At 49.4% G+C, this 69,926-nt stretch overlaps 3 protein-coding genes across 12 annotated transcripts in view; 1 reads left to right on the top strand and 2 right to left on the bottom strand.

Annotated features, from left to right (window-relative positions):
* PORCN (porcupine O-acyltransferase) overlaps positions 1 to 1,781 on the bottom strand; it is a 12,984-nt gene extending 11,203 nt beyond the window's left edge. For 3 of the 7 annotated variants that reach the window (XM_039475488.2, XM_074392292.1, XM_039475490.2), the window contains exon 1: positions 803 to 1,449. In XM_039475488.2, coding sequence (XP_039331422.1) covers positions 803 to 1,130 — 328 coding nt within the window. In that variant the 5' untranslated portion in view covers positions 1,131 to 1,449. The other 4 variants (XM_003939532.4, XM_003939533.4, XM_010350190.2 and 1 more) reach the window with 3 other exon arrangements.
* A 29,186-nt stretch (positions 1,782 to 30,967) lies between these two features.
* On the bottom strand, positions 30,968 to 37,377 carry FTSJ1 (FtsJ RNA 2'-O-methyltransferase 1). Of its 4 annotated transcripts, none has more exons than XM_010350179.2 (11): positions 37,150 to 37,376; positions 35,420 to 35,621; positions 35,069 to 35,138; positions 34,880 to 34,970; positions 34,488 to 34,566; positions 32,693 to 32,745; positions 32,556 to 32,609; positions 32,370 to 32,472; positions 32,183 to 32,266; positions 31,418 to 31,521; positions 30,968 to 31,326 (listed from the first exon to the last, which is right to left on the bottom strand). In XM_010350179.2, exons 2-11 carry the CDS (start codon positions 35,538 to 35,540, stop codon positions 31,072 to 31,074), a joined length of 1,014 nt encoding a protein of 337 aa, XP_010348481.1. In that variant the 5' UTR covers positions 35,541 to 35,621; positions 37,150 to 37,376; the 3' UTR covers positions 30,968 to 31,071. The 4 variants fall into 4 exon arrangements, with proteins under 4 accessions (XP_010348481.1, XP_010348483.1, XP_010348482.1 ...); XM_010350181.2 differs by having other exon boundaries at positions 31,418 to 31,515; XM_010350180.2 differs by having other exon boundaries at positions 35,420 to 35,564.
* Positions 37,378 to 44,227: 6,850 nt separating this feature from the next.
* Positions 44,228 to 56,428, top strand: SLC38A5 (solute carrier family 38 member 5). Its single transcript, XM_010350176.3, has 16 exons — positions 44,228 to 45,144; positions 46,508 to 46,572; positions 46,659 to 46,734; positions 47,342 to 47,457; positions 47,547 to 47,620; positions 48,144 to 48,236; positions 48,373 to 48,451; positions 51,752 to 51,834; positions 52,445 to 52,503; positions 52,590 to 52,727; positions 52,936 to 53,015; positions 53,962 to 54,062; positions 54,284 to 54,399; positions 55,153 to 55,297; positions 55,390 to 55,493; positions 55,980 to 56,428. The coding sequence occupies exons 2-16, from the start codon at positions 46,520 to 46,522 to the stop codon at positions 56,079 to 56,081; spliced, it is 1,419 nt and encodes a 472-aa protein (XP_010348478.1). The 5' UTR covers positions 44,228 to 45,144; positions 46,508 to 46,519; the 3' UTR covers positions 56,082 to 56,428.
* The last annotated feature ends 13,498 nt before the right edge of the window (positions 56,429 to 69,926 follow it).

Below are 69,926 nucleotides of genomic sequence, written 5' to 3'. Positions count from 1 at the left end.
ATAGAGAGATAGACAGATAGATAGAGCCAGCTAATGTGGCAAGATGTTGAAGTTGGAGAATCTGGTGATGCATGCGTGGGCGCTCATTGTACTATTTTTTCAACTTTTCAGTAGCTTTGAAAAATTTCAAAATAATAAACCTGGGAAAAAATAAACCATCCATTTAAAATAAAAGAAAAAGAAAAAAGAAAGTGTAGAACCTTCCGATCTCAGATTTCCAGAAATCTCCACCTCCTATAGGAACCCTGGGGACTTGGAATCTTTCATTAACATACGGGCGTGCTATGAGTGTGGAAACATTTCAGAATCCTAGAATCCAGAAATCGCATCATGCCCTGATTATAGAAATCCACAACGCCAACATTTTAGAAGTCTAGAATGTGAGAATTTCAAATTGTCAGAATCTCCAAGCCCTGTAATCATGGTACTTTGGGATTCCATAACCCTGTGACATCAGCGTGCCAGTGTCTTATAACGTTGGGTTGTAGACATTTCGGAATCCCAAGATCCAAGAATCTCAGCTTTCCGGAATCCCAGAAGTCAGGAATACTGAAGGGCATGGCTTGGCATGGCAGGATGTGGCTCAGTGTGGTGTGACATGGGGTGGCTGGCATAGTAAGATGCGGTGTGGTGGAATGGGGTTTGGCCTGGTGGGATGTGGTGAGGCTGAACATGTTGGGGCCCGGCTTGGACATGCTGGGCCCTGGCAGGATGTGGCAGGGTAAGGTGTGGCTCGATGTGGATGAATGTGAGAAGTCTGATATGGCCTGACGTGGTGGCACACGGTATGGCAGGCACTTACCGAGCCTCCAGAGGAGGCGGCAGGCAAGGCAGATGGCAAGGAGCAGCCAGATCTGGTCAAGGCCCTGCTGGGCAGTAGGCAGGAGACAGCCTTGTAGTAGCTGTTGGAAAAATTCCTGGCGGCTGAAGGTGGCCATTGCGGACCCCCACGGATGGAAGACCAGATGGATAGATCTGTCAAAGCGGGGACACAGAGGGAGCGGGTGTCCGTGGGGCAGACCTCGCTCAAGGGATGGACTCCGGCACTCACATTTCAGTTTGGGGCTGCCCAACCCATGTAGAGGTACGGTACTGGGGGACTGGGGGAGGGTGTGAGAAGTCAGGTACATCAGGCTGAGCCGCCAACTGTGTGCGTGTGGGTGTTCGTTCGGCACGCACACGCACAGCCTGTGACCTGGAGTGAATGAAGGACCTCTGTCTCTCCAATGCTATGAACAGTCCAGTCCGATGGTGGTGGGATGGCATACATTTCAGGCCCATATATCAAATGGGGCGGGCGACGGGAAGGGAAATCCCTGGTTTCCAAGGTAGAGTCGCTCTGGGTGGAGGGCAGAGAGGGGGATTCTGTGACACTTGGGGGCCGTGTGCATCTCTCCTTGTATGGATGCGGCGGGTTGGGGGGTGTCCTGTATCCTCCGCGCGCCCCATCTCATCCTCACCCGGCGAGAGGTCGCCAACAAAGTCCTGCCCAGGTCCGGGGGCTGCAAGGAGGTGGTGGTAGGGGACACAGGCGAAGGGAGAGTCGGAAAGGTGATGGGGAGGGGGTCCCAGCACTCGCGCTACAGATCCGCCCGGGGAGGCCGGCTCAGGGATGGGAGCGGGGGAGTCGCGCGCGCACTACTGACGACCTACCTGGCAGGAAAGAAGCCGTGGTCCTGCGGACCGAAGACGCGCTGCCGCCGCCGCCGCCTCCTCCGGGCAGCCTACCCCGCAGGCCGCAAGGCCGGGACCAGCAGCGGCTCCCAGGGCGGCGCGGCGAGCGGGCCCTTTAAATCCCGGGGCAGCCCGGCCGCTGGCTCCGCCAATGGGAGAGCGGGAGGGGGGCGGGGACGGGGACGCGGAGGAGGGGAGCGGGAGGATCGAGGGAAGGAGGAGCGCGGGGTTGAGGGGAGCCGGGCGCGGGGGTACGTCGGCGCGCAGGGCGTTCACGCCCGCACCTTTCCGGCCTGTGGCCGTTGCAGCCCTGGACCGCTGGCGTCCGGAGGATTTCTGGCCATCCAAGAGCAAACTTCCAAATCTCCAAATTTCCAAGCCTTGGAAGCTGAGAAGGGAAAGAACGGGGAGGGAGGAGGGAAGCCGCTACACCCCCAAATGGTCACCCTGGCACGTCCTCTAGATACCGTGGTGGCCCCGTTTCACAGATGGGAAAACAAACCGAGATCTCTCCTTCCTCATCCTTTGAGAGAACCGAAGTCACTTCCAACCCTTCCCGCCTCCGGGGAACGGCCAGGAACATTTATAAGTAATGACTGTGTCACCTAGGAACACAAATTAGGCGCCTGTGCTTCCCCTGGGGACAAGCTGTGAGCACTTGGCGTGTCGTCGTTGAGAAATGATTTGCGTGCTTAATTCCCCGGCAGACTCTGCATTGAAGGTGACCCCAGCGACTAGTAAATGTTCCCTGTGAACTAGAAGGAGGCTAGTACGGAGCACGTAAAAAGGGTATTTATGAAGCTCTTACACCTATAATCCCAACACTTCAGGAGGCCAAGGGTAGGAGGATCGTTTGAGGTCAGGAGTTGGAGACCAGCCTGGCCAACATGGTGAAAACCCATCTCTACTAAAAATACAAAAATTATCCGGGAGTGATGATGCAAACCTGTGGTCCCAGTTACTCGGGAGGCTGAGGTAGGAGGATGGCTTGAGCCTGAGAGGCAGAGGTTCTAGTGAGCCAAAATCGTGCCACTGCACTCCAGCCTGGGTGACTGGGCGAGACCCTGTCTCAAAAATAAACAAATGAAGACCGGGCGTGGTGGCTCACGCTTGTAATCCCAGCACTTTGTGAGGCGGAGGCAGGTGGATCACCTGAGGTCAGGAGTTCGCGACCAGAATGGCCAACGTGGAGCAAACCCATCTCTACTAAAAATAATAATAAAAAACAAAAATTAGCTGGGCATGGTGGCGGGTGCTTGTAATCCCATTTATTCCGGAGGCTGAGGCAGGAACCCCGGAGGTGGAGTTTGCAGTGAGCCAAGATCACACCATTGCACTCCAGCCTGGACAACAAGAGTGAAACTCCTTCTCAAAAAATAAATAAGTAAATAAACAAATAAGAGCAAAACTTCTTCTCTAAACAAATAAATAGATAAATAAGAAAGAAAGCACTTAAACTGGCCCCAACAAAGACCCGTATAGGGTTCTATCTGCAACAACACTAAGGATTTATGTAGCACCCGCCTTCCACCTACCCTACTGCTGCAGTTTCTAGGCATTCCACTTTGTACCTAGGGTGATGAAGCGCCTATTTTTCCAAAAGAGCACTCACTGCATGCTTAGCTGTGACGTGGAAGGGAGAAGGAAGCCCAGGTCAAGCTGGACTCCACCCTGACCTGGGCAGCCAACTGAAACAAATTTTAATCAGATTAACAACGGCGTGTATGGAACTGGTAAGTCATGTTCATTCACCCGTCTTCACTGTCATTTTCTGTTAAACAAAAGAGTAGGCTTGGCAGGTTTTTGCTGGGAAACACCAGTGGTAATTGAAGAGAAATGTATGTTTTCTCTCTATTTTAACATGCAGTTAAGTGGAGTTCTAGCTCATAAATTAGTATTCATGTATAATAAACAAAAAATATTTAATATTTAATATATATATATATATATATATATATATATATATATAATGAATAATAGCTTAGACCAGATGCACAAATCCCAATTCTTTTCCTTAACAGCAGAATACAGGACATGTATTTTATGAATTAAATTTCATTTTAATTTTTTTCTCAGTTGTCAAACACACTCAAGTTGATTCAACAAAGACCCACAGCACCTACTGGAATACTTCCCTCAGCTGCAAGATCTGGCATTTAAAACTGGAAGATTCTTTAGTAAGCTGGTTTTCTCCAACAAGAAAAAAAAAAAAATCTGGAAGATTCTTACCACATGTGCTTCTGGGCTTTGAAAACTTGATCCTTTCCATCTAGGCTTTTGACTTGTGCAACAAAGAACTAGTATCTAGATTTTAGGATCTGTAACAAACATCTACAAATCACTAAGAAGAGGACAAACAATACACTTGGCAATAGACATCGGATACAAACAGGTAATTCACAGCAGAAGAAACCTGAAATTGCCAATATGTATAATATATGAAAAGATAACCAAATCTGTTTACTTATCAGGGAAATATAAAATTAAAACAACGGTGAGATATAATACCATTTTACATCTACCAGATGTTGTGCTTCATATTTTTTTATCACTGGAGCTTAGTAGAGGGTGGACACTCAGTAAATATCTGTGGTCATTCTGGGTTATGGTTTCTGGGGCGTTTTAAATGAGTACTCCATAATTAAATAAATGCAAATTAAAAACAGTGATAACTGTTTTTCTCTTATGGGACTAGCAAAAATGCCAAGCCTTATAATGATAACATATTTACTCTCTTTCTGTCTCTGTCCTTCTGTTTTTTTTCTCTATTTATATATATACATATGTGCTATATATATATATATATATACACACATATGTGTTTTATATATATATGTAATTTTTCTGAATGATACACAGTGATTTTTCTGAATTATTTGATAGTGGTGGCAGATATGATGCCCTTTTAACTAAATACTTCAGTTTGAATTTCCTAAGAGCAATGACTTTTTTTTTTACATTGCTACCAGCATAGTATGAGGCTTCCATTGCTTCACATCCTCAGAAATATTTGTTATCTGACTTTTTGGTTCTAGCCACCCTGGTGGGCATGTCAATAGCATCGTTGTATAGGAAATTCGAATCATAGATTAAAAGACTAATCATAGACCAAAAAAACCTGATAACAAGATTCTGTTATCAGGTTTTTTTCGTTTCCTCCAATGTGGAACAATGTCTTCGTCTTCACTTAACTTTCATGATCTTGATGTTTTAGGAGAGCACAGACCAGTTCTTTGGAAGAATGTCCTTCAATTTGGGTTTCTCTGATGTCTCCTCGTGATTAGATTTGAATTCTACATTTTTGGCAGGAATTCCACAGAAGTGACGCTGTGTTCTCAGCTTATCAGGAGGCAGGAGGGTTCAGTTAATCCCGAAATTGGCATTAGCATTGATATTTCGGTTAAAGCGGTCTTCCAGTTTTCACCAGTGTAAATTTACTATGTTTCCCTTTGTAATTATTTTTTTTTTTTTGAGACAGGGTCTTGCTCTATCACTCAAGTTTGAGGGCATTGATGCAATCATGGCTCACTGCATCTTTGAACTCCTGGGCTCATGTGATCTTCAAAGGACTAAAGGTGTGAGTCACCATGCCCGGTTAATTAAAATTTTTTTTTTTGTAGAAACAGAGTCTCACTATGTTGCCCAGGCTGGTCTCAGATTCCTGGGCTTAAGCAATCCTCCTGCATCAGCCTCCTAAAGTGCTGGGATTACAGCCATGATCCCCTTTTGTAATTAATAAGTGTCTTGTCAGGAGATACTTTGAGAATGTAACTCTGCATTTTTTAAAATCAAACTTTTACTCCCTACTTTAGCATCCATTGGTGGTTCTTGCCTGAAGCAATAACTATTCTGATAGTGGCCAAATAATGATTTTTTTTTTTATACATACAATGGGATTTTACTGAGAGGAAGAGCTTTCTTTCTCTTTCTCTCTCTGGGACTCATAGATTCTTATTTTCTTTTTCATATTCATTTATTTAAATTGAAATGGAGTCTTGCTCTGTCACCCAGGCTAGAGGGCAGTGGTACGATCTCCACTCACTGCAACCTCCGCCTCCCGGGTTCAAGTGGTTCTTCTGCCTCAGCCTCCCAAGTAGCAGGGATTACATACACCTGCCACCACGCCTGGCTAATTTTTGTATATTTAGTAGAAACAGGGTTTCACTATGTTGGCCAAGCTGGTCTCAAACTCCTGACCTCAGGCGATCCACCTACCTCAGCCTCCCAAAGTGCTGAGATTACAGACATGAGCCACTGTGCTTGGCCAGATTCTTATTTTGTTGATTGACTTTAGGGTCTCACTCTGTTGCCCAGGCTTGAGGGCAGTGGCTCAATCATAACTCACTGCAGCCTACAACTCTTAGGCTCAAGTGATCCGCCTGCCTCAGCTTCCTAAGTAGCTGGGACTTTTTTTTGTTTTTGTTTTTTTGCGACAGAGTTTCGCTCTTGTTACCCAGGCTGGAGTGCAATGGCGCGATCTCGGCTCACCGCAACCTCCGCCTCCTGGGTTCAGGCAATTCTCCAGCCTCAGCCTCCTGAGTAGCTGGGATTACAGGCACGTGCCACCATGCCCAGCTAATTTTTTTGTATTTTTAGTAGAGACGGGGTTTCACCATGTTGACCGGGATGGTCTCGATCTCTTGACCTCTTGATCCACCCGCCTCGGCCTCCCAAAGTGCTGGGATTACAGGTTTGAGCCACCGCGCCCGGCAGTAGCTGGGACTTTTAAAAATTCTTTTCCAAAATGCCAGATATAGGTGATGGGGAGGAAGGCAGCAAATCACACTGCCATGTGTATACCTATGCAACAATCTTGCGTGTTCTTCACATGTACCCCAAAACCTAAAATACAATAAAAATAAAAATAAAAATTCTTTTCCAGAGATGGGGGTCTTGCTATGTTGCCCATGCTGTCCCTGAACTCCTGGCCTCAATCCATCCTGCCATGTCACAAAGTGCTGGAATTACAAGCGTGAGCCACCATGCCTGGCCCCACACTGGATCTTAAAGAAATATTATGAGATCTCAAGGTCAAGAAAGGAAGGAAGGAGGGCTCCAGGTAGCCCAGGTAGGTCCTGACCTGGGCAAAGGCAGAGGGAAATTGTGAGATGGGAATGAGGTGCTCCTGGTGACAGGGTCTGTGAGGGTGCATACTCGGGGACACAGCAGCTGGGCAGGGAATATGAGGCTCCTTTAAGCTGAGACCCCAATGTGTGAGCCTTCTTGAGGGTAGCCCTCGTGTGGGGGTTCCTTTATCCCTTACCTCAACCTGGGATCTCACTGCGCCATTCTACAGAGAGAATCGTAGGGCAGGGAGAGAGTGAAGCCATTCTTCAGAGATGAGCATGTGCATATCTTGCCAGGTAGTTCTGTGGCCTGTGCAGGGAGAACACTGTTGTGGCCAAGGTGAGCTTGGGGACAGGTTCCATGTCTGCAGGACATACCTCACCTTGGGACCAGCAACCACCCTTTCCTGTTCCTACCCAGCTGCTAGCTTACAATGGGACTTTGAAGAAGTCAATCTGTCTAGACCTCGGTTTCTCCATCTATTTAATGGTGTTACCGATGCTCTAGACCAGGCGTCCTCAAACTACGGCCCGCGGGCCGAAGTTTGGGGACACCTGCTCTAGACTCAAGGCCACTTAATTAGAAGTTTGTGGACAGGCAGATGCATAGATGGGATTCCAAAGAGTCCTTGAGCTTGCAAACAACTCTGTAAGTGCTGTCACAGTCCTCCAGCCAAAACCCCCCAGGAACACGTGTGGTTGAACAAGTTGGGTTTATTGCCCATTGCAACAAGGGAGAGCGTACACTGTAGGGCACCATGGGGTGTCTCAGTAAAAGGGAGTTAGAACTTATAGGATTGAGGCTTGTGTTCAGTGATTTTGGGGACAGTTTAAGGAAGCAGGGCTTTGCTTTGGCTAGGAAGTGGTGCTAATTCTTTTTGTTTGTTTGTTTGTTTTGTTGTTGTTTTATTTTTTTTTTCCAGTTTGCATATTGGTGCTAATACTGATTGGCTATCACAATAAATTTTATCTAGAAGGAGGGCAGTGGCTATCACAATAAATTTTATCTAGAAGGAGGGCAGTGGCTATCACAATAAATTTTATCTAGAAGGAGGGCAGTGGCTATCACAATAAATTTTATCTAGAAGGAGGGCAGTGGCTATCACAATAAATTTTATCTAGAAGGAGGGCAGTGGCTATCACAATAAATTTTATCTAGAAGGAGGGCAGTGGCTATCACAATAAATTTTATCTAGAAGGAGGGCAGTGGCTATCACAATAAATTTTATCTAGAAGGAGGGCAGTCTAACTACAGTGGAGGCTAAAGCTGTCATTAGCCAAAAAAAAAAAGCATTATATAGCCAAGTCCGGGGATATTTGGTCATTTCTGTGGTTTGGGCAACATATTCATGTTTCTGTGCTGAGACAAGATGGCATACTGATCTTGTTTTTGTCTCGATCCATCACAATCAGACTGGCCTTGTCTGATATTGATGTTGTGTGAAATTGTCCATGTTCAATAGGAGGGCATTAAGGCCTAGCTGTGGGTACCAAGCCAGCTCTGGGATGTCAGGGGCTGTTTGTCTCTTTCTCAACATGTTCCTAGGGAGCAGGCTCTCAGCTTTCATCAGATTTTCTGGAAAATCTGGAATCTCACAGAGAACCAAATGCTTAGTCTCTAAAACCACTTGTAGCTCAGACAGGTGCCGCCCATTTTACAGAGGCTGCAACTGAGGCTCAGATGGGATAAGTGGCTCCTATGGGGATGTGAGGTCGTGTGTGTGTGTGTGTGTGTGTGTGGCATAGGCACCAGCAGAGCCTGTGACAATGGTGAGATTAAATCACTCTGTAAAAACCAGTCTTTGTGAAATTAAATCCCTTAGTCTTAAAACCAGTGCAGACTATTAGATGTCAGCAAGAAAGACTGGTTTCTTTTGCAAAGAAACTTTTCTTATTTGTGCTTTTTAAAAAGTCCTTTTTACAACCTCGATGAAGGGGAATTTGACAGCTAACAAAAATGCATGTTTTTCTTTTGCCCCAGCTCTCCCACTTCCAGAAATTTACCCTGAAGATACTCCCCCAAACACTGTGAAAATACAAATGCACAAGGTATTCGTTGATTGAATAAGCTGTGGTGCAGTCACACAGTGGAGTTCTATGCAGCTGTAAAATGATTGAGGAAGACATCTATGAACCGATGAGGAATGATTAGGACACACTGTTTTTTTAGACAGAGTCTCACTCTGTTGCCCAGGCTGGAGTGCACTGGCACGATCTCAGCTCACTGCAACCTCCACCGCCCAGGTTCAAGTGATTCTCCTGTCTCAGCTTCCCGAGTAGCTGGGACTACAGGCACACGCCATCAGACCCACCTAATTTTTGTATTTTTGGTGGAGACAGGGTTTTGCCATGTTGGCCAGGCTGGACTTGAACTCCTGACCTCAGGTGATCCTTCCACCTTGGCCTCCCAAAGTACTGGGATTACAGGGGTGAGCCACTGCACCCGAACAGGACATACTGTTAAGTGAAAAAAGCAAAGTGCAGGCCGGGCGCGGTGGCTCATGCCTGTAATCCCAGCACTTTGGGAGGCCAAATCACCTGAGGGCAGATCACCTGAGGTTGGGAGTTCTAGACCAGCCTGACCAACATGGAGAAACCCCGTTTCTACAGAAAATACAAAAAGAAATTAGGTAGGCATGGTGTGGCATGCCTGTAATCTCAGCTACTTGGGAGGCTAAGGCAGGAGAATGGCTTGAGCCTGGGAGGCAGAGGTTGCACCACTGCACTCCAGCCTGGGCAACAAGAGTGAAACTTCGTCTCAGGAAAAAAAAACCAAAAACCAAAAAACACAAAACACAAAACCAAAGTGCAAGACAGTAAATATAGGATGCAAGCCTTCATGTAAAACAAGATGATATAAGAAAACATACATGTATTTGTTTATCTTTACAACAAGAAACATTGTGGAAGGATAAAGCAGAAACTATTGAGATTGGTTTCCTAGAAGGAGTGGGTGAGAGGGATGGGACAGAGAAGTGACAGTGACACTTGTTTGAGTATACTTTTTGGTCTAGTTCTGACTTTTGAAACCATCTTGTTTCATCTACCTTAAAAATAAATAAAATGAACAAGGATAGGGGAAATTACTGTTAGTGGGTATGTAAAACGGTGCAACAGCGGTGGAAAACAGTATGGAGTTCCGGCCAGGCCAGGTGGTTCATGCCTGTAATCCCAGCGCTTTGGGAGGCTGAGATGGGGGGATTGCTTGAGGCCAGGAGTTTGAGACCAGCTTGGGCAACACGGTGAGATGACATCTCTACAAAAACATTTTTTAAAAATTGGCTGGGCGTGGTGGCTTATGCCTGTAATCCCGGCACTTTGGGAGGCCAAGGTGGGTGGATCAATGGAGGTCAGGAATTCAAGACCAGCCTGGTCAACGTGGTGAAACCCGATCTCTACCAAAAATACAAAAATTAGTCAGGTGTGGAGACAGGCACCTGGAATCCCAGCTACTCAGGAGGCTGAGGCATAAGAATTGCATGAACCCGGGGGGCAGAAGTTGCAGTGGGCTGAGATTGTACCACTGCACTCCAGCCTGGGCAACAGAGTGAGACTGCCTCAAAAAAAAAAGAAAAGAAAAGAAAAGAAACAACCAGACATGGTGGCATGTGCCTATTGTCCCAGCTACTTGGGAGGCTGAACTGGGAGGATTCCTCCAGCCTAGGAGTTCCGAGCTGCAGTGAGCAGAGAAACCCTGTCTCTACAATAAAATAAAACAAAAAAGATCCAGTTTGATATCACTTCCCAGGTCGGGGAGACCCTTCCTGCCTCTTGCTTCTGGGATTCCCACGTCCTGGGCAGACCCTGTCTCCATAAACCTCATCACAGAGAAGTGTCTGTCTCCCCACAGGCAGTGCCGCATCTCTGTGCTGTCTGTGGCCTCCAGTGCCTGCACTAGGCTCAGCATCTAGACAAGGTCTGGCAAGCATTGACTATAGGACCCCATCAACCAGTGAATAGCAGGGGTGACGAAGGGCTGGGTGCTGGCCTCTCCCTGTTTGGAGAGTGCTGGAAATGGGGCCGCTACAGGACTTTTGGGTTTTGGGGGATGGTGCTCCTCACCCTGCAGCCCTATTGCCCTTCGTTTTCTACCCCACCTTACCTGCAAACTGCTGCCCCTCTTCCTTCTAGAGCCAGCTAGGGTCTCCCCACAGCTCCTGGCACCCCAGGGCCTCCTGGCACATCATCCCCTGGCTCAGGTTCTTCTGGCACCCTGAGATCTGACTGCACTACCGTCACACCAAGATATCAAGGCTAAGGTCTTTTCCTGACCAAGCTGACACCTGGAAAGCTGGCAGCCCTGGACAGAGGGATGGGTTTACTACTGAGCCCCATCCCCCGGCCAGGGTGTCATTCTTAGGACACATCCTCAATTGTCCTCCTCACTCCCTGTGAAGGACATCATTTGACAGAGCTAACAGCACCCAGTTCGAGGCCTTGGGATGGTTTCTTAGCATAAAAATGTAGTTACACTCAGGAAAATTCAGAAGCTGCCCTTGAGGAATTTTTTTTTTTTTTTTATTTAAGATAGAGTCTCGCTCTGTCAGCCAGGCTGTAGTGCAGTGGCACACGATCTCAGCTGACTGCAACCTTTGCCTCCCTGGCTCAAGCGATTCTCCTGCCTCAGCCTCCTAAGCAGCTGGGATTAAAGGCAGCCACCACCACACACAGTTAACTTTTGTATTTTTGTGAGACAGGGTTTTACCATGTTGACCAGGCTGGTTTTGAACTCCTGACCTCAAGTAATCTGCCTGCCTCAGCCTGCCAAAGTGTTGGGATTACAGATGTGAGGCACCACTCCCAGCCCCCTTGAGGAAATTCTTAAGTGGCTTTGACCTTCTGGCCCTCTTCCCTCAGCAGTGTGGCCATGCATCCTGCAAACCCTCCAAGCCCTGCAGAGCCAGATAAATTGGGGTGCACATGCCTGATTCCCCTGACCACATTGTTTCCCTGTTATGTGTCCCCAGAGTGTGTGGTGTGGACCAGAGTTTTGCTTGCTTCTGTACACCCACCAGATATCTCAGCATCCCACTGTCCATCTGTCCATCCATCTCAGGGACAGTTCCTGTAAATGGCATTCTTCCTGAGGTTTAGGGTCTTTTTCTTTCTTTGAATTGCAGGCTGGAGGTTGGCACACATGTCTCCTTGGGGTCTGGAGCAAGAGTGGGTTGGCTACCCTAGGCCTCTGGCCACACTCTCTGGGTGCTGGCTCTTTCGCTCAAAAGCCATCCCTGGCACCCCAGGGCTAGGAATTAAACCCCCTGATCAGCTTCCAAATGCCAACTTCTTTTATCATTATTATTATTTTGAGGAAGTCTCACTCTGTTGCCTAGGCTGGAGTACAGTGCTGCAATCTTGGCTCAGTGCAACCTCCGCCTCCCTGGTTTAAGCGATTCTCCTGCGTCAGCCTCCCGAGCAGCTGGGATTACAGGTGCCCACCTCCACACCCAGCTAATTTTTGTATTTTTAGTAGAGATGGGATTTCACCATGCTTCTTGGTTCAGGCTGGTCTCTAACTCCTGACCTCGTGATCCGCCTACCCTGGCCTCCCAAAGTGCTGGGATTATAGGAGTGAGCCACTGCTCCTGGCCCAAGTGCCAACTTCTTCCTCAGCCCTTCATCCACCCTGTGCTTCAATTGCACTCATTCTCTCTTACACCTCCCAGGGTTTACCCACACTGTTCCCACTTCCAGGAATGCTCTTCCTCCTCCTCTCTTCTGGCAATACAAACAGATGTATCAGCACTTGGCTAAAATGTCAGGGTCATAATCAAATGCTCCCTGGGGTAACCACAGCATTGATCACAGAATCATGCAGCGAGATTTGCCTGTGAATGTCTCTCCAGTTAGACTGGGAGGGCTGAAAGAGCAGGAGGGGGTATGACTCATCTCTGTGCTCCCAATGCCTGGCACAAAGCTGGAGCCACAGCAGTGATCAGTTACGTGGGTGTGTAGATGGGTGGCTAGATAAACAGATGAATGAATAAGTGGGTAAGTGGGTAAATCATGGGTGGATGAATGGGTGCAAGGCTGAGTGGTTGAGTAGATGAACTGTGAGTATCCACAAGAAAGAGCGGGTCGATGACAATTCTAATGTTCTAACCTGCTCCAACTGCTTCCCGATCCTCCTCTCTGACCCTCTCACACAGAACTCATCCTTAATGGTTGGATGAACTGACTTCCCTCTGCCAAAAAAATCAGGGTTAGGAAAAAACGCTCGATGAATACACACCTACACAACAGCTTTGCAGCAGAGCTGAACAGACAGGCTGATAGCTAGACAGACAGATTCCTCAGAGATGGGGAGCAGAAGAGCTGGGAGCTCAGATGCGCCTGGGAGGGCCATCTGCTCTGAATGGAGACAGAACATGGGAAGGAAGCTGCTCTCTCCTCCTGGGGCTGCCTTTGAGCCGCCCGGTCCATTGAGTACTTGGTACACTGCCTGACAGCTCCCCATCCTTTTGCCACACAGCTCTAAATCTCGCCAGAAGATTAACTCACATCCAGTGAAGCTTTGCCTTCTTCAGACAGACTCTGCTGCTTCTGGTAGTCATTGACATTTTAGTAGAAATAGCCTTTTAATCTGGCATGGGTGGCAGAGACAGGGTTTCATTTTGTTGTCCAGGCTGGTTTTGAACTCCTGGCCTTAAGCGATCCTCCTGCCTCAGCCTCCCAATGTTCTGGGATTACACATGTGAACCATCATGTCCAATCTCCATTTTTTTAGCGACCCCCTTCCTCCTCACCTCACTCCAGTGCATGTTGTTCTTGTGGGGCCAACTCCCCCATCCCCCGCTCCCACGCATATCTTCAGGAGTGTACTCGTGGCTAGACCAGCCAATCAGGGCAATCTGTCATTGTGACTATAGGGTCAGAATGGGTGTGACTCAAGCCAGGCCACATGATCTAAAGCTGGAACTGAAGGGAAAGAGGCTTTACTGCCCTCTGGGGCTCCTTGCTGTTTAGGGATAGGCGAGGCAGCCACCACCTGGGAGAGCCTGCTGAGAGCCAAGCTCTCAAAGAGAAATCAGACCTCCTCCTGGACAGAGAGAGAGTCCTCAGACACACCATGCATGGCCAAAGTTCACTCTGTCCCAGGTCTCTTCTATTACCTGAGTAATTCCCTTTTACCTTAAGTTGGTTTCACTGGAGTTTCTGCCACTTAGAACTCACAGAACTCTGAAGAATAGAATACATCCTTCTACCTGCCCTCTCAGTCCACATGTGGTTATCATCCCATTTTGTAGATTTGCCCTCTGAGGTCAGAGCATGCCAGCCACAGAGAAGAGTCTGGACTGGAAGGGAGCCCACAGGCCACTGAATCCATCCCTCCGACCCAACCCCCACAAGTTCCCCAGGTCGGCCTCAGGAGTGGCCTGGCTGCGCACTTCCCCTTCACTGGCCGCAAAACTTGGGCAACTGGACTCTCAGCCTGCTGTGAAGCTTCTGGTGTTGAGGCAGGGACTGGGTTTTCCCTTTGTGTCTGGTGTACTTTGTCTCCAATGGCAGGGCTTGGGCTGGGAGAGGGTTAGCTTCCAGCTGTTACACTCTTGGAGAACATTTGTTCTTCCCCAAAAGGCGGCTGCAAAGGTCTTCAGCAACTCACAGCTCCAAACTGTCCATTGTGCAGATGGGGAAACCGAGACCCTAAGAGATGACTTCTCCTAGGGCCCCCCACCATTTCCTGTCGGGAATTCATCACCCCTTGTGCTCCTTGTTTATGCCTTGGGCCTCCTGGGTGGCAACATGGGGGTTCCAGAGAGCAAGCCAGGCCTGTCTTCCCTGGCCAGGGGTCTGAACTCCCTGATGCATCACCCGGGGAGCACTTGTTGGGTGTTTCATCCAAGGATGGAATAGCTGGGTCCTGCAAGGCCGGCATCTCAGGGGGAGGATCCCAAACATCCCTTCAAAAATGTCCACCACTGGAAGTTCTGCAAAGCAAACAGACCTAATGACTAACAGCTGATACATACTGAGCACTTACTCTGTGCCGGGCAATTTGAAGAGCTTCGTGTCCATGATCTCATTTAATCTTCTCCACATCATATAAGGCAGGAACCGGAACTAAATACATTTTTTTTTTTTTTTTTGAGACGGAGTTTTGCTCTTCTTGCCCAGGCGGGAGTGCAATGGCACAATCTCAGCTCACCGCAACCTCTGCCTCCCAGGTTCAAGCCATTCTCCTGCCTCAGCCTCCTGAGTAGCTGGGATTACAGGCAGGCACAAACATGCCCGGCTAATTTTTTTGCATTTTTAGTAGAGACAGGGTTTCTCCCTGTTGGTCACGCTGGTCTCAAATTCACAACCTTAGGTGATCTGCCTGCCTCGGCCTCCCAAAGTGTTGGGATTACAGGCGTGAGCCATTTTACCCAGCCTACATTTTATGGATAAGGAAGCTGAGGCCAGCAGTTGAAATAATGTGCCTAGAATAAAGCTTTCCTATGGTCATCACAAGCACAGCAGTTCAGGATGGCAATGGGGGCATTTCAGCACTCCCCCTGGCCAGGATCACCTGGGGTGGGGTGGACAGCTGGTTGTGTTTTGAGTCTGAATCAAGGCACAGCACAGAGGGTGGGACCTGACAGATGACCCCCTCATCCCAGAGGGTCACTCCATATCCCCATGTTGGAGGTGTGTCACAGCCCCCGATTCCATACCTGTGTAAGCACATCCGTGCCCCTCCAGGAGCAGGCCAGAGCCCAGAGAAGCTCGAGTCCAGCTCTGTCTTCCAGTCCCAGTCCCTGAGGGTTACTTCAAGCAAGCCCCTCTCCCCCAACTTGATGATCTCATGTGTACTGGGAGCTGGTAGATGAAATTAAAAAATGATTTCCGAAATGGTAACATCACGACTCCTACAAATATAAAGTGAACATGTGTCAAAGATTTTTGGATCATTTATTTATTTATTTTTGAGACAGAGTCTCACCCTGTCGCCCAGGCTGGAGTGAAGTGGTACAATCACAGCTCACTGCAGCCTTGACCTTCCCGGGCTCAGGTGATCCTCCCACCTCAGCCTCCTGAGTAGCTGGGACCACAGGCACACACCACCACACACAGCTAATTTTTGTACTTTTTGTAGAGACAGGGTTTTGCTATGTGGCCCAGGCTGCTCTTGAACTCCTGGGCTGAAGCGATCTACCCGCTTCGGCTTCCCAAAGTGTTGAAATTACAAGCATAAGAGCCACCATGCCTGGCCGAGATCATTTATGAATGAGGGAACTGGTAAGATATTACACAAGACCCAGAGGAGAATGTGAAGAACAAACATATATAAGCTCCCAGAGATACTGCAATGGATTTGCCAAGAGATGCAATATAATATCTGGAATCATCTTTTTCTACAGGATAGAGATCAGTTGTATCTCTACAGCACAAAATTCATTTATTATGGACGGGAGTTATCAGTCCTGCACAGATTCACTTTTCTCTCTACAGAGTTGCAAAATGGCCCAGCCAAAGACAAAAGTGCAGCCCGTTATAGAATCAGATAAGCCGTAAGGGGATCCACTAGACCACGCCCAATGTTCCATTGAAAGGACACCTTGGGAATAGTTTCGTCCATTTAAAAGGTTTTTAGAGCCTGGCGCGGTGGCTCAAGCCTGTAATCCCAGCACTTTGGGAGGCTGAGGTGGGTGGATCACGAGGTCAAGAGATTGAGACCATCCTGGTCAACATGGTGAAACCCCGTCTCTACTAAAAATACAAAAAATTAGCTGGGCATGGTGGCGCGTGCCTGTAATCCCAGCTACTCAGGAGGCCGAGGCAGGAGAATTGCCTGAACCCAGGAGGCGGAGGTTGCGGTGAGCCGAGATCGCGCCATTGCACTCCAGCCTGGGTAACAAGAGTGAAACTCCGTCTCAAAAAAAAAAAAAAAAAAAAAAAAAGGTTTTTAGAATTTTTCCTGATAAGCATAGGGCTGTGCTAGACAATGGCTGAGTGTTTTTTTTCCAGCTCAGAGACATCCCGGGTGAAGGCATACCTGGCTCTGGGGCTGTGTCCACTTTCCCACTTTCTGCCCATTCTCCAGACTTCCTTTACCTTTAAAAACCTGGACACTAGGCCGGGCGCGGTGGCTCAAGCCTGTAATCCCAGCACTTCGGGAGGCCGAGGCGGGTGGATCACGAGGTCGAGAGATCGAGACCATCCTGGTCAACATGGTGAAACCCCGTCTCTACTAAAAATACAAAAAATTAGCTGGGCATAGTGGCGTGTGCCTGTAATCCCAGCTACTCAGGAGGCTGAGGCGGGAGAATTGCTTGAACCCAGGAGGCAGAGGTTGCGGTGAGCCAAGATCGCGCCATTGCACTCCAGCCTGGGTAACAAGCGCGAAACTCCGTCTAAAAAAAAAAAAAAAACCCTGGACACTGAGAGGCGCCACTAGCTCACGTAATGCCTGCGTGAATTTAAAACAAAAAAAATGCCCCTTCCTCCTGATGGGTACAGCCCCAAGCCGGGCCTCAGGGATGCTAGAGGAGCCCAGGCTGTGTTTCTGTTCCCAGTGTCCTCTGTGGCCAGGCAGCTTCTGTTAGACCACAGCCTGCACAACTGTGCCCAGTGACCCGTGGCTGCCTGACCTCTGCAGTCAGTAGTGTTGACCTTCTGGAGGATCTAAAAGAAAGCTGTTGGCTCGGAGCCAGATGTGGTAGCTCGCTCCTGTAGCTGAGGTCAGAGGATCACTTGTGAGATCAGGGCTGCAGTGAGTTATGATTGTGCTACTGCATTCCAGCCTGGGTGACAGAGTAAGACCTCCCCATCGCAGTCTCTAAAAAAAAGAGAGGGAGAGAGAGAAGCTATTGGCTTGGGGTTGAAATGCGGGCACAAGAAGGTCTTGACCCTGCACCTGGGAATTTTTTGGGGTGAAGCTGATCAGGGCTGGGATGCCATGACTGGAAGGGGAGATTTGTGTCCATGTACCCCTAGGGTACCATGCGTGGGAATGCTCCTGTGTTCAGCTGTGCCAGTGGGCTTGGATCTTGGTGTCTGTGTATGTACAGCTTGTGGGACCACTCTACATCTGGGCCAGCTTGAAATTCAGGAGCAGCAGCATCCTTCTCCAACTAGGGTCAGGAGGAGGGTTGTGGGTCCCTGTGCCTCCTCTGCTATGGTCGGGTGGGTTGGTGGGGGACCAGGGTTCGTGGTGGAAGTGCCCCCTCCTATCCCAGAGTTGCAGCCCTACCAGGCTTCCCCCATGCTGAGTGGCCGGTGGCCATGGCTCCCCCAGCCCATTTCCAAGCTTTGCCTCTAGGGCAGGGTATAAAGACTCTGAAGTGGCAGAAGAGCAGGAGGGTGGCCCAATCTTGGGGAGCAGCCAGCTGCCTGCCCACTGTCCATGGGCTCCTCTCTCAGGCTAAATCCTTCCCTGGGCTGCAGACAGGCAGGCCATGTGACAACGGAGAAGACTGAGGCCCAGAAAGGGAAGGCAGCTTACCCTGGGCCCCAGGGGCTCGTGGAATCCTCGGCAGTTCTGTTTTTTTTTTTTTTTTTTTTTTTTTGAGACAGAAGTTCGTTCTTGTCGCCCAAGCTGGGGTGCAATTTCACGATCTTCACTCACTGCAATCTACCCCTCCTGAGTTCAAGTGATTCTCTTGCCTCAGCCTCCTGAGTAGCTAGGATTACAAGCATGTGCCACCATGCCCAGCTAATTTTGTATTTTTAGTAGAGACAGCATTTCTCCATGTTGGTCAGGCCGGTCATGAACTTATGGCTTCAGGTGATTCACCCACCTCAGCCTCCCAAAGTGCTGGGATTACAGGCATGGGCCACTGCACCCGGCCTGGATAGTTCTTTAAGCCTAAACTGCCTGTTACAGGGACAGATAGAACCACCTCCGTCCCCAGCTCCAAACTCTGGTTCATTGCTGGGCTCCTCCCAGGCCTGGGTACTTGGTCTCCTACAAATGATAAAAGAGCTGGATGCAGTTTCCTGGGTGAACAAACACTGTTTCCCCACTCCCAGACACTAGCCTTCTGAGTGCCCCTTGTTGTCTGTCCCCCTGCCCCATCCCTGTAGTCCAACTCCTCTCCATTGTTGTGGGCCTTTCACTGCCTCTTCCTACCTCTCCCCTCTAGGAAGCCTCCCCTGAGGCTCCAGGCCAAGTCTCTTTTCCCTAACCCTAACCCTAACCCCTGCTCCCCGGGGTTTCCTGGCCCTTCTGCTTCCTATCATGGTGACTCACAAGCATTGCTCATCTTCCTGGCCCTCTGGAGCCTGGCCATATTGTCTCTGGAGGCTGAAAGAGGAAAGGGGTATTTTCTAAGCTCTGGCTTTGTCTTGAGTAACAAGGTTTGAGACAAGTAAAATGGTCCCAAATTTCACTCCCTTAGTTCTGCTGAAACATGGATTCATGGAGGTAGCTTATTCCTTGGTTTTCCTTATGATCCCCAGCCAGGTGGAGGCGGAGTTAAATCTGCACACAGATTCCCCCCACGGTGCCACATAAGCATGCATGAATGCCATCTGTGGTCCCCGAAGGGTACACATACACAGACACCAAGATCCAAGGCCATTGGCACCGCTGAACATGTGAGCATACTCATGCATGGGTTCCTAGGGGTACATGTACGCACATGCCCAGACCCAGGTCCCTGGCCACACTTGAAACCATGCGCACACACGTATGAGCCTCCAGAGCTAAACATGAACACATGCACAGGCCTAGGCCAGTGGGCACACTTGTACCCATGCACACACACACACACACACACACGCACCCGAGGTACCTGTATGCAAACACTGAGGCCTGGGTCCATGAGCACATCTGATCACACCCACACACCCGTGCACGTTCACACAGGGTATATGTTCTTTGTTTGTTTGTTTGTTTGTTTTTGAGACAGTCTCATTCTGTCACCCAGGATGGAGTGCAATGGCACGATGTCGGCTCACTGCAACCTCTGCCTCCCTGCAACCTCTGCCTCCCGGGTTCAAGCAATTCTCCTGCCTCAGCTTCCCAAGTAGCTGGGATTACAGGTGCCTGCCACCACCGCCAGATAATTTTTTGTATTTTTTTTAGTAGAGGCAGGGGTTTCATTATGTTGGCCAGGATGGTCTCGAATCTCCCGACCTTGTGATCCGCCCGCCTCGGCCTCCCAAAATGCTGGGATTACAGGCGTGAGCCACCGCGCCCAGCCCACACAGGGTATATGTTCACAAATACCCAGACTGAGGCCCATGGACAAATATGCACCTGCAGTGCACACTCACACCTTTCTGGGCATGCAGGGGTTATATGTACACAGACAGCCAGACCTGAGCCCATAGGCGTGCCTGCACTTTTGCACACATACATGCATGGTGCCCAGAGGTACATGTGTACAGACACCACCATCTAGGTTCCTGGGCACTTGTGCATCTGTGCACACAGACACGTGGGAAATCCCTGCAGCCATGGATACGGCATCCCCACGCATAGGCTCCCAGGGGTACATGGACATGGACATCTACGTCCAGGCCTGTGTGGTACCTGTTCACTCACACTTGCACAGGGGTGAGTACCCAGGGTATACATGCATAGATACTAGACTCACCAGCTTGGGTCAATGTGCTCCCCTGCACTTAAGCACGCACACACAGCCATGCACGTGCACCCTGGCATACGCATGTATACACACAGACATAAACACTCAGGCTAGCACCCACGGACATAGGGCGTTGCACATAGAATCTCATACGTAAGTATACCTTCACACATATGCACAATTGCTTTTCACAAACACCCTTGTCAGGGTACAGGTCCCCATGTGTCTGCTGTGCCCTGGTATCTCCATGAGAATACACACTTGAACTTGTGTTGCACACATGCACTTATAACCATACCTGCATTCAAAACAGCAAAGCACGAAGGCACACACACGCCATGTATGCACGCATGCACAAAAGGACTGTCAATGTGCACACACACGGGCATAAGCATGCCACGCACTCCTGCATAATTTCACATGTGCTGGTATGCACACACGTATGTGTGGGCATGCATACTAATTATCCCGAGGCTCTTATCCACCAACCCTGCCTAACTGGGGATGGCTTCCAGCTTCGGCATTGGGCAGAACTTTCTTGAGGTAAGGGCTGTGGCTCATAGCTCATGCCAGCTTTCCTCAGCCCCTGTGTCATCTAGAGAGACTCAGACCTCAGAACACTTGCCCCTTCCCTTGGGCTGCCACCAAGCCTGAGATGACACCATCATACCTATTCTGAACCAAGGTACCAACGGCTCTAAAACTGCATACGTGTTCTGCAGGGGGAACAACCTGGCATGAACCAGGTGTGGGTGGAGTGTTAGAGGAAGCGCCAGGGCAGTTCTGAAAGCTCCCCAAGCAATTATTAGTCATCTTGTAATGTGGTGGAGGATATTCCATGGACACCGCCCCCGAAACCTGCAGGAGTGCCACGGATTTCATCCCAAGCTTGCCCTGGGCCCCTCCTGCTGTTCCACAGCCCCCTTCAGCTAGACAAGAAGGATGCGCTGAATTTTCCTTCCTTCACTCGAGCACTGGCTCCCCTCACTCCGGGCCAACATGAGTCTCCTAAAATCAGCCTTGAAACTGAGAGGCAATATATTAGCTACTCAGACTGCCTTAGCAAAATACCTCAAACTGGGTGGCTTAAACCACAGACATTTATTTTCTCACAGTTCTGGAGGTTGGAAGTTCAAGGTCAAGGTGCTAGTAGGGTTGGCTTCTGGCAAGGCTTCTCTTCCTGGCTTGTAGACAGCCGCCTTCTTTCTCTGTCCTCAGGCAGCTTTTCCTCTGTGCGCCCACAGGGAGAGAGGGAGGGGGCTTTGGCGCCTCTCCGTCCTCTAATGAGGACACCGGTTCTATCAGATTAGGACCCTGGCCTTATGGCCTCATTTAATCTTAATTACCCCCATCTCCAAATACAGTCACGTTGAGGATTAAAGCTTCCAAAAGGAATTTGCTGAATTTACAATTCAGTTCACAGCAGACAACAAAGGGAGCACTACCTTGAGCAGTCGAGGGAGGTCCCAGCTCCCTCCTTTTCCTCAGGTGCATTCCTGAGATGTGGCTGTGCAGAAAGGAGAGGAGTAAGGACAGGCATGAGCACAGCCTCTCTTCGCAGACATAGAAATCTTTAATGCTTGCAAAGTACTGCTCGTTTTTGGTTTTGTTTTTTCTTTGAGACAGAGTCTTGCTCTGTTGTCCAGGCTGGAGTGCAGCACTATGATCTTGGCTCACTGCTGCCTCAATTTCCCAGGCTCAAACGATCCTCTCTCCTCAGCCTCCCAAAGTGCTGGGATTTACAGGCATGAGCTCCCATGCCTGGCCAGTACTGCACATCTTTCAAAAGTTATAACTTAAGTTTTCAAAGTTATAATTTGTATATGATAAAGTTCACCCTAAAAGACATATAGTTCTCCAAGTTTTGACAAACAAAAACAGTTGAGTAGCCACCACCACAGCAGCCAGAGGGATCCTGTTGCAACCCGAATCAGCCCAGGGCCCTCCTCTGCTCGGAGCCCTGCCATACTCTCATCGGTCTCAGAGAAAAAGCCAAAGTCCTCTCCACGGCCCACGAGGCCCTCCAGGCCCTTCCTGACCTCACTGCCCGCCACTGGCCCCTGGCTCACTCTGCTCCTGGCCCACTGGCCTTCTTGCTGTTCCTCCAATGTGCCAGGCACCTCAGGGCCATTGCCTTTCTGTTTTGTTTGTTTGTTTGTTTGTTTGTTTGTGTTTGTTTTTGTTTTTGAGACGGAGTTTCGCCCTTATTACCCAGGCTGGAGTGCAATGGCGCGATCTCGGCTCACCGCAACCTCCGCCTCCTGGGCTCAGGCAATTCTCCTGCCTCAGCCTCCTGAGTAGCTGGGATTACAGGCACGCGCCACCATGCCCAGCTAATTTTTTGCACTTTTAGTAGAGACGGGGTTTCACCATGTTGACCAGGATGGTCTCACTCTCTCGACCTCGTGATCCACCCGCCTCGGCCTCCCAAAGTGCTGGGATTACAGGCTTGAGCCACCGCGCCCGGCATGCCTTTCTGTTTTTGAGACACAGTCTTGGCCTATTATCCAGGCTGGAGTGCAGTGGCACGATCTCAGCTCACTGCAACCTCCACCTCCCAGGTTCAAGCAATTCTCCTGCCTCAGCCTCCCAAGTAGCTCGGTTTATAGGCGTGCCCCACCACACCCAGCTAGTTTTTGTATTTTTAGTCGAGACAGGGTTTCACCATGTTGCCCAGGCTGGTCTCAAACTCCTGACCTCAGGTGATCCGTCTTGGCCCCTCCCAAAGTGTTGGATTACAGGCATGAGGCACTGCGCCCGGCCCTTCACCTTTCTGTGGATCACTATTCCTCTAGATACAACCTCCCGGCCACACTGATGGGGAAGAGCGCACTCCCAGGTTTACACGGACTGCTGTAGGGCCTTCCCAGGGTCACACAGCCTGGGGTGTGGATCCTCTTTGAATCACCCAGGTGAGGGTATAGACACACATGATGTTACTAGATTTTGGAGTAAGAAATCCTGGGGTCAGTCTGGGTGCGGTGGCTCACGCCTGTACTTCTAGCATTTTGGGAGGCTGAGGCAGGTGGATTACCTGAGGTCAGGAGTTCAAGACCAGCTTGATCAACGTGGAGAAACCCCATGCCTACTAAAAATACAAAATTAGCCAGGCGTGGTGGTGGGTGCCTGTAAACCCAGCTACCTGGGAGGCTGAGGCAGGAGAATCGCTTGAACTCAGGAAGTGGAGGTTGTGGTGAGCCAAGATTGTGCCACTGTACTCCAGCCTGAGCAACAAGAGCGAAACTCTGTCTGAAAAACAAAACAAAACAAAAACCAAAAAAACCAAACCAGAAATCCTGGAGTCATGCCGATTGTGGTGTAGCCCCTCCTGAGGTCACACAGAATAGGATGTGGCCGCTCCTGAAGCATCACAAACGGGGATGTGTTCTCTCAGGGTTATACAGATTGGTGTGTGGGCAACACTGGAGTCACGTGGACTGGATTTAGGACACCTCTTGGATCACTGAAGTTGGGGTGTGGACACTTGGGGTCACACAGTCTGGAACAAGGACATGGCTGAGGATACATAAGCTGGGAAGTCGGCGCCACTACAGTCAAGTGACTGTGATGTGAACACTCCTGGATTCCCATAGGCTCAGCTGGGGACACTCCTATGGTTACACAACTTGTGAAGTGGACTCTGCTGGAGTCACACAGACCCAGCTGTGGATATGCTTAGTTTTTGTGACTGTGGGGTGAATGCCCTCTGAGTCACAAAGATTGGGGAAAGGACAGCCCTGACCCCCCCCACCCCAAGATTTGGTGTAGATCCTTCAAGACTCCCACTGACTGGGGGGAGGAACACTCCTGGAGTCACACAGACCGTGTTGTGGACACTGTTGAGGTCATACCCACTGGAGTATAAACATCTCTCAGGACATGCAGATAGGTGTGGGCACTCCTGTGGTCACACAATTGTGTGAACATTCCTCTGGTCACACTGACTGGGGAATTAACTCCTGTGTGGTCACAGATACTGGGGTGTGAAGACTCCTATGGTGACACAGACAGGGGTGTGCCCTTCTCTGGGCCACCCAGCCTGGAATGTGGACCCACCAGTAGTCACTGGCACTGGAGTTTCACACTCCTGTGGTCACAATGACAGGGGAGTCAATAGTCTCCTAGTCATACAGATGGGGGCAGTGCACCTACCTGAGGCCATCAAGATGGGTATAGACACACTAATAGCCAGAGAATATGGGGTTTGGACAACACCAGGGTCACATACACTGAGAACTGGACATTACTTGTGGCATAAAAACTTCAGCGGGGACACTCCTGAGGTAGCTGGACTGGGGCAAAACCACTTCCAGAACACCACAGACGGAACTGTGGACACCCATGGGGTCACCCAGGCTAGAATTTGGACTCCTCTGTGGTCACAGTTTGAGGTACACATTCATGGTGCCACTAAGATGGCTATGGAAACTCTGGCTGGGAGCGGTGGCTCACACCTGTAATCCCAGCAGTTTGGGAGGCCGAGGCGGGTGGATCACAAGGTCAGGAGTTTGAGATCAGCCTGACCAACATGGAGAAATTCCATCTCTACTAAAAATACAAAATTAGCCGGGCGTGGTGGCGCATGCCTGTAATCCCAACTACTTGGGTGCCTGAGGCAGGAGAATCACTTGAACCCGGGAGGTGAAGATTGCAGTGAGCCAAGATCATGCCATTGCACTCCAGCCTGGGCAACAGAAACTCTGTCTCAAAAAAATAAAATAGGAAACTCTAAGCCATTGCCACTGCTGGACTCATAGAGCCTGGTGTGAGGACACTCCTGAGGTCTCACAGGCTCTCGTGTGAATGCTGCTGAATTTGCACTGTAATAGGTGTGGCTACACCTTTGGTCACACGGCCTTTTGTGTGGACACTTCCACCATACATTCTTGGGCTGTGCATATTCATAGATTGGGGTGTGGACATTCCTGTGGTCACACAGACTTTGGTGAGAAGACTCCTGGGTTAAGTCACCATGGTGTGGACACTCCTAGACTGACACAAAGTGGGGTCTGGACATTCCCGGAGTCACATGGACTGGGGTGTGGTTATTCTTGTGGTCAGAGACTGGAGTGTAGACATGCTTAGAAACACACACTCCAGAGTTTAAACACCATTTCTGACTGGAGATTGGACAATGCTTGTCCCAGACTTGAGAGCATATACTCCTGGGATCACACACTGTGACTGGGGTGAGTCACAGGCAGGTGTGGAAACAGCTGGGGTAGCAGACTGGTATGTGGATACTCCTGAGGTCATTGGACTGTGGTGTGGATAGTCCTTGGGTCACCGAGTGAGTGAGTGTTTCTAAGGACACAGAATTAAGCTGTAGAAAACAGTTCTGCTCATGTAGCTGGGGAGTTTCTGTCAGCTCCTGTTTGTTAAGTTACAGAAATTTAGGACTGCAGTCCAGGTAGACTTTCTGATGTTTCTTTTTTTTTTTTTTTTGGAGACGGTGTTTCGCTGTTGTTACCCAGGCTGGAGTGCAATGGCACAATCTCGGCTCACCACAATCTCTGCCTCCTGGGTTCAAGCAATTCTCCTGCCTCAGCCTCCCGAGTAGCTGGGACTACAGGCGTGCACCACTCATGCCCGGCTAATTTTTGTATTTTTAGTAGAGGCGGGGTTTCACCTTGCCGACCAAGATGGTCTCGATCTCTTGACCTCGTGATCCACCCGCCTCGGCCTCCCAGAGTGCTGGGATTATAGGCGTGAGCCACCGCGCCCGGCCTGATGTTTCTTTAAGACAGGTTCTTAACCAAAAAAATTGGTTCTGGAGGCCAGGTGCAGTGGCTTATGCCTGTAATCCCAGCACTTTAAAAGGCCGAGGCGGGCGGATCACCTGAAATCAGAAGTTCAAGACCAGATGGTGAAACCCCGTCTCCACTAAAATTACCAAAATTAGCTGGGCGTGGTGGCGGGCACCTGTAATCCCAGTTACTCAGGAAGCTAGGACAGGAGAATTGCTTGAAACTGGGAGGCAGAGGTTGCAGTGAGTTGAGATCACACCACTGCACTCCAGCCTGCGTGACAAGAGTGAGACCTTTTCTCCAAAAAAAAAAAAAGAAAAAAGAAAAGAAAAGAAAAGAAAAAAGAGGCTGAGGTGGGTGGATCACTTGAGGCAAGGAGTTTGAGACCAGCCTGGCCAATATGGCAACACCTCAGTTCTACTAAAAATATAAAAAAATTAGCTGGGCATGATGGTGCATGCCTGTAATCTCAGCTACTCAAGAGGCTGAGGCAGGAGAATCACTTGAACCCGGGAGGTGGAGATTGCAGTGAGCCAAGATCACGCCATTGCACTCCAGCCTGGGTAACAGAACGAGACTCTGTCTCAAAATTAATAAATAAATTTGTTCTGGGGAACCCTTAGGCATCTGGTTAAATCAGTGAATCCCTTCACAGAATATTTTTAAAGGCACACACACACACACACACACACACACACACACACACGATTATAATGGAAGCCAATTACATTGAATTATAATTACTACTATATATTAAATTGAAACAAAATTGAGATGCAGTAATATATGGGCTTTTAAATTAATACATCAAATTATAAGATCTGCTATCATTCCAAGAGGTGACAAATATGAACAATACTTCAAGATGCCCTTTTTATGTTACATTACAGTTGTAACTGGTTTGTATTGGTGGGAAAATCCCAGGTACTGTTTTTACTATTGTGATTTGTTGCCAGCAATTATAACTTGGGAGTAAGGCCAAATTTCAGTTATATTACTGAAAATGAAGATGTAACATTTTCTTCCATCAAGTTCATGGTTACCCCTGGCTTCTATCCAGGTCTTTAAGAATCCTTCCCGTTAGGGGAAATTCTGGATATAATCAGGACACTCCTGAAGATGTTTAAAGAGGTAAGACCTCACCCAAGAATTCCCACTGCAGTACAGACAGACTTCTGTGGTTTCTTTCCTCGTTGTCTTCAGGGTTGCTGCAGATCCCTCCTCAGACCTTGTTTGTCCAGGCCTCCTTGTTGAGATGATATTTTGAAAACAAGTTCATCAACAAGTTCTGGTTTTCCTGACACTGAGTAGTCTCTGAGTTGTATCAGCTTGCCAGCTAACCAAAAGTCAAAGAAAGTATTTTGTTTCGGCCGGGCGCGGTGGCTCAAGCCTGTAATCCCAGCACTTTGGGAGGCCGAGGCGGGTGGATCACGAGGTCGAGAGATCGAGACCATCCTGGTCAATGTGGTGAAACCCCGTCTCTACTAAAAATACAAAAAAATTAGCTGGGCATGGTGGCGTGTGCCTGTAATCCCAGCTACTCAGGAGGCTGAGGCAGCAGAATTGCTTGAACCCAGGAGGCGGCGGTTGCAGTGAGCCGAGATGGTGCCATTGCACTCCAGCCTGGGTAACAAGAGCGACACTCTGTCTCAAAAAAAAAAAAAAAAAAAGTATTTTGTTTCTTTTTTTTTACAGACAGGGTCTCGCTCTGTCACCCAGGGTGGAGTGCAGTGGTCCAATCATAGCTCACAACAGCCTCAGCCTAAGTTCAAGTGATCCTCCTGCCTCAGCCTCCCAAGTAGCTGGGATTACAGGCAGGCATGTGCCACCACACCCAGCTAACTCTGCTGCTAACATTTCTGTGACATTTCCTCTTACTTTTATGGTGAACTGTAACATATAGAAAATGCACAAAGCATATATATGTTCAGTTGAATGAATAAGTACAAGGTGTTACTTGGTATAATTGCAGGATGTTCACTGTCATTGTTGTGCACTTCTTCACCATGAGTATACCATGCTGGAAAGGGCATACTACAGACAGTGCTGCTAGCAACACTCTAGGACTCAGCTCTTTCTTTTTTTTTTTGAGATGAAGTTTCATTCTTATTGCCCAGGCTGGAGTGCAATGGCACAATCTTTGCTCACTGCAACCTTCACCTCCTGGGTTCAAGCGATTCTCCTGCCTCAGCCTCCCAAGTAACTGGTATTACAGGCATGTGCCACCACGCCCAGGAATTTTGTATTATCAGTAGAGACAGCGTTTCACCGTGTTGGTCAGGCTGGTCTCAAACTCCTGATCTCAGGTGATCGACCCACCTCAGCCCCCAAAGTGCTGGGATTACATTACATGCGTGAACCGCCGCACATGACTTTTTTTTTTTTTTTTTTTTTTTTTTTTTTTTTTTTTTTTTTTTGAGACAGAGTCTCATTCTGTTGCCCAGGCTGGAGTGCAGTGGTGTGTTCTCACATCACTGCAACCTCCACCTCCCGAGTTCAAGAGATTCTCCTGCCTCAGCCTTCTGAGTAGCTGGGATTACAGGCAGCTGCCACCATGCCCGCTCTCTAGGATTCATTTCTTAGGAGTGGAACTGGCACCCACGCAGCTTTAGTAGATAATGCCTAATGGTTTTCCACAGTGGCTGCACCATTTTACATTCCCAGTAGTGTGTATGAGGCTTTCAATTGCTGCATATCCTTCCAAATACTTAATGTTGTCAATATTTTGAGTTTTCACTTCCATTTTCCTGATGAGCGCTTTTCATATGCTCACTGGCCATTCTCATTTTTTTCCTTATTGATTTATGGGACTCTATAAATATTAGAAATTGTAAATCTCTTTTCACACAATGACTTGCTGTTTCCATTTCTCTTAAGGTGGCTTCTTATGGCTGGGTGTGGTCGTTCACGCCCGTAATCCCAACACTTTGGGAGGCCTGAGCCAGGCAGATCTTGTGAGGTCAGGAGTTCGAGACCAGCCTGGCCAACATGGTGAAACCCCTTCTCTACTAAAAACACAAAAATCAGCCAGGTAAGGTGGTGGCACATGTCTGTAATCTCAGCTACTTGGGAGGTGGAGGCAGGAGAATCTCTTGAACCCGGAAGGCAGAGGTTGGAGTGAGCTGAGATAGTGCCACTGCACTCCATCCAGCCTAGGCGACACAGCAAGACTCCCTCTATCTCAAAACAAAACAAAACAAAACAAAACAAAAAAGGTCAGGCGCAGTGGCTCACACCTGTAATCCCAGAATTTTGGGAGGCCGAGGTGGGTGGATCACCCGAGGTCAGGAGTTCAAGAGCAGTCTGGCCAACATGGCGAAACCCTGTCTCTACTAAAAATACAAAAATTATCTATGCATGGTGGTGGGCACCTGTAATCCCCGCTACCCAGGAGGCCGAGACAGGAGAATCACTTGAACCCAGCAGAAGGAGGTTGCAGTGAGCCAAGACTGTGTCATTGCACTCTAGCATGGGTGACAGGGCAAGCCTCCATCTCAAAAAAAAGGTGGCTTTTTTGGCTGGGCTCAGTGGCTCAAGCCTGTAATCCCAGCACTTTGGGAGGCCGAGGTGGGTGGATCATGAGGTCAAGAGATCGAGACCATCCTGGTCAACATGGTGAAACCCCATCTCTACTAAAAATACAAAAAACTTAGCTGGGCATGGTGGCGCGTGCCTGTAATCCCAGCTACTCAAGAGGCTGAGGTAGGAGAATTGCCTGAATCCAGGAGGCGGAGGTTGCGGTGAGCCGAGATTGCGCCATTGCACTCCAGCCTGGGTAACAAGAGTGAAACTCCGTCTCCAAAAAAAAAAAAAAAAAAGGAAAAAAGGTGGCTTTTTGTGATGGCAGACTTAGTCTGAATGTCCTGCTATGTCATTGTCAGAAAGGACCATCTTCTAACATCGCAGTTTTAGCACATGTGGCTATGGATAAACTTTCCTCCTATACCACGTGCAGTTCCACCTTTGGGACTTGGCTATTTCCTTTACCCAGAATGCTCTTCCCTCCGATAAATATACAGCTTCCCTCCAGCAGTGCCTTCAGGTCTTTGCTCAAACATTACACTCTAAGGAATGTCTGAGGTCTTCTATGACAATCCTTTTTGAAAAGTGCAAACTGACTGGGCACAACAGCTCATGCCTATAATCCTGGTACTTTAGGAGGCCGAGGAGGGCAGACTGCTTGAGCCCAGTAGATCAAGATGAGCCTGGGAAACATGGTGAAACTCTATCTCCCCACAAAATACAAAAATTTGCTGGGCATGGTGGTGCATGCCTGTAGTCCAAGCTACTTGGGAAGCTGAGGTAGGAGGATTGTTTGAACCCAGAAGATGGCACCACTGAACTCCTGGGTGACAGACTGAGACCTTGTTTCTAAAAAAACAAAAAACAAAAAAAAACACCAAAAGATGAAAACGGCCATGCCTAGAATTTCTGATTCTCTTCACCCTGATTTACTTTTCTCTATTTTTTATATTCCATATTACTCTTCCATGTTACATATATTGCAAGGTGTGTAAATGGAGAAATGCAAGCTATATAGTGTGTGTGTGCATATATGTAGACTCTTGCACTCAGGGACTATTTTATTGATTGTTGCCTCTTTCCCAAACTGGAAGCTCTGTGAGAGCCAAGATGTTTGTTTTGCTCCCTGCTCTATCTCCAAACCTAGAACAATGCCTGGCACACAGTATGTGCTCAATAAATGTTTACTGAATGCCTCAAATGTAAAATGCTTAAAGCAGTTCCTAGCAAATAACAACAGATATTTAGAAAACGGCTTGTTGTTTAAAATCTTATCAGTTGACACAAAAATTTCAAAGGTGAAATTTTACTGAGGTTTTTCATAAAAGTGGCCCTTAATCAAACCCTTAGATAACAAGGCAAACTTACTGTAATGGGTTAAGGTGAACAACTCATTTCATTGTCTTCCATCTACCCAAGAAAAAGAAAAGTGACTCACATGTTTGGTGAAACTTTTCCATTCATTATGCTTGGTTTTTACCAATTTTTTATAGCTATTGGGAGACAGGAAAGAGAATTTTGGCCCCAGAAACCATGAGGTTTGGGTCAGAAAGAGGCAAATGGGGAAGGGGTCAATGCAGGCTCAGAGTCACATTTCCAGACCTCAGGGGCCAGCAGGGTGTGGCACTGAGGGGCGGCCAGGGGCTGGGGAAATGTGTCCACTCTGCTGCTGGGGCAGTCCTGGGGGCGGATCTCCTTGGCCAGCTGCCCCTTCTTCTTCAACGTGCAGGCCTCCTGGTATGGCGGTGAGATGGGGGGCTGTGTAGGTGGAGTATACTTGTACTCTGAGCCGTCCTCTAGCTGCAGGGACAGAGGGGTAGGGAGACAGTGAGGACCCGGGGACCTAGGACAGCCCTTCCTCCCACCCACCTACTGTTGGTTGGGCACTCACGTCCAGTGGGTAACTGCGGTCTGAGTCATAGGAGCTCAGGTCCCCACACGTCACAAAAGGCACAATGATGCGGGTGGGACCATCAAGCTGGTTGAAATCTGAGTCTTAGGAACGGGGGAGACAACTGAGAACAAGGTCAGGACGCCTGGGGCCAGTCATGACACAGGCAGCGGCATGGGTGCCAAGGCTTCCCTACACATCCACCAGCTACTCTCTTCCCACCGCACCGTAAATCCCTCATTTGGTTTGGATCACCCCTTCCAAAACGTCGGTGCCCTGCTCTTTTTCACTGCACTTATGTCCACCTGACATTGGATTACATGTGCGTGGATGTCTCCCTCACTCAAATGTCATCCCAGGGGCAGGCTCTCTATCTCTTCCCACTAGAGGCTGAAGGGACAAAAGTTTCACATGGAGGAGGCTTACACCTGGGGGCATGACTGAGATCTTCCTAGGAGACAGTGTCCTTAGGTAGGTGGAGACTCCACTGGGGCAGGGCTCGGGATCCTCCTGGGATGGAACTTTCACCAGGCCCAAGAGTCACCACTACAGGACTGCCTGGGCTGCAGCTCACCCCGGGACAAAATACCCATAAAGGGTAGAATTTCTACCAGAAAATGGGGCTGAGGATCTCCTTGGGAAAAAAATCCCCATGGGGGGAATAGAGCCTCCACCAGCAGGTGAGGCTGTGGGCCCTCGTGGGCCCTCGATTGCATAAGGTGGGGCAGAGTCCCCTGGGGGTGGCCCGTGCTCTCCAGCTCTCACCGTAAGAGTGGTCCAGCAGGGGTTTGCTCAGGTCCGGCATGAAGCCCTCGGGAGGGTCATAGCCCTGACAGACGGCGAAGGCCTCTGCCGGGGGAATACAGAGTGACGTGTGACTTCCGCTTCCTTCTCGTGCAGGCAGCATCCCAGAGACGCCCCTCTGCCTGCCTGGCCCCTCCACCCTACTGACCGATGCTGGAGTTCCGGCTGCTCCTGGGCTTGGCGCACAGCACGCTGGAGAAGAAGACCCGCAGCTGGCTGTAGAGGAGCGTCACATCCCGGCCTCGGAATATCTGCAGGGTGGGAAGGCAAAGAGAGCGGGTGAAGGTGGCCCTCAGCAACCTCTCTCTACTCCACCAGGTTCCTTGAGACTGACCTTGGCCACAAAGCAGCCCCCTGGCTTCAGGACATGTGTAGCGATGTTCAGAGCCTGTGGGTAGGACAGACAACTGAGGCTGAGGTGGAGACAGCCAGGAGAGGGCCAGTGGGTCGGGGGTGGCCAGGGTTACTCACAGCGAGGAGGAGCTGGGCCTGCATATACTCGTCAACATCATGGAGGCCGGTTACTGTGGCAAGAGGAACAGCGTTAGGGAGGCCCGTCCGGCTCTGGGCAGCTTCTTGTACCACACAGCTCAGAAACTAAAAACATTTTCCAGGCTCTCTTACTGCTAAGGTTCTGGATGCAAATTACTATCTGCCAACTGAATACATATTCTGAGCTCCTAACCTTATAACTCATTTGAATTCTAAAACAACGTCACATACGAGCATCATTAGCATTTCCACCTCTAGCCCAGACTGCTCCTCTGAACTCGATTCACAAGTCACATTCCACATCTCTAACGTGTCCGCAATCAAATTCCTGACCTTCCTCCCCAAACCTGCACCTCCCACCACCACCCCCACATCTCATCTGAGCCTTCTAGTTACTCAGGTCTAAAACCTTAGTCATCTCTGATGCTCCTTCCCGCATCTTCTCCTCACACCCACATTCAAGCCATCAACACGTCTACTTTCAAAAGATCTGACTTGACCTTCTTCTCCTCTCCACCACTGCCCCACCATTCTCACTTGCCTGGACTACTCCACCTTGGAGCCCCTGCTTCTGCCCTTGGCCCTCAGACAGCTCACAGTAACCCAAGCCTGGCATAGTCCTCTTCTGCTCACAACCCTCTCATGGTTTTCTCCAAGCTGTCATCTCGGTGAAAACGCCAACATCCTCGCCCTGGCCCATGAGGCCCAAGAGGACCTGTCCCCTGTCACCTTTCTGATGTCACCTCTTACCACTCTCTCCCTCACTCTGTTCCAACCACAGTGATCTCCTTGCCTTTACTCATACCTAGCAAACACCCTCCTGCCTCAGGGCCTTTGCACGGGCTGGAATTTTGCCTGGATTGCTCTTCCTCCAGACATATCCATAGCTACTTCTCCACCTCCTTTAGTCTCTGCTGTCAAGTCAATGGGGCCTTCCCCATCCACTTCATTTAAAATTCTAACAGGTACTTTCGCCTTCCTCCTGCTCAATGATTTCCCTATGGTACCTATCTCCCACTGCCTTTTTTTAGAGACAGGGTCTCTGTTGCCTAGGCTGGAGTTGTAGTGGTGCGATCATAGCGTGCTGTAACCTTGACTTCTTGGGCTCAAGTGATCCTCCTGCCTCAGCCTCCTGAGTAGCTGGGACTATGGGCATGCACCACTATGCCCAGCTAATTTTTGAAGCCAGGGTCTTGCTATGTTGCCCAGGCTGGTCTCAAACTCCTAGCCTGAAGTGTTCTTCTCATCTCATCCTCCCAAAGCACTGGGATTATGGGTGTAAGCCACCAAACCTGGCCCTATCCCCTTTAAATGGTACAAAACTCAGTCATTTATTTACTTTCCCATTTGCTCCCACTAGAACATCAGCTCTATGAGGTTAAAGATTAATGGAATTTTATTCATGAATGTTTTCCCGACACAACAGTAAATGTATGTTGAATGGATGGTGCTCAGTAAATGTATGTTGAATGGATGGCTGGCTGAAAATGAATGAACAGTGCAACAGAATTGGACAGTTGCAGAGAGATGAGAGCAGGGAAAGGCAGGCAACAGACATGAAACTCAAAGGGTGGGGTGTGAGTGGGAGGAAGAGAGAGGCAGAGAGAGAGAGCAGGAACAAAGGTAAGGAGAAGTTGCCAGATGTGGGAGAAAGCTGACAGCAGAAGGGAGAGGCAGGGAGTAATTGAAGAGGTGAAGTCAACCAAGGTGGGAAATCCAGAGAAGGAAACACACAGGGACCCCGCCTGGCCTCCCACTTTCTGTTGCTATTTACCATCAGGAGCCCCGTCACACACCACGAGGTCCGCAGGGCAGCCCTTAAAGTGCTGGATGATCTCCTTGGCAGTGGACAGCTATGGAGAGAGGGAGGATGAGTGGTCCCATGGCCCTCCACTGCTGCCCTCAGATCCCACCTGCCCATGGTCCTGGCCCACAGACCCTGGGTTAGCCAAATTCCCAGGCTTTGCCTGTCTAAGACTGGGCTCCATCTCTGGGGACCCAGCACCATCATTTTCTGCTGTGTCTCTGCAGTGATGACCTGCTGGCTGTTTCTCCTTGGTTACTCTCTTGTTTTGTTTCTCTCTCTGTTTCTCTTCGACTCTACATAGACCCCACATAAGGGCCTTCACCCAGGATATACCCCAGCACCCTCAGCCATGCTCTTACCTGAGTGATGTCGCCCTGGATCTGTACTACACCTGGTAGTGGAGCCATAGCCTGCAGGTCCACAGCCACCACATGGCCGGACCCTTGGCCCCTGTGGACAACACGACCCATGTCAGCCTAGTTTTACTCCCTGGCCCCTCCCACCCAGCTGGCCTTCCTGGGTCTCCCATCTGGGTCCCCCACACTTACCCAATCTTCTGGCTCAGCACCTGGCTCCAGCTGCCCGGGGCTGCACACAGGTCAACTGCCCGTGTCACGCCTGGGCACACATAGTGAAAGCATCCTGGTCAGCTGCACCCACTTCTCCAACCTTGGAGATCCCTGCAAAGTTCACCCCTCTCCCCTGGGGAGCACCCACATCTCTCCACTAGCCAGGTGCCCAACTCCTCTCCGGTATTCTGCCTATCTTCCTGCCTGTCTCCCTGCCCCAGAGACCCTCTGAGCCAGCCCACCTACCATAGGGAGCTCTGCAGACCCAGCTGACTTGTCTATCTCCTGTGCCCACCTCACCACCCAGTGACCTGCCCGCCAGTCAGGGACCTTGAAAGAGATGGAATTCCTTGTCCAGTTGTAGCAGTTTGAAGGCGCTGCGGGCACGCCAGCCATTCTCCTTGGCCAGGCGGTAGTAGACATCCCGCTTGTCCTTCGACGTCCGTCCCATCTCACACTCCAGTTGCCCAAGGACCTGTGGACAGTCAGCTGATGCCTCCCAGTATCGGTAACCAGATGACTGGGCGACCACCTATCTCGGTAGGGTGGAGAGAACCACACAAACTGAACTGGGCTCATCTGACCCACATGACAGCTCACACAGAAGAGGGGCTGACCAAAGCCCTGGCACTGACCCCACTGACCTTATAGGGACCAAAGGACCCTATCACTGAACTCTCAGGCTCCATTGCTTATCACAGAGACTCTCTGCCCCCATCACTTACCCCACAGTTCCCACAAAAGATCCCGTAAACCCAGCATTCATCCCATAGATGGCCCACTTGTGAACCTGTCCACCTCCGATCACTGTCACCCACACTCCACACATTAAACCCTGCAACTGTCAGTGTCAACCCGTCTCTGCCCATGTCATGCCCATTAACATCTCACTGCCTGTCTCCCCAGTTGTCTCCATTGTCCCTAGATTCATATAGTCTTATTAGCCTCCCATGAATCCCTTGCTTTGCACCATTATCCTAATACAACCTCATTGTACCTCCCACTCCCTATATCTCTCTCATTCTACCCCATTCCCCGTTAATCCCTTAAACGGTCCCATTATTACTACATCCTTATGAACCTCTATTAACACCTGGAGAATCATGGCTATTAGCTCCCCATTGAGCACTCAATTACTGATTTATCAGCCCCCATTAACTTAGTTTTCTCCAATAGACCCTTCATAGATCACAGCACTAGTCCCCTGCCCTGTAACCCTTTCATTAACAAACACATTGCTCCCTGATAATCACTCATCAGTTCCCCATTTCCCCCGCACTGTCTACCCCGCTCTCCATGGATCCATCACTGGATGATCACACTCCAACAGTTTGCTATTCACCTACTATGTACCCACAAAAGTTAAATCCCCTCAAAACCCTAGTTTACTACCTCTCTTTGCTCATTCTGTCCCCATTAATTCCTCGACGGTCATGCCACCATAGCCCAACTACTGACTCTGACTACAACACCATCAGCCTCTCATTATCTCTTCTTTCACCACGGCCCCTTGATCATGATCTCCATCGGCTGATTCCCCCGACAGCCTCACCATGATCCTTGCCATTACTATGCCCCATCACTGTCCATTAACCCGTTGAATATCATACCTCCATCAATCCATCGGGGATCACTTTCCCATCCACCACTCGTTGTATTCTAGTTGCTTACTCTGCCACTCTCTCATTAATCAATCAATGAACACTTCGACTAAAATACTCTTATTCGCCCCCATTGATTCCTCAGTAACACGGGACACTTGCGCTCCACTCAACCTCCCATTAAACAGACTTCTGATCACACTCCCCGTCCCTCCTCGTCAGTACCTCAAAGACCACAGCTCCATCGGGACCACTAGGTCCCCCTCCAGGCAGCTCTGACCGCTGCATCCCATGTCCCCACCTTGAACCCATCCCGCCTACTGGTCCCTTTCTGCAGACAAACCTTGGGTCTAGAACCCACCAGGTGCCAGCCGCCGGACCTCCCTCCTTCCCCCACCGGTGGGACAGTGCCTCAGCAGCCTCCGCCCGCATCCGTGCCCTCCGCACCCCAGGGCCCACCTTAGTTTTTGGATCAGGGTGGTCCTCGAGCAGCCTATGCCTCTGCGAGAGCGCAAACGGGCGACAAGTCGTAGGGCTTCAGTTTGTGTTCCTAGTCCACTCGAATGTCCGGCGGGCAAGCCTATGGGCTCTGGCAGCGTGGCAGACTCGGCATCGTGGACCGCCCAGGCTCCGGCGTGTGGGACCTGATCTCAACGTACAACGTGAGTCCGGTAGTCTTCTGTCGACGTAACCAGGGCTCGCGAACTGCATTTCCCGGCATGCAACGGGCATGGCCAAAGCGGCTAAATCCACGCTCTGCGTGGCTGCAGCGCCGCGACGCGCAAGCTGTCAGCGATTCTTTGTTCTTTTTATTCCGAGGCCAAGATCGATTTGCTTCCCCGCCCCTCCCTTCTTGGATCTTGCTTGTCATTGAGCCCGTAAACTACATTTCCCAAGATGCCACGCGCACGATGGCGCCCATTCATTTTTCGCATGCCGGGAAGCTAAATTACCGCTGGGGGCATAAACGTGACAGCAAGGAAAATGTGTTCTTGAAGTGACTAGTGCCCGGAGGCTGCTCTGCTGCAATTTCAGATCGCACTACAGCTAGTGGATGGCGCTGCCTGAGTTTTACCGCTTCAGCACTTCAGTTTCCCTGTCTGGAAAATGGGGATAATCAGTAGTACAGACTTCACAGCATTACTTGGAGGTTAAATAGGTGTAGCTTAGCCACTCTCTGACCTTTTGTAATTCTGTCATCTTCAAACATTTTAAATTACAACCCAGACACAAAAAAAGACTATACATCCTGACCCAGTGGACAAACGGACATATAATGAAAACGTTTATCATAGCGTTTATCATGTACTACGCTCTAAATGCCCTCAGTGGTGTGCTGGTAAATGGTTAACCACTGGCTGGGGGGGGAGGGGCGGGGGGAAGGGAGACTGGTTTCTAGCATTTCCCAATTTCCGTGGCTTAGGTACAATCTTCTTGTTAGATTTCAAGGTACCGACCTGTGGTCACTGAACAGGGAATTTAAAAGAGATGCTTTAGTGCACTATCATGTATTATTTTTACCATACAAATAAAATGGAGCTAAATAACCTCAAGAACATAGAGAATAGTGGAATGGGGTAAAATAATTAGGAAGTGACAAATTTTGAGTAAGTTTATATAATTTCTTTTTTTTGAGATGAAGCCTCGCTCTTGTCCCCCAGGCTGAAGTGCAATGGTGCCATCTCAGCTCACTGCAACATCTGCCTCCCAGGTTCAAATGATTCCCCTGCCTCAGTCTCCTGAATAGCTGGAATTACAGGCGCCAGTCACTACGTCTGGCTAATTTTTGTATTTTCAGTAGAGGCGGGGGTTTCACCATGTTGGCCAGGCTGGTCTCGAACTCCTGACCTCAGGTGATCCACCTGCCTCAGCTTCCCAAAGTGCTGGGATTACAGGCATGAGCCACTGCACCTGGCCACATAATTACTTTTTTAACCATAGCTGTTTAACTTTAGGAGGCTGAGGCGGAAGGATCGCTTGAGTCCAGGAGTTCAAGACCAGCCTGGGCAATATGAAGAGATCCGCATCTACACAAAAAATAAAAATAGCCGGGCGTGGTGGTGTGTGTGAGTAGTTCCAGCTACTTGGGAGGCTGAGATGGGAGGATTGCATGAGCCTGGAAGGTCAAGGCTGCAGTGAGCCTTGATTATGCCACTGCACTCCAGTGTGGGTGACAGAGTGAGACCCTGTCTCAACAAACAAAACCAGTTCTTAAACCAGCTGTTTAACAACCAGTTTGCAAAATTCCTGAAAATTGAATAGCTCCTCCCAACTTGCACAAGTTGGCTCCAGCATGTCCTTCCCTTTGTTCATTTTAATGCTGACAACATGCATATGAGTATTAGCAAGGGACTGTGGCATGCACCTTTAGTCCCAGCTACTCCAGAGGCTGAATCAGGAGGATCCCTGGAGCCCAGGGGTTCGAATCCAGCCTGGGCAACTTGGCGAGAACACATGTCTCTTTAAAAAATAAAAGGGCCAGGTGAAGTGGCTCACGCTTGTAATCCCAGAACTTTGGGAGGTGAGAGGCGGGTGGATCAGTTGAGGTTAGGAGTTGGAGACCAGCCCGGCCAACACAGTGAAACCCTGTCTCCACTAAAAATACAAAAATTAGCTGGGCATGGTGGTTCACACTTCTAGTCCCAGCTACTCAGGAAGCCAAGGTGGGAGGATCGCTTGAACCCGGGAGGTAGAGATGGCAGTGAGCTGACATCGTGCTACTGTATTCCAGCTTGGGCAACAGAGTGAGACCCTGTCTCAAAAAACAAACAAACAAGCAAACAACAACAACAAAAAAATCTGGACACTGTGACTCACGCCTGTCATCCTAGCACTTTGGGAGGCCAAGGCAGTAGGATTGCTTGAGGCCAGGCATTCATGACCAGCCTGGCCAACGTAGTGAGACCTCATCTCTACAAGAAATAATTTAAAAATTAGCTGGGCATGGTGATATTCGTCTATAGTCCCAGTTATTTGAGAGGTTAAGGCAGGAGGATTGCTTGAGCACAGGAATTTGATGTTTCTTTTTTTTTTTGAGATGGAGTTTCGCCCTTGTTACCCAGGCTGGAGTGCAATGGCGCGATCTTGGCTCACCGCAACCTCCGCCTCCTGGGTTCAGGCAATTCTCCTGCCTCAGCCTCCTGAGTAGCTGGGATCACAGGCATGCGCCACCATGCCCAGCTAATTTTTTGTATTTTTAGTAGAGTCGGGGTTTCACCATGTTGACCAGGATGGTCTCGATCTCTTGACCTCGTGATCCACCCGCCTCGGCCTCCCAAAGTGCTGGGATTAACAAGCGTGAGCCACCGCGCCCGGCTGGAATTTGATGTTTCAATGAGCTGATCATGCCACTGCACTCCAGCCTGGGCAACAGAGTGAGACCCTGTTTCAAGAAAAGAAAAATAAAGAACGGAATGATTGATTCCTTAGCACACGAGCTTCACCAGACAGGGATTCCTGTTCTGTCATGTTCACTGCTGCCTCCCAGTGCTTGGAACAGGGGTGGTGCACAGTTGATGTTCAATAAATGTTGGTTGAATTCATCCTTTTGTTGCTTCGTTCCTTCATTTTTACCCCAGTGGTGCGTCCTGCATTTTCACGGAGCCCTGGGTAGAGGCGTACAGACTCTGAGAATCAGGGAAGAAGTCAGAGCTTTGTCAGCAGAAGTCAAGGGCATTGTGGGGACTGTGGGAACAGGACTCCCCTGCAGAGGTGAGCAAGTGTGAGAAAGGAAGGGTTTGAGCCACCAGGCCTCCGCTCCACAAGAAAGGAGGGGGTGCCAGGCATTGGGGGCCTATGTTCACCCTGTGGGACGCTTCCCACGTCCTGTTTTCTTGCCGCTCACGAAGAGGATGTTTAACTTTTAGCAAAGGAACTTGCTTCCTCCAGCAGGGCCAGGGGTTTGGGGGACAGGAGCCAGCCTCTGAACTCTCCAGGATCTTCCCGAAGTAGGGTGTCGGCCTGCCGCTCCCACCCGGCACCCCACTGAGTGTAAAGGTGTCCTCCCCTTGGCCTCCCGGAGAGGTCAAGGAAGAGGGAGCTGCCAGGCCGGCTCTTTCACGGAGGGGGCATCTTAGCAGTGGGAGAGAAAGAGGGGGGTGGCCCAGGGGCAGGGGACTAGGACTTTGCTGCCCAGGGGCTGCTTTGAGGAAAGGAAGCGACTGGAAAGAGTTACTCCATGGGGAGCCTGCATGAAAGGACAGATTGGAATCCCATATGCAGCCCAGCAAGTGGGACTTGGCTTTCACGGAGAAGAAATCATTAATTCCTTCCACAAATATGTATCGAGCAGTTACTATGTGTCAAACATTGTCTTAAGTGCTTTGCCTGTGGTAATTAATTCAATCGTGTCAATAGTCCAGTGAGTTAGGCGTTATTCTGCCCCTGAGGAAGCTGAGAGGCAGTGAGGTTTAGGAACTTGTTTAGCCACGCAGCTAGTAAGTGGCAGGGCTGAGAAAGCTTTTGCTGTTAACTGCTTCACTGTGTCCCTCCCTCCTCCCTTAGATGCTGCCGAGCAGTGACCCGTTTTAATCAAAGGTCTCCTTAGAACTGATGAGAACCCCCAAAGTGACTTTTAACAGATTTCACAGGACTCCCAAATGTTAGACAAGGGTCCGCTTTACCGAACCAACAAAAACCTTAAATGACCCTGAGAAGGAGCCCTACTTTGATGAACTAACAGTGTTCTTATCCCTGGCATGGCCTCAAAGCCTCGGTCCTACTTAAAGACATCTGTTCCTTCTACAGCAGGCTCCCCCATGCAGCCAGATCACACTTTCCCTTCGTTTGCCCGCTGCCCGCTGCCGTACCGGCTTATGGTGAGCGCCGACTATCTGCAGTGCCCAGAAACTTAGTGGAGCTGTGGGGTTCTTAGAGCTTCACAGAGGTTCATCTCTCCCCTAGAAGAGTTCCTCTGGCAGAAATAAGAGTAATGGTAATAATACGATATTAGATAAGTGGACTTTATTGAGCACCTACTGTATGCCTGGTAGCCCTGTGTTGGGCCACGCTGGAAGGCCGGTGGGGGCAGGGCCTGGGAGGGAAGGAGAGCAATCAGAGCAGGAGGCTGTGCCAGGGAGGTGGCGAATGGATGCAGAGGGGAGGGGGGGTATGTCTATTTATTTATTTATTTATTTATTTATTTTGTTGAGACGGAGTTTTGCTCTTGTTGCCCAGGCTGGAGTGCAATGGCACGGTCTCAGCTCACTGCAACCTCCGCCTCCTGGGTTCAAGCAATCTCCTGCCTCAGCCTCTTGAGTACCTGGGACTACAGGTGCCCACCACCACGCCCAGCTAATTTTCGTATTTTTGGTAGAGATGGGGTTTCACCATTTTGGGCAGGCTGATCTCGAACTCCTGACCTCAGGTGATCCGCCCACCTCGGCCTCCCAAAAGTGTTGGGATTACAAGTGTGAGCCACTGCACCCAGCCCATCTATTTTTTTTTTTTTTTTTTAAATCCAAGATAAGGTATGCTGGTTCTTTGGATGGGACACTTCAGACTTGAAATATGTATACCTGTGTCCCGCCCCCCCACCTTTAGCCACGTGGGCCAAGGCCTCTGGTGACAGGTGTCTTTTTCCCTGGCCAGCTAGTGGCACAGATGTGTAATGGCTCTGGGTGGGGGAGGGGTATGAAGGGAGAGAGAAATCAGAGTAGATAGGAAAGGAGACAGAGGCAGGAGGAGGCTGGGCAGGCTGTTTGTGTGTGTGTGTGTGTGTGTGTGTGTGTGTGTGTGTGTGTGAATACACTGAATGTATTTCACCTGCCTGTTCTCAGCCACAACCACGCATATGTGAGCTGCACCTGTGTTTTCCTATGTAACTTGCCTGGTTGGTATTTTCTGCCTGAGCAGTTCATCTCTTTGGGGTTGTGTGTGTGTGTTGTGTGGGTGTTTGTCTCCTTTGTAATGGTTGTGGGTGACGAGTGTGTCAGAGTACTTGTCCCTCCTCTGTGTGTATCTATGTGCACGTGTCTTTCTTTGTGTGTCTGCTGCTGTATTTGTGTCTCTCCTTAGCAAGTGGCTGCAGGTATGTGTGCCCTCGGGGCGTTTCTTCTGGTGCCATGGTATGAGTACCGTCTGCTTCTCCTGTTGCTTCCTTGTGCAGCTTTCGGTGTGGTTTCTGGATTTCTTCTTTGCAACGATAGTAAGCGTACTCTGCATTCCTGTACTTCGTGTTTGTGTGTGCTGGTATATGCTTTTCCTGTATGGTTCTTTTCTGACTTGATTTGTGGCTAGCTGTGTGTGTACATGACTGTGTGCAGCCATTTGCTGGAATGCAGTTGTGTGTGTGTGTGTGTGTGTGTGTGTGTGTGCGCTTGAGAGAGAGAGAGAGAGAGAGAGAGAGAGAGACTGTGGCTTTTCTTTTTTTTTTTCTTTTTTATTATTTTTTGGCTCCCCCACAATGTAGACTGTGGCTTTTCTGTTTGTACAATCATGGCAGACTGTGAGTGCCTCTCTGTGTGACTGGAGCTGTATGCAAGTTCACGTACACAGAGACATCTTTCTAGGGTTTGAACCTGGACGTTTGCCTCTGGGGCCATCTGAACCTGGATTATGTGTATGGGAAAGACCCAGGACCCATGAGCGATGTCATCGGCTGTGTGTAATCGTCCGTGTGCGGCTGTGAGTCTGTGTGTGGCTGTGAGTCTGTGTGTGTGATTTGCCTGTTGGTTGTCTTTGAAACGGCTGTGGGTCCACAGGTGATGATGATCAGGAATCTAGTGTCTGGAAACCTGCATGAGCCTATCCCTGTGTTAGCTGTGCTCTCTGTGAGTGGCTCTGAGCCTGTGGGTGTTGTTAGCTGTAAGATTATCTATCGTCACTCTGTGTGGCCGCGTGTGGGACTGTCCCATGAGCCTGTGTTCTTCCCGTGCAGGGGTAAGTCTGTGTGTGTTCATGTCTGTCAGTCTTTATTCTGTGTGTGTGGCTGTGAGTCTTTGCACACCTCTGTGAGTGATAGTGAGTCGGCCCCCGTATCTGAGCCCTTCGATGAGACTGTGATTGGGCCTGTTGTGTTGCTGCAATCCCTGAGTGTGCAGGAGTCTCTCTCCTGCTGTGGGGAAGTAAACGCCCCATCCCTTGTCCTCCTCCAACTGCGGGTGGGGTGAGGGCATCTAGGCCAGCTTTGAAGCCCCAGCCAGCTCCTGGCCTTTCCGGGAATTCTGTGTTCCCTGTGGGGGGTGGGCAGGCGGGTGAGGGGCCCAGACAGAGGCCTCTTGTCCACCTGGGCTTCAAGCAGCCCAGTCGAGGTGGGCCCAGACCCCAAGTCCACCCTGCCTGACATCCTGTAGTGGACACGTGCGTTGTCTTGGACAGGCATGCCTGTCACATGCCTGGAAGGGAGTGAACAGACGGACTCCCATAGAAGACAGACGGACAGACAGATAGTGGGACTTCTCAGGGCTTGGATAAGCCCCACCCCATGCTTGGGGTGGGGTCCAGGACTACAGTGCCCGCCCAGTTTGCAGACAGCGTGAGTTCACAGTCCACATTCCCCACCCAGCCACAAATGCCCTCCCTTCCTCCCTCTGGGGGCCCCCAAGATCTAGGGTCCTCTCGTGACTAGGCTGTCTGCCTGAGGTCTGCCTGGAAGAGCCTGGCTGCTACGCCTGCACCTGTCCCCTGCTGTCCTCAGGCCTCTCTGCCTGAATCTGCCTCTCTCTGCCTCTTCTCTTCTGTCCCCTGCAGGTGCCTCTCTGCCTCAATCACTCTCTCTGTCCCTTCATCTCTCTCTGAGCTGGTGTGTCCGGCCCTACCCTCTGTTTGGGGATCTGGCTGGCTCTGTCCCCCACCTCTCTGCCAGCCCGTGTCTCCTGTCCGTGACTGAGCCTCACTACCTGTTGCCTTTCTGCAGGTGTTTGCACAAGCCTATCCCTACCTGCCTGTCTGTTTCCGAGTCCGCCTGTGGGTCCCTTTCTCCCTGAGGCTGCCCTCTGCCTGTCTACCGAGCTCCCCCAGCGTCCCCTCCTCCGCCCATCTGTCTTTCTGTCCCTTCCGCGGTCTGTCTGTTCCTGTGTTGTTTCTCGTGCCTGCTTATCTCTCTTTGTAACTTTGTTTCTCCTACTCTGTCTGACTCCTCCTCTCTGCACCTCTTTCTGCCACCCATCCCATTCTGCCCTCTGTCTGCTCGTCTGCTCTGTGAGTCCATCCCCTCTGTCTGCCTGTCACTCTCTCTAGCTGTGGGTCTACGCCCTCAACCTTTCAGGCCATTTTCCCCGCCACCACGACACAAACAAACCTCTGTTTCCCTCCAAGTGGGTCCAGATAGGGGGCGCCCCTTCTCCACCTCTTCCCCCGCCCAGGGCCAGAAGGAGGGAAGCGAAATTAAAATTAACATTTCTTCTCAGAAAAAAAAAAAAAAAAAGTACCGCGCCAGAGCAGGAGCTGAGTCAGCCGAGAGGGTCCCTGAACTCAAGTCTGAGTTGCCGCCACTTCAGGAGCTGAGAGGAGCAGGTGGGTGAGGAGGGAGCGCGGGCTGCTGTGGGGATGGTGTTCCTGGGGGCCCTGAGATCTGAGTAGGGGTCCTGGGAGGAGACTTGGGGTTCCTTGGAGAAATTTTAGCACTTGTGGAGAATGGCATAGCGCCTGTGAGTGGCGGTGTGTGTGTGTGTGGGGGGTCCTTTGGGTACCTTGATCCCAGGAAGTGAATTCACGTGTGGGTGGGAGGCCCCAGAGGGTGCTGGTGGCAGGGGATGGGACTCCTTGAGATCCCTCCCGGTCCCAGGAATGGGATTCAGGACTTGGGGAAGGATTTCCTGAGCCAGTTTGAGCTCTAACGTGGACCTTGAATAGGGGTTTCTGAGATACCTCCTTCCCAGGGAGTAAGCGCGGGGCTGGGGTTTCTCCAGAGATGCTCTACCCATAAGACAGGGCTCCAGGCTCCGGTGGGTATCACAGAGGCTCCCCCACCCCAGGAAACTCAGGCCACGGGAGGGGGACTTTGATGAAGGTCTCAGAGACAGTTCTTCCTCCGGAGGGGAAATGCAGGCTCGGGCCAGGTTCCTGAGACACCCCACACCCAGGAAGTTTCTCAAGTCTGGAAGCGTCTCCAAATTGACTGCTGTCAGAAGATGAGTGTTTAACACTTGCGAGGGGCCTTGGAAAATACCTCTAGCCCCTAGAAGGGGGTTAAATGGGAGTCCCTGGGTCATTTCTAGCCCTGGGAAGGGGCTCAGTTTGGGGACTTGTCTTTGGTTTCTAGTGAGGATATTCTGAGTTGTGGCAGAGAGCAGTTTGCAGCGTCTGGGGCAGGGGTCTCCGAGTCTGCCCCCGACCCTCAGCTCACTCAACAGGTTGCATCAGCTCTGGGCTCGGGCCTGGGGGCCCAGGCGGGAAGGAGCGGGGTGAGGGCATTAGGAGGGGTGGGGCAGCCGGCCGACACGTGTCCCTGCAAGGAGTGAGCCGCCTGGCCACGAGGTGAGGGTGGAGGGAAGTGGGGGGAGGGCGCGGGGGACCAGGGAATGAAAGATATAGACAGCAAGAGAGACAGCGTGCGTGAGTCTGGGGTCTGGGAAGAAAGGGTATCCTTTCTCCACGTGGTCGGCTCATCTGCCCTGGGATCCGGCTGTCTCTGGAGCTTTCTGTCTGTCTCGCCCCAACTATTTCTCTCTCGCTGGCTTCAGTGTCTCTCTGAGTAACTGCTGGCTTCTCCCCTTCTCTGATTCTTCATTCTCTCTCATCTCTTTCTCTGCTGGCCTGCTTCCATTTCTATCCCTGTCTGTTCCTGCTCCCCTGCCCCATCCTTTTCTCCCTCTTTCTATCTGTCGGTCTCTATGGGGCTCCCCTCCCCACTTCTTCAGCTCCCCTCACTTTGCAGCACCCCAATAGGATGGAACTGCAGGATCCAAAGATGAATGGAGCCCTCCCTTCAGATGCTGTGGGGTGAGTCAGCGGTCCAAGGAGGTGGGCTCAGGGGTCAGGGGTCAGGGTTACCCTTTTATCAGCTTCCATTTCCCTGCCCTATCCAGCTACAGGCAGGAACGTGAAGGCTTCCTGGCCGGTCGTGGTCCTGCTCCCGGGAGCAAGCCAGTCCAGTTCATGGATGTGAGTGGCCCCACGGGATCTGGCCCGGTGGCACCTTCCCCAGCTAATCTCCTCCCTGCTCTGCTCCCTCTTCCCCACTCCTCCTCCCTGCTGTTCCCCTGCCCAGCTATCTCCCCACTCCTCGGTCCTCCCCTCTCCAAATACTCCTTTTCCCCAGATATGCCCTTTCTAGCTCTGTCCCTGGCCTTGCTTCTCTGCACCCGCTGTTCCGCTGTTCCGCCCAGTGGCTGCCCTCCCCAGCTGCTCCCCTCCCCCTATTCTTCCTCCTCCAGCACTCCCCATCCTCAGCCCATCCCCACCCCCAGCGTCTCCCCTCCCCGGCTGTTTTGCCTCTGGTGGCTGCTTCACCCTGCCCTGGTCCTCTCTAGCCACTCGCAGCGGCTCCCTCCAAAGTTTGTCCTACTTTCTCCCTTCCCAGCTCTTCTCTTCGCAGCCTCTTCCATCTTCAACTCTTCATCCCTGCTAGCCTCTTCCCTTCTCAGATGGTCTCTCCCTGGCTTCTCTCCACCTTGCTTGCTTCTTCTCCGGTCTTTCCCTGGCCCTGGCATTGATCTCCTACCCAGTGCCCCCTCCCAATGTGTGCCCGGGCTTTGCTCCTTGCGTGCAGTTCGAGGGGAAGACATCGTTTGGAATGTCAGTGTTCAACCTCAGCAACGCCATCATGGGCAGCGGCATCCTGGGGCTGGCCTATGCCATGGCCCACACAGGGGTCATCTTCTTCCTGTGAGTCCATAGGTGGCCTGCGGGGCCAGTGGTGTTGCAGGGTGGGTGGGAGGCCTGCGGCCAGGTCTGAGCTGTGCCACCTGCCGCAGGGCCCTGCTGCTATGCATTGCTCTTCTGTCGTCGTACTCCATCCACCTCCTGCTGACCTGCGCTGGTACTGTAGGTGAGACTCAGAGCCTGCATCCCAGTCCCCACAACACCCCTTTGGACCCCAGACTCTGGACCCATATCCAGAGCTCAACCCAGACCTTGGACCCCAGACCCCAAACCCAATTCCTTGACTGCAGACCCCAGATCCCGGACTCAGCACCCCACAATCCATCTCCAGATGACTACTCTCCCCACCTCTAATCCCACCCCTCAGTCACCAGACCTCCTTTAACCTGGAAGCCAGCCCCACAACCTCGAGACCCCCCACATCTCAGCCCCCGATTCCCCAGCTCCCACCATGGTCCCAGTCCATAGTCTGGTTCAGAGACCCTTTATTCTCACCTCCAGCCTTCATCCATTTCCCTGGCCTCAGATCCCACCTCCCAGACTCTGCCCCTAAACTCAACCCCAACTCCAGCCTCCATCAGTCAAACCTGGTTCCCCTAAGCCCCAGCACCCCAGCTCCCAGGCCCTCTGGCCTGCACCCCTGGCCTGGCCTCCTGGACCTACAACCTGTTCCTGCCTTCCCCCGCTAGGCATCCGAGCCTATGAGCAGCTGGGACAGAGGGCATTCGGGCCTGCAGGGAAGGTAGTGGTGGCCGCGGTCATCTGCCTGCACAATGTTGGGGGTGAGGACTCTGGGAGGTGGGGGTCCACTTGCAGGGAGAGGGTGGAGTGAGGTGGGCTTCCCTAGGCTGGGCTGGGGAAGATGGGGTGGGGGCATAACGAGAATCCTTCTACTTATACCTCCCCCACCCGCACCAGCCATGTCCAGTTACCTGTTCATCATCAAATCTGAGCTCCCCCTGGTTATCAGGACCTTCCTGTACATGGACCCCGAGGGGTGAGTGAGCAACACCCCTTGGCTGGCCTGCAGCCCCTTGACTCTGCCTGCAAGGCCCGGCCAGTATCTTCAGTGCTGTGTGTGCAGCTGGCTCCCAGATGTTCCAGTTTGAGATGGCTGGGCAGGCCACTTGGGTCAGACTGATTCCTCTGCGTGACTGTTGCTCTGACCACAGAAGTCTAGTTGACCGTGTGCTGATTTTGTGACTTATTCTGGCTGCTTCTGGCTGGAGGCTGACTCTTTACGTCCAGTTTACTCTGCTGCTGACCACATGTGTGTGAATGTACATAGCCGGTGGACTCAGACTCTGCCTGTGGGTTTGACTCTGTGTCTGCGGTCCTGGCTGATTCTCTCTGGCTGGCTCTGTAATTGACTACAGCTGTGTCCCGTATACTGCGATTCCAACCGTATGTGTCTGACACTCGGTCACTCTGACTTCCCCATCCAGCTGATTGAGCTTGATTCTAGGTTCATTTGGCTGAATCTGTCTAGCTACAAGTGTACGATCGATGACTCCAACATATGCTGTGGTACCAACTATGTGTGACTCACTCTGACTATGTGTCCAGCCAACTCCATCTCTGATTTGGTGGCTATTCTGGTAAATTCTCTTTGCTGTGTGTGTGTGTGTGTGTGACTCCTGAGTGACGATGTGTCCTCTGTATTATGGTTGCAACCATGTATGCTGGGCTGTTCTGATTACGTATCCGGCTGACTGTGTGTGAGTCTGGATCCACTGCGCTGGCTCAGTCTGTGTGGGGGGGTGTGCACGATGGGACTCCAGCAGGGCTAGTGTGTATGCACAGCGTGCTGCAGTGCTTGTGCTCCAGCTGCACGTGTGTAGCTCTCTGTGTGTGTTTTATGCACAGCTCTGTGTGTCCAGGGGCTAACCCTGCCTCTGTCCCATGGACTTTGCATAGTGTGTAGATGTGTCTCTGGTTTTGTCAGTCTGACTCTGGGTTAGTTGGTCTCTGTGTGGTCTGACAGGTTCTTTTTTTCTTTTTTGAGATGGAGTCTCACTCTGTGGCCCAGGCTGGAGTGCAGTGGCATGATCTTGGCTCACTATAACTTCTGCCTCCTGGGTTCAAGTGATTCTCCTGCCTCAACCTCCTGAATAGCTGGGATTATAGGTGTGTACTGCCATGCCCAGCTAAGTATTTTATGTTGTTTTTTTGAGACAGAGTCTTACTCTGTTGCCCAGGCTGGAGTAAAGTGGTGCCATCTCGGCTCACTGCAACCTCCACCTTCCAGATTCAAACGACCCTTCCACCTTGGCCTCCCAAGTAGCTGGGAGTACAGGTGCCTGCCACCATGCTTGGCTAATTTTTGTATTTTTAGTAGAGACGGGGTTTCGCCATGTTGACCAGGCTCATCTTGAACTCCTGACCTCGGGTGATCAGCCCACCTCAGCCTCCCGAGTTGCTGGGATTACAGGCATGAACCACTGTACCCGGCCAGTCTGACAATTTTAACTGAGTGCTTGACTTTTACTGTCTATGTGTATCCTTTAAGATCTTTGGCTTGCCAGGCGTGGTGGCTCACGCCTGTAATCCCAGCACTTTGGGAGACCGAGGCGGGTGGATCACGAGGTCAAGAGATCGAGACCATTCTGGTCAACACGGTGAAACCCCGTCTCTACTAAAAATACAAAAATTAGCTGGGCATGGTGGCGCGTGCCTGTAATCCCAGCTACTCAGGAGGCTGAGGCAGGAGAATTGCTTGAACCCAGGAGGCGGAGGTTGCGGTGAGCCGAGATCGCGCCATTGCACTCCAGCCTGGGTAACAAAAGCGAAACTCCGTCTCAAAAAAAAAAAAAAAAAAAAAAATCTTTGGCTTGATTCTGAGAACACTAGGTAGCTGACAATGTGACCAGAGATGTGTCATTATTATAGTTAGCTCCCATTCGTTTATTTCTGTGTAACTGTGTATGAGATAGAAAGAGACTGTGTGAATGCCTAGAACACAGGCATTTGATCAAGTTCTTTTGAATGCGTGAGCAGTTGTTTAGCTGATTCTGTCTTAACTGACTCTTGCCTGGTCACCTTCCTCCAACATCTGTACAGATTCCACCCTTTCTCACAGCTGGGTTCTAACAGTTTGGCCAGCTGGTTGATTTCATTTCTATTTCATTCTTTCTTTGGCTGTATGGCCAAATCAGTCCACAGGCATACTTTCAGGCATCCAACAAATCTTGAGCTGTTCAAACAAGCATGCGTTTCTGACTTTTTGATTGACTCTGCATCGTGGCTTGTCTACTGGATCATCAGACTGTTGCTCTACCTGTCAAACATACCACGATCATGACTCACTTTCTTTGTGTCTGGCACCTTGTATTGGACTGATTTTCCTTTCCTTTCTTTTCTTTTTCCTTTTTTTGAGATGGAGTCTTGATCTGTAGCACAATCCCGGCTCACTGCAACCTCCACCTCCCCGGACCTGCTTCAAGCAATTCTCCTGCCTCGGCCTCCCGAGTAGCTGGGATTACAGGCATGCGCCACCATGCCCAGCTAATTTTTGTATTTTTAGTAGACATGAGTTTTGTCATGTTGGCCAGACTGGTCTTGAACTCCCAACCTGGTGATCCTCCTGCCTTAGCCTCCCAAAGTGCTGGGATGACAGACCTCAGCCACTGCGCCTGGCCATGATTTTCTTTTTCTTTCTTTCTTTTTTTTTTTTTTTGAGACAGCATCTCGATCTGTCTCCCAGGCTTCAGTGCAATGGCACGATGTTGGCACACTGCAACCTCCGCCTCGTGGGTTCAAGTGATTCTCCTGCCTCAGCCTCTTGAGTAGCTGGGATTGCAGGTTCGTGCTATCACACCAGGCTGATTTTTTATATTTTTGTAGAAACGGGGTTTCACCATGTTGGCGAGGCTTGTATTGAGCTCCTGATCTCAGGTGATCCGCCTGCCTCAGCCTCCCAAAGTGCTGGGATTACAGGCGTGAGCCACTGCACCTAGCCTGGATGAATTTCACATTGAGTCTGACCGATGTGGGTTGTTTGACCATCTGGTTGTACATCCACTTGTGAAGTCTGATGGCAAGTTTTGTCCAGCTGAGTATGTGTTTTTGGCTGTGTCCCACCGACGGTATCTGACAATCTCATAGTCAGCCTGTTTTTGTCAACCCTATTGTGCCATTTGTCACTGTAACCACCTGAATGACTTCTCACAGCTGAGGTTGTCAGCTTAACTCTCCTGACTTAAGGCAGAAAGCTGTCTGGCCGGCTGTCTTCTGTGAGTGTCTGCCTGACAGTTTCCTTTGGCTGGCAGCTAGGCACTGTGTCTTCCTGTCTTTCTAGGGACTGGTTCTTGACGGGGAATCTCCTCATCATCATTGTCAGTGTGTTTATCATCCTGCCCCTGGCCCTCATGAAACACTTGGGTAAGAGGTTCCCTGGGTTGGGCATTGGATAGTGGGATTAAACAGAAGGAGCCAGACTGAGAAAACCCCCATTCATTGTCAAGGGCTGCAGAACACCAGGAGAGAGCTTATTTGATGTGGGTTCTAACAGATTAGTAGGAGTTTGCTATGGTTGGCTATGGAGGGGAGGCTTTTGTGGGTGGAAGTAGAAGCTTATACGAAGGTAACTGGGGTAGGCAGACCTTGAAGGTCAGACTAGCTGTTTGGAGTTCACTGTAGGGTGGGGAGGTCCATTGATTTCTTTTTTTTTTTTTTTTTTGAGACAGAGTCTTGCTCTGTCACCAGGCTGGAGTGCAGTGGTGCTATCGCAGCTCACTGAAACCTCCACCTACTGGGTTCAAGCAATTTTCCTGCCTCAGTCCCCCTAGTAGCTGGGACTACAGGCATGTGCCACCACACCCAGCTACTTTTTGTATTTTTAGTAGAGATGGGGTTTTGCCATGTTGGCCAGGCTGGTCTTGAACTCCTGACCTCAGGTGATCCACCTGCCTCAGCCTCCCAAAGTGCTGGGATTACAGGCGTGAGCCACTGCGCTGGGTCGATTTCTGAGACTCTGTTTTGCCCCTCTTAGGCTACTTGGGGTACACCAGTGGTCTGTCCCTGACCTGCATGCTGTTTTTCCTTGTTTCGGTGAGTCATGGAGAAGTGGGGAGAGTTTGGGACACTGGAACATAGCCTCCCCCATGACCTGGCTTCTCTGCTGGCCCCATCCTTAGGTCATCTACAAGAAGTTCCAGCTTGGCTGTGCTATAGGCCGCAACGAAACAGCAATGGAGAGTGAAGCTCCTGTGGGACTCCCCAGTCAAGGGCTCAACAGCAGCTGTGAGGCCCAGATGTTCACAGTTGACTCACAGGTATGTGTACAGGTGTGTAGGAGGTTGCAGCACACTCAGGCCCTGTGGTTTTGTCACACGGAGCATCCTGCTCAGAGTGGAGCTGGATATTGGGCATTGGGAGCTTCTGCGTGTCTGATATGGAGGGCGATGATGGGATTGGAGGGGGATGGGGAGAAGGGGATGGACCACTGTGGGCTCTAATCCCAGGTATTCTGGCATTCCCCAGATGTCCTACACAGTGCCCATTATGGCTTTTGCCTTTGTCTGCCACCCTGAGGTGCTGCCCATCTATACGGAGCTCTGCCGGTGAGTGGGCAGGCAAGTGGGCCTGCATGTTGGGGAGCAGGTGCAGTGGTAACCAAAATGTCTGATACTCCCTCCAGTAGTCCTGGGGCTGTAGCTTGGCGGAAGCTAGGTTGTGCCATGGGAAGAGTTTGGGGTGGCCATGAGGTCTTGGGGAACTCAGGGTAGTGACTGTTTGCTGATCAGGGCTTAAGTATTCTTCTGTTTTAATATCAAGCACAAATGTGGATGGACTGAGTTGGGTAGCAGAGCTCAGATGATCGGATGGAGGGAGTGATATGCATGGCTGGTGGTATGGGGATGGGGAGGTACGGACAGGCGGGCAGGGAGGCAGGGATGATATGATGGGGTTTGTGTGAATGATCAGACAGAGGGACAGCATGGATGGTCAGATGGAAGAGGCAGTGGCAGGCTGGGCGCAGTGGCTCACGCCTGTAATCCCAGCACTTTGGGAGGCCAAGGTGGGCGGATCACCTGAGGTTGGCAGTTTGAGACTAGCCTGACCAACATGGAGAAACCCCGTCTCTACTAAAAATACAAAAAATTAGCCGGGCGTGGTGGTGCATGCCTGTAATCCCAGCTACTCGGGAAGCTGAGGCAGGAGAATCGCTTGAACCTGGGAGTTGAAGATTTCGGTGAGCTGAGATTGCGCCATTGTACTCCAGCCTGGGCAACAAGAGAGAGACTTTGTCTCAAAAATAAAAAAAAAAGAAGAGGCAGTAGCAGTCAAATGCAGAGCAGAGGCAGAGATGGTCATATGGGGCAAGATATGGATGGTCAGAGAGGGGTTTTGGCTAGTCACAGGGGAGACAGAGATGAGTGTCCCCGTGTGTACCAGCTGAATGTCAGTCTGGGAGAAGGGGACTCTGGGGGGTGGAGGCTGGCTTTGAGAGACTTGGGCCAAGTCCCAGAGTCTGGGCATGACAGTTGCACGACCTCTACACTTCAGGCCCTCCCAGCGCAGGATGCAGGCCGTGGCCAATGTGTCTATTGGGTCCATGTTCTGTATGTATGGGCTCACAGCGACCTTTGGATACCTCACCTTCTACAGTGAGTGGGGCTGGGGGGAGGGCTGGGGGGAGGGGGAAGGCCTAGGGCAGGAGCCTCTGAGCCCTTTCCTTCTGTGACCATGGACCTATCAGTTTCCAAAGGGAAGGTGTGCCTCACTTGTGTGGATTTTGTCACTGTGCATGTATGTATGAGTTTCTGGGGCTTTGGTCCTGGTACTCTTGCCAAATCTTGCATCCCACATCCCCTGTCCCATGGCCCAGGCAGCGTGGAGGCAGAGATGCTGCACATGTACAGCAAGAAGGACCCGCTCATCCTCTGCGTGCGCCTGGCCGTGCTGCTCGCTGTGACCCTCACTGTGCCAGTTGTGCTGTTTCCTGTGCGTGGGGCCCAGGGGGCAGAGGGACATGGATGGATGGGTAGAGGGCATAGGATGCGTGGGTGGAGGCTGGAGACAGGAGTGGATGGATGGATGGATGAAGGAGGCAAGGATGGACAGACAGGAAAGGGCAGTGTTGTCAGATGGACAGAGACGGCAAAAATTGATGGTCAGACAGAAGCGGGAGGACATAGCAGGAAAGAAAGGGTCAGCGTACAGCATACTCAGTTGGAGGGAGGAGGCACAGATGGATGGCTAGACAGAAGAGGGAGGCAGGAAGGGTCAGTTGGCGGGTAGAATGAAGAAACAGGGATGGACAGAGAAAGGGTGGAGGCTGAAGTGGTGGGATGTAGGAGGGACAAAGCTCTGAGACGGGGAGGTGGAACTAATTAGACAGAGGAAGGAAGTAGAGGTCAGATGGAGAGAGGCAGGGAGCTCAGACAGGGTAGAAGGACGGGGAGATGGTCAGACAGAAGAGGAGACGAAGATGGTCAGCTAGAGGAGGAGGCAGGGATTTCAGACAGTGGGTGGAAGTGCCAATGGGTGTTCAGACAGAAGGAAGAGACGTGGATTGTCAGAGGATGGAGGCAGGAAGCCTGTTCAGAAGATGGAGACACAGATGCTGGTTTAGGCAGGGCGGAGCCATAGACAGTCAGAGGGAGGGGAAATCAGGGTGGAGCTAAAGACAGATGATCTCTTGGAAGGGAGCAGCACTCGGGTCCTGACTTCTGTCCCATCCTACTCTGGCTACAGATCCGCCGGGCCCTGCAGCAGCTGCTTTTCCCAGGCAAGGCCTTCAGCTGGCTGCGACATGTGGCCATAGCTCTGATCCTGCTTGTTTTGGTCAATGTCCTCGTCATCTGTGTGCCGACCATCCGGGATATCTTTGGAGTGATCGGTCAGTATCCCTCACCCCAGTCCTATACTCCATCTAATATGGGTTTTGTACCCAAGTCAGGTTGACTCCTGTTCCTTCTTCTTGTCTTCCAGGGTCCACCTCAGCCCCCAGCCTCATCTTCATCCTCCCCAGCATCTTCTACCTCCGCATTGTACCCTCTGAGGTGGAGCCTTTCTTATCCTGGCCCAAGATCCAGGTAAGCATTCCAGGGCAGAGCTGGGAGAGAAGGAGCACTCCAAGATAGCTGGAGGTGAAAGGGACATACGTGCAGAGGAGGGGCTGGGAGAGCATCTGAAAGAATGGTTTGGAAGAATGTAGGTGATTGTCTTAGGAAGGGGCAGAGGAGACAGCACCAGCAGGGTCTGGGAAGACAGGGAGCACTCAAACAGGGGCTGGCATAGAGGGAGGATTCTCCAGACAGATGGAAGGAGCGCTATTGGGAAGAGAGCTTGGAGCACTTTCAAGAAGACGGAGATGGAAGAATGTACTCTCTCATGGGTTCGGGGAAGATGGAAGGAGGACTCACAGGAAGGGGCTAGTTGTAAGGAAGGAGAGGGCACGCGGAGGAGGGTCAGGAATGGATAGAGCACTGTCTGAAGGAGGTGGAAGACTTGAGAACATTCTCAGAAGGCATTGGGGTGAGGTGTCCCAACTGGCCCCATCCTGTCTCTCTGGCCCGCAGGCCCTGTGCTTTGGCGTCCTGGGAGTCATCTTCATGGCCGTCAGTCTAGGCTTTATGTTCGCCAACTGGGCCACAGGCCAGAGCCGCATGTCTGGACACTGACCAGGCCCTGCTGGCCCGGGTCCTCGTGCGCATGCACATGGAGGGGTCGGGGCCGCGCCCTAGGGTCCCTCCGTGGAGGTGGCTGGTTCCCATGAACGTGGTTGTCAGAGGCGGGGGACAGCAGAGGCTGCAGACTGGCCCACTTCCCTCCTCCCAGGATGCCAAGCTTCGATCATGGCCCTAATCCCAACCCCAACCCCACAAGAGGAGGAGGAGGAGGAAGAGGAGGACGTCAGGTCCCGGCAGAGCCTTTGCCTAGCCCAGTCCTCTCGGCCTCCTCCTGGCTGAAGCTATTTGTCAGGATTACCCTTGGGCCAAAGCGGAAAAATAAAGATGTTGAGATGCAACTCTGGACTCAACGTTCTGATCTTTCTCTTGAGACTTGGTGGCGCCTGCTGGAGTCCAGGCTGGAGCACACTGAAACCCTTCGAGTAGGACAGTGTCTGCTCATGTGCTCACGCCCCTCACTTTTCCAGTAACCTGCTACTCAACTTCACATATCACTCACTTGGCCAGGAGCAGTGACACACGCCTGTAATCCCAGCACTTCGGGAGGTCAAGGCAGGCAGATCACTTGAAGTCACGAGTTCGAGACCCATGGCAAAACCTCGTCTCTACTAAAAAATACTAAAATTGGCTGGGCGAGGTGGTGTGCGCCTATCGTTCCAGCTACTTGGCAGGCTGAGGCAGGAGAATCGCTTGAACCCAGGAGGCAGAGGTTGCAGTAAGCCAAGATCGTGCCACTGTACTCCAGCCTGGGCAACACAGTGAGACTCCATCTCACACATACAAAAAAACTTCAGTCATTCACTCAGTAAACATCTACTGAAAGCCTACTGGGTGCCAGGCACTGTTCTAGGTGCTGGGGATATAGCAGTGAATGAAGCAGACAATATGCCTTGGAGTTGATGTTCTGGCACAAGATTGGGCAAATCCAGCCTGCTGCCTATTTATGGCCCTTGAGCTAAAACTGGCTTTCATATTTCCAAATGATTGAAAAAAGGTGGACCCAGCACGGTGGCTCATGCATGTAATCACCAGCACTTTGGAAGGCTGAGGATCATTTGAGACCACACTGGGCAACATGGCAAGTGCCCATCTCTACAAAAAATATTAAAAGAAATAGCTGGGTGTGGTAGCGTATGCCTGTAGTCCCAGCTACTTGGGAGGCTGAGGTGGGAGGATTGCTTGAGCCCAGGAGACTGAGGCTGCAGTGAGCTGTGATCACGCCACTGGACTCTAGCCTTAGTGACAGAGTGAGATCCTGTCTCAAAAAGAAAAGGGGCTGGGTGCCGTGGCTCACGCCTATAATCCCAGCACTTTGGGAGGCCGAGGCAGGCAGATCACCTGACATCAAGAGTTCTAGACCAGCCTGGCTAACATGCTGAAACCCCGTTTCTACTAAAAATGCAAAAATCAGCCAGGCATTGTGACACATTCCTGTAATCTCAGCTACTCAGGAGGCTGAGGCAGGAGAATTGCTTGAACCCGGGAGGTAGAGGTTGCAGCGAGCCAAGATCATACCACTGCACTCCAGCCTCTGTCTCAAAAAAAAAAAAAAAAAAAAAGAAAAGAAAAGAAAAGGAAAGGAAAAAACATTATTAAAAGAAATAATATTCTGTGACACTTGGAAATTATATGAAATTCAACTTTCAGTGTCTAAATCATTTACATATCAATTTCAGTGCCTGTAAATTATTTATATATCATTTACAGTGTCTTCTTCATTTACATATTGTTTATGGCTTTCTTGTGCAGAGCTGAGGAGTTGCAACAGAGACCATATGGCCTGCAAAGCCTGAGCTATTGACTCTCTGGCCCTTTTCCAAAAAGTTAGCTGACCTCTAACCTGTAATCCCAGCTGCGTGGGAGGCTCAAACAGGAGAATCACTTGAACCTGGGAGGCGGAGGTTGCAGTGAGCCAAGATCACGCCACTGCACTCCAGCCTGGGAGACAGAGACTGTCTTGGGGTTCAAAAAGGTACAGAACATTTCCATCACCACAATGCTATCCCTTGTGCTACTCAGTTTTAATAATACTCTCCTCCCATCCACTATCCCTAAACCCTGGCAACCACTAATCTGCTTTTCATTTCTACAATGTTGTTTTTTCTAGAATGCTATACAAATAAAATATTATAGTATGTAACATTTTAGAGACTTATTTCACTCAGCGTAATTCCCTGGAGATTGATCCAAGATGTTAATATTTGTGTGTCAATAGTTCATTTTTATTACCGAGTAGTATTCCACGGTATGGATGTTCCACGGTATGGATGTACCACAGTTTGACCATTCACTTATTGTAGAAAATATTGATTATTTCCAGCTTTTGGCTATTACAAGTAAAGCTGCTATAAATAATTATGTACAAGTTTCTGGATGGGTGTAAATTTTAATTTCTCTGAAGTGCAATTGTTGAATTGTATGGTCATTGCATGTTTAGTTTTTTTTTTTCTTTTTTTTTTTTTTTTGAGACGGAGTTTCGCTCTCGTTACCCAGGCTGGAGTGCAATGGCGCGATCTCGGCTCACCTAAACCTCCGCCTCCTGGGTTCAAGCAATTCTCCTGCCTCAGCCTCCTGAGTAGCTGGGATTACAGGCACGCGCCACCATGCCCAGCTAACTTTTTTTTGTATTTTTAGTAGAGACGGGGTTTCACCATGTTGACCAGGATGGTCTCGATCTCTTGACCTCGTGATCCACCCGCCTCGGCCTCCCAAAGTGCTGGGATTACAGGCATGTTTAGTTTTATAAGAAACTACCAAACTGTTTTCCAGAGCAGCTGTAAGATTTTACCTTCCCAGCAGCATTTTACGAGATGTCCAGTTTCTCTGCATCCTTGCAAGCATTTGGTGTTGTCACTGTGTCTTTTATTTTAGCTGTTGCAATGAGTGAGTAGTGATACTTCATCGTGGTCTTAATTTGCATCTAGTGAAGCAAATTAGTATTGAACATCTTTTCATGTGCTTATTTGCTTGTTTCCTCTTCAGTGAAATGTATGTTTATATCTTTTGATCATTTTCGAATTGGATTATTTGTCTGATTTTTTTTTTTTTTCCAAGACAGAGTCTCACTCTGATACCCAGGCTGGAGTGCAGCAGAATGATCTTGGCTCACTCCAACCTCTGCCTCCCAGGTTCAAGCGATTCTCATGCCTCAGCCTCCTGCATAGCTGGGATTACAGGTGCGCACCATCATGCTTAATTTTTATATTTTTAGTAGAGATGGGTTTTTGCCATGTTGCCCAGGCTGGTCTCAAACTCCTGGCCTCAAAGGATCTGCACTCTGTCCACCTCCACCTCCCAAAGTGCCGGGATTACAAGTGTGAGCATCATGCCCGGGCTACCATTGAGTTTTGAGAGTACTACACATATCCATTACAGATTCTGGATGTGAGTCATTTGTTGGATATGTGGTTTGCAAACATTTTCTCCCAGTCCATACCCTGTTTTTTCATCCTTTTAACAGGATTTCCTGCAGAGAAAAAGTTTTAAATGGGATGAAATCTAATTTATTTTTTTCCCTATGGATTATGCTTTTCAAACCATTCACTGTGCCCTAGACCTCAGATGTTTTTCCTATATTTTCTTGTAAAAGATTTTTTAGTTTCCTATTTTAGATTTAAGTCTATGATCTACTTGAGTTATTTTTTTAATAAAGGTATGAAGATAAAAGGTCATTTTTTTTTTTTTTTTTTTTTTTTTTTTTTTTTTTGGCCTATAGATATCCAACTGCTCCAGCACCATTTGTTAGGCAGATGATCCTTCCTTTTCTTTTTGTCTCTTTGTAGAAAATCAGGGTGGGGCTATTTCTAGGTTCTCTATTTTGTTCCAGAGATCTGCGTGTCTATTCTTCTCCCAGTATTACACAGTCTTGATTTCCGTAGCTACGTAAGAAGTACTGAAATATGGTAGAGACGTTCCTCCCACCTTATTCTTCTTTTTCAAAAATTGTCCTAGTTACATAGATATATTTTTTGAGATGGAGTCTCACTTTTGTCACCCAAGCTGAAGCTCAGTGGGGTGATCTCGGCTCACTGCAACCTCCACCTCCCAGGTTCAAGCCATTCTCCCGCCTCAGCCTCCCAAGTAGCTGGGATTTCAGGCACCCGCCACCAAACCCGGCTAATTTTTGTATTTTTAGTAGAGACAGGGTCTTACCAAGTTGGCCAGGCTGGTCTCGAACTCCTGACCTTAAGCAATCCTCCCGTCTTGGCCTCCCAAAGTTCTGGGATTACAGGCGTGAGCCACAGCGCCTGGTGTTGTCTTAGCTATTGACAATCTGTTACAGCAACAATCAAAAATGAATACACATAGAAACAGATTAATTAATGAAACAAAATAGAAAGTCAAGAAACAGACTAATCTATATGCAAACTTCAGCATGCATTTCCAAGCAGTGGCCAAAAGATAGGCTATATAATAAATGATTGCTTGACAAGTGTCTTATCTATTTGAAAAATTAAGTGTTAAATCCTTACTTTAAACCACGTAAAATAATAAATTCTAAAAATTCAGAGACTTACATGTGAAAACATGAGGTCATAAAGAACTAGATGACCATTTAGGAAAATATTACAGTATAATACATCTTGAGTTGGCATAGGCACTTCCTGACATTATACCAAGGCTATGAACAATGAATCTGACATATTTAAAGATGTAAAAATTAAAGTATCATCTAAGTCAAAAGACATCATAAACAACTGTTTAAAAAGGCAAATGTTGGGGAAAATGGTGACCCATCCGCAGCAAATTCAAAGTAACCATCTCTAACACACAACAGCTTTTGCATATCAATAATAGAAACTGGAACAATCCAATGAAAAACTGTGTTCAGGCACGGCACTACTTCACAGTATAGCACAAAAAGATTAAGAAATAGAAAGTATAAAAGGAAAACAACAAAAGAAATGGAGACTAGGCCGGGCGTGGTGGCTCAAGCCTGTAATCCCAGCACTTTGGGAGGCCGAGGCGGGTGGATCACGAGGTCAAAAGATCGAGACCATCCTGGTCAACATGGTGAAACCCCATCTCTACTAAAAATACAAAAAAATCAGCTGGGCATGGTGGCGCGTGCCTGTAATCCCAGCTACTCAGGAGGCTGCGGCAGAAGAATTGCCTGAACCCAGGAGGCGGAGGTTGCGGTGAGCTGAGATCGCGCCATTGCACTCCAGCCTGGGTAACAAGAGAGAAACTCCGTCTCAAAAAAAAAAAAAAAAAGAAATGGAGACTAGATCCCAGAAGTTTCAACGTTCATCCAATAGAACTTCCGGACATAGATAATAGAAAGACTGAGCCATGCACAGTGGCTCACGCTTGTAATCCTAGCACTTTGGGAGGCTGGGGCAGGTGAATTAACTGAGGTCAGGAGTTTCAGACCAGCCTGGCCAACATGATGAAACCCCGACTCTACCAAAAATACAAAAATTAGTCAGGTGTGGTGGTGGGCACCTGTAATGCCAGCTACTTGGGAGGCTGATGCACAAGAATCACTTGAACCTGGGAGGTGGAAGTTGCAGTGAGCTGAGGTCGTGCCACGGCACTCCAGCCTGGGGACAGCAAAACTCCATCTCAAAAAAAATAAAAATAAAAAAAAAAGGAAAGACTGGAGAGAAGGGAGTACCTGAAAAAATAATGTTCTAGAATTTTCTGAACTGAACAAAGACATGAATCTTCAAACTGAAAAGAGCCACCTAGTTCTGAGCCTGCTTAACACAAGTGTGCACACACACGCACGCACACACGTGGGTGTGCGCACACATACACTCCCTAGGAGTAAAATTTCTAGGATAAAGATACGATCTTGAAAGATCCCAGAGAGAGAGAAGAGAGAATAGAATGGAGAAGTTTTTCAAGCAGCTGATTAAAAATAACTGTGGGGTGGACATGTTGCCTCACGCCTGTAGTCCCAGAACTTTGGGAGGCCGAGATGGGAGGATCACTTGAGTCCAGTAGGTGGAGATTGCAGTGAGCCAAGATTGTGCCACTGCATTCTAGCCTAGATGACAGGGCCGGACACTGTCTCAAAACAAAACAAGGCCGGGCGCTGTGGCTCAAGCCTGTAATCCCAGCACTTTGGGAGGCCGAGGTGGGTGGATCACGAGGTCGAGAGATCGAGACCATCCTGGTCAACATGGTGAAACCCCGTCTCTACTAAAAATACAAAAAACTAGCTGTGCATGGTGGCGCGTGCCTGTAATCCCAGCTACTTAGGAGGCTGAGGCAGGAGAATTGCCTGAGCCCAGGAGGTGGAGGTTGCAGTGAGCCGAGATCGCGCCATTGCACTCCAGCCTGGGTAACAAGAGCGAAACTCTGTCTCAAAAAAAAAAAAAAAAAAAAAAAAAAAAAAAACAAGCAAAAAAAGTTGAACCTAGATATCTATATACAGCCAGGATAATCCAGAATGAGGCCAAAAAATTTTTTTAGAAAATTCATGACCCATATACTCTTCAGAAATAATTATTGGTATACAGTACTATGAGAAGAGAAAAGTAAATTTAAAAGGAAGGAGGTGATTTCAACAAGCAGTGGTGAGGAGAAAAATAGTAAAATTTATTGAAAAGTGTAAACTTTTGATTGTAAATTTAAAAAATTATAGTCTTGAGGCCGGGCGCGGTGTCTCAAGCCTGTAATCCCAGCACTTTGGGAGGCTGAGGCGGGTGGATCACGAGGTCAAGAGATCGAGACCATCCTGGTCAACATGGTGAAACCCCGTCTCTATTAAAAATACAAAAAATTAGCTGGGCATGGTGGCACGTGCCTGTAATCCGAGCTACTCAGGAGGCTGAGGCAGGAGAACTGCCTGAACCCGGGAGGCGGAGGTTTAGGTGAGCCGAGATCTTGCCATTGCACTCCAGCCTGGGTAACAAAAGCAAAACTCCATCTCAAAAAAAAAAAAATTATAGTCTTGAACTAAAATTCCAGGTATTATAAACATGGAAGATAGGAGGAGGGACAGGAAAGAAAAAAGAAATTCTTTTGTTGTTCAAGGAATGGACACAGATGCTAATGAATGATAGAATGGTAGAATGGTTAGAAGCGCTAGCATTTTATTTTGTTTTATTTTAGACAAGGCCTCACTCTGTTTTCCAGGCTAGAGTTCCATAGCAGAATCATAGCTCACTGTAGCCCTAGCCTCCTCAGCTCAAGTGATCCTCCTGCCTCAGCCTCCCATGTAGCTGGGACTACAGGCGTGCACCACCATGCCTGGCTAATTTAAAAAAAAAATTTTTTTTTGGTAGAAACAAGGTCTTGCTATGTTGCCCAGGCTGATCTTGAACTCTTGTCCTAAAGTAATCCTCCTACCTCGGCCTCTCAAAGTTGTGGGATTATAGGCATGAGCCACTGTGTCCTGTTAATGCTAGCATTTTAGAGTACAGACTCTGGAGACACGCAGCTTGTGTTCAGTTTCTGGCTTCTCAACTTATTAAGCTGTGTGACCTTGTGTAAGTCATATAACCCTTCTGTGTCTCAGGCTACTGAAGGGTAAACTGGGGATAACTATATTATCTCACTCATTTGATTGTTATGATTAAATGGGTAAATACATACAAAGCACTTACTGTCATGCGGTTAAGTGGTATATATATTTTAGTTGTTGTTTGCAATGACTTCAAATTACTTTTAAAATGTAAAGGCATATCTGGTTCCAGAAGAAGATGGTGAACCAGCAATAGCTGCTAGCTTCCTTCCTAAACCCAACCCTGCAGATGCCACAGAAGAGGAGAAGAAGTGGCTGGCGTTCAGAACAGTTCCTAGTAACAAAACCCTGGATGGTTTGGTCCCCACTGGGGGATGAGATGACTTAGAGTCAGAAGGCCACAGATGGAGGATCAGCCCAGACGGAGCTTGCTTTCTTTCTTTTCTTTCTTTCTTTTTTTTTTTTTTTTTTTTTTTTTTTTTTTTTAATAGAGACAGGGTTTCACCATGTTGGACAGGCTGATCTCGAACTCCTGACCTCACGTGATCCACCCACCTCGGCCTCCCAAAGTGCTGGGATTACAGGCATGAGCCACCGCTCCTGGCCTCCAGGTGGAGCTTTCCAAATTGCATTATTTTCTTCTCCTTGTTTTCTGGAAGGCTTATTACCTGTTCTGCAAACACTATACACCAGACGCTTGGCAGGGCTGGTTCAGTGCTAGCCCAAAGTGGCGTGATAGCATTAAGGAATAGTGGAGTTGGAAAGCTCCTAGAAAAAGTGCAGTCTCATCCAAGCTGGCCAGTAACTGAGCATTCCGTTCCTACCCCTCCCTCTGCCCTCTGGGCTAGGCAATTAAAACAAATATCACTCACCCGTAGACTCCCTCCACACTGGAAGGCAGAAATCCTGGAAGCTTCTCTGGGGGCTCATAGGCTGGGGACTGGAAAGAATTGGCTCAGCTCAGCACTAGAGGCTCTGTACCCTAAGACCTATTAGTCTACAAACGCTGCAACTCACGTGGAGTGTCTGGGCTTACACATTTTCCCAGGAACAAAGAGTGATACAGAAAAACTACTGGCTAGGCTGGGTGCCATAGATCATGCCTGTAATCCCAGCACTATGGAAGGCCCAAGTGGGAGGATCACGTGAGTTCAGGAGTTTGAAAGACCAGACTGGGCTACATGTTGACACCCCATCTCTATTAAAAATACAAAATTAGCTGGTCGTGGTGGGGGTGCACTCCTGCAACCCCAGCTACTCAGGAGGCTGGGGCAGGAGAACCACTTGAACCTGGGAGGCAGAGGTTGCAGTGAGCCGAGATCACACCATTGCACTCCAGCCTGGGTAACAAGAGTGAAATTCTGTCTTAAAAAAAAAAAGAAAAAGAAAAAGAAAAAGAAAAAAATGGCTGGGCCCGGTGGCTCAAGCCTGTAATCCCAGCACTTTGGGAGGCTGAGATGGGCGGATCACCTGAGGTCAGGAGTTCGAGACCACCCTGGTCAACATGATGAAACCCTGTTCCTACTAAAAATACAAAAATTAGCCAGGTGTGGTGCCATGCATCTGTAATCCCAGCTACTCAGGAGGCTGAGGCAGGAGAATTGCTTGGACTCAGGAGGCAGAGGTGCAGTGAGCCAAGATCATGCCACTGCACTCCAGCCTGGGAGACAGAGCAAGACTCCGTCTCAAATAAATAAATAAAAAGAAAACCTATTGGATAGATTGGATATGAAAACATTAACTGCTCAAATAAATAATTCCGTGGAACAGGTTGGATATTAAAACGGATATTGTTGAAAAAGCAATTACTGAACTGAGGAAATGAGTCTAAAGAATTCATAAAAGTAATTGATAATGGATAGAGATAAAGTAAATGAAAGAAAAGTTAATAGGGAGGATAGAAGAATAAGTGTCAAAACACATTTAATAGTAGCCTTATATGAATGAGAATTTCTCAGATTTATACAAATGACTTAAGATTTAAAGGGATCATAGTACACACATACACACACACACACACACACACACACACACACACGAACAGTAGAATGTAAAGTTGTGAACACAAAAAATACTTTAAAAACAATCAAAGAGAAATAGCAGGCTACTTACAGAGGAAAAATAATTAAACTGACACTGGATCTCTCAAATGCCACACTGGAGGCAATGGTATAATAACTCCAAAGTGTTGAAAGAAAGAAGTTTTGTTTTGTTTTGTTTTGTTTTTTTTGAGACAAAGTCTCACTTTGTCGCCCAGGCTGGAGCGCAGTGGCATGATCTCGGCTCACTGCAACCTCCACCTCCCATGTTCAAGTGATTCTCCTGCCTCTGCCTCCAAGTAGCTGGGGCTACAGGTGCATATCACCACACCTGGCTAATTTTTATACTTTTAACAGAGACGGGGTTTGGCCATGTTGGCCAGGCTGGTCTCAAACTCCTAATCTCAGGTGATCTGCCCGCCTTGGCCTCCCAAAGTGCTGGGATTACAGGTGTAAGCCACTGTGCCCGGCGAAAGAAAGGGATTTTTATATCGGGTGGAGTAAGGACAATGTCAGGCATATAAGACTTCAGGAGATTGAAGACATAGGGAAATGCTAAAGCAAACAAGTATCTATGACACTTATTAAAGACTGTAAGGAAGGGCCAGGTGCAGTGGCTCATGCCTGAAATCCCAGCACTTTGCGAGTCCAAGGCAAGAGGACTGGTTGAGCTCAGGAGTTCAAGACCAGCCTGGGCGACACAGTGAAACCCTGTCTACAAAAAACACAAAAATTAGCTGGGCATATCAAATTCCTGTAGAGAATTAAAAAAAATACCTGGGTGTGGTGGTTTGTACCTGTAGTCCCAGCTACTTGGGAGGCTGGAGCAGGAGGATTGCTTGGAGTTTGAGGCTGCAGTGAGCTAGGACTGGGTCACTGCACTCCAGCCTGAGTGACAAAGTAAGACTTTGTCTCTGGGGAAAAAAAAAAAAAAAAAAAAAAAGATCGAAAGAAAGATTTTACTTAGAGGGGACTACTCTGACAAGTACAGGGACCGCTGCAATGGGTCTTGCAGTGGGAGAGTGATATTGGGTTCGACTTAGATCCCACCAAGGACAAGTGGGAATTTATAGTCGAGGAGTAGGATTGGGGGTCAGAAGATGGGAAATCACTAGGAGAAGCATGAGGTGCAGGGGGATTCGGGCTAAACTGACTTCACAGGATGTTTGCTAAAACAGACTAAATGGGCAGAGTCCCTGGATGAAGGATAGAGCCATGGTTGGAACCTCGTCAGAAACAGGACTCAGGAGCCCAACTCAGGTTTGGTCAAAGGAGAGTGTCTTTATCTGAAAGCATAAGCAATAAAATGAAAGGATGACAAAGGAGAATTTTTGTGCATTGCTAAGAAGGAATCTGCTTTAACTATTGTGAAAGTTGAGTCTGTGAATTGAATCATTCTGTTTTTTGTTTTTTGTTTTTTTGAGATGGAGTCTCGCTGTGTCACCCAGGCTGGAGTGCAGTGCATGATCTCGGCTCACTGCAACCTCAGATTCCCGAGTTTAAGTGAGTCTCCTGCCTCAGCCTCCCGAGTAGCTGGGACTACAGACATGTGCCACCAAACCCGGCTAATTTTGTATTTTCACTAGAGACGGTGTTTTGCCATGTTGACCAGGCTGGTCTCAAACTCCTGACCTCAAGTGATCTGCCTGCCTTAGCCTCCTGAAGTGCTGGGATTACAGGTGTGTGCCACTGTGCCCTGCCTGAATTGGGTCATTCTTGACATACACAACTGGTCAGAGTTGAGGGGCCAGGGGCAAAAGCACTCAGGGCACATTGCACTTGCTCCAAGAATTGAATTTGACACAAGGCTGGTGGCTGAAATGGCCTACTGCCACCCTAAGACCAATTTTACCTAGTAACTGCTGAAACAAACTGTAATGACTCTAAGGTTTGTTTTACCTGTTGTCCACACTCACCAATCAGAACTTGCCAGCTCCCAAAAGCTCTGGTGCCAATGGACTTTCTTTAAAAAATATAGGTAACATTTTTCTAATAAAACTCTCAACTTTCTCTTTGTTCTTTGGACATACCGAAGACTACCCAGTTTGTATGTATGCCTCAGATTACAATTCTATGATTCTTGAATAAAATGTTTAGAGATTCATGGCTGGGCATGGTGGCTCACGCCTGTAATCCCAGCACCGTGGGAGACTGAGGCCAGCAAATTGCTTGAGCCCAGGTTTTTGAGACAAGCCTGGGCAATGTGGTGAAACCCTGTTTCTACAAAAAATAAAAAAATTAGCTGGATGTGGTGGTGCATGCCTGTAATCCCAGCTATTCCAGAGACTGAGTTGGGAAGGCAGAGGTTGCAGTGAGCCGAGACTGCACCACTGCACTCCAGGGTGGGCCACAGAGTGAGACCCCGTCTTAAAAAAAAAAAAAAAAAAAAAAAACTGGCCATGCTAGACCAGAATCAGGGTTGGTGTTAAAAAAGAAGAAAAATAATAAATAAACAACAACAACAACAACAACTAGCTGGGCGTGGTGGCTCATGCCTGTAATCCCAGCACTTTGGGAGGCTGAGGGGGGTGGATCACAAGGTCAGGAGTTTGAGACCAGCCTGGCCAATATGGTGAAACCCCATCTCTACTAAAATACAAAAAGTTAACTGGGCTTGGTGGTAGATGCCTGTGATCCCAGCTACTCAGGAGGCTGAGGCAGGAGAATCGCTTGAACCCAGGCAGAGGTTGCAATGAGCTGAGGTTGCATCACTGCAATCCAGCCAGGGTGACAGAGCAAGACTGTCTCCAAAAGAAGAAAAACCCATAAAATAACATCCTTAATATTATAATTAAAAGAAGAGATTCATCTCCATAGTTTTTGATTTTGATATTTGTGGTGTCAGAAGTGGAGTTCAAAGCAGACTCACCTTGGAGAGATCAATGACCCCTGGAACTAAGGCTTGAGATCTGCACACTTGGGCCACTTGAACCTTTTGCTTTTGTGATTGCCTCTTTCCCCCATGGTGAGTGTCTCTTGGATCAAACTACATTTTTGGAGGCAGGGGCGGGGGTGAGTTCAGTTTTATTTGGGAATTTGTTAGGGTCTTTCTCTCTCTCCTGGTTACGAAACCTCCTCTTTTCTCTTTTTTCTTTTCTTCTCTCTCTCTCTTTTTTTTTTTTTGATAAGGTCTCACTCTGTCGCCCAGGCTGCAGTGCAGTGGCGTGATCTCGGCTCACTGCAACCTTCGCCTCCTAGGCTCAAGTGATTCTCACGCATTGGCTTCCCAAGTAGCTGGGATTATAGGCGTGCACCACTGCGCCAGGCTAATTTTTGCATTTTTTAGTAGAGACAGAGTTTCATCCTATTAGCCATGCTGGTCTTGAACTCCTGAGCTCAAGTGATCCACCTGTCTCGGCCTCCCAAGGTGCTGGGATTGCAGGCATGAGCCACTGCTTCCATCCAGAGACTGCTTGTTTAAGAGGGATTTTTTTCCCTCCTGGTTATTAGGTCTGGTTACAGGGATTTGTCTGTTATAAAAGGCTTATCATACTTCCTGGTAAGTTTGTACTTTATTTTCTGAATCATTTGCATGCTTAGAGTTTAGTTTGACTTTTGTGTATTAGGCATTAAACCAAATCACCTAGATTAATTTATTTACAAACAGGCTCTCAAAATTCAAAGGCATCCCAACGGAGTTCCCTCTTTCTGGGACGCCAGCTGATAATATGTGTCAACATTACGGGGATCATTCACGCAGTCTGTTTTCCTCAAACTAAACTAAAATAATACTGTCCAAATGGGACTCCTATCTTAGTTGGTATCTTGAGGCTCCAAAACACATTCAAGACTCAAAGACTGCCTCACTGCAAAATGCTGTCTAAATTTAGCTGGGACTTTCTTCTCCAAAGCCCTCCCCTCTCCTTCCTATACCACTTCCCCTTTATTCTTCTTTAAGCAAAACTCTTTTTCCAAAACTCTTCAACTACTCTGACATACTATCAAAGACACTTGAAAAACAGCAGATACAAAATAAATAATTAATAAATAAATAAAATCACTGACCTTTGTATTGTTTCTTAAAAGCAAAAGATGAAATTCCCATGGAAAAAAATCTCCTTCTTACACTAAAAGGAAAGACAGCACTCTTATCTTCAGTGATGAGGAATTGAGACCAAGAGAACTGTATACAAAGCTTATTAGAATACCTCTTATCTTTTGGGCCTCTTCCCATAATTCAGTCACATTTTTTTCAGTTAACTATTCTTTGTCTAATTCAGTATGTTGGTAACTGATTCAAACTGCTTTACCCAAAATTTGGGTCACCACCTTCATAAGATTACGTATTGAAGAGAAAAATCTTTTTCGTTTTGTTTTGTTTTTAAGACAGTTTTGTTCTTGTTACCCAGGCTGTAGTGCAATGGCATGATATCGACTCACTGC

This window comes from Saimiri boliviensis, chromosome X (assembly GCF_048565385.1).
Source record: "Saimiri boliviensis isolate mSaiBol1 chromosome X, mSaiBol1.pri, whole genome shotgun sequence".
In the NCBI taxonomy this organism is placed as follows: Eukaryota; Metazoa; Chordata; class Mammalia; order Primates; family Cebidae; genus Saimiri; species Saimiri boliviensis.
Note: the sequence above shows the minus strand (reverse complement) of the source record. Positions and strands in the feature narration are given on the sequence as shown.

Excerpts from the sequence above, each read along its gene's own strand:
- FTSJ1 (XM_010350179.2), bottom strand. The coding sequence starts at position 35,540 with ATGGGACGGACGTCGAAGGACAAGCGGGATGTCTACTACCGCCTGGCC. Across the intron at positions 32,610-32,692 it reads AGGCCCAGCTCCTCCTCGCT|GCTCTGAACATCGCTACACA; the intron begins GTGAGTAACCCT and ends TCCTACCCACAG. Across the intron at positions 31,522-32,182 it reads CCTGCTGGACCACTCTTACG|ACTCAGATTTCAACCAGCTT; the intron begins GTGAGAGCTGGA and ends CCCGTTCCTAAG.
- SLC38A5 (XM_010350176.3), top strand. The coding sequence starts at position 46,520 with ATGGAACTGCAGGATCCAAAGATGAATGGAGCCCTCCCTTCAGATGCT. Across the intron at positions 48,237-48,372 it reads CTGCCTGCACAATGTTGGGG|CCATGTCCAGTTACCTGTTC; the intron begins GTGAGGACTCTG and ends CACCCGCACCAG. Across the intron at positions 55,494-55,979 it reads TATCCTGGCCCAAGATCCAG|GCCCTGTGCTTTGGCGTCCT; the intron begins GTAAGCATTCCA and ends TCTGGCCCGCAG.